The sequence below is a fragment of the Typopeltis vanoorti genome, chromosome 2 (genome assembly GCF_054136105.1).
Source record: "Typopeltis vanoorti isolate ZY-2024b chromosome 2, IOZ_Tvanoo_1.0, whole genome shotgun sequence".
Lineage (NCBI taxonomy): Eukaryota > Metazoa > Arthropoda > Arachnida > Uropygi > Thelyphonidae > Typopeltis > Typopeltis vanoorti.
In genome coordinates this window covers 169,161,919-169,234,007 of record NC_143550.1, presented here as the reverse complement: position 1 = coordinate 169,234,007, position 72,089 = coordinate 169,161,919, and the positions used below count along the sequence as shown (strand labels likewise).

General features: G+C 35.1%; 1 protein-coding gene and 1 long non-coding RNA gene across 2 annotated transcripts; one reads left to right on the top strand and one right to left on the bottom strand.

Annotated features, from left to right (window-relative positions):
- Window positions 1-15,227: 15,227 nt before the first annotated feature.
- On the top strand, window positions 15,228-24,760 carry LOC150109651 (uncharacterized). Its single transcript, XR_016550438.1, has 3 exons — window positions 15,228-15,360; window positions 17,945-18,443; window positions 23,305-24,760. It is a non-coding gene; the product is annotated as an uncharacterized LOC150109651 (long non-coding RNA).
- Window positions 24,761-24,849: 89 nt separating this feature from the next.
- Window positions 24,850-32,952, bottom strand: LOC150109650 (uncharacterized). Its single transcript, XM_090413904.1, has 3 exons — window positions 32,926-32,952; window positions 29,441-29,500; window positions 24,850-25,404 (listed from the first exon to the last, which is right to left on the bottom strand). The coding sequence occupies exons 2-3, from the start codon at window positions 29,484-29,486 to the stop codon at window positions 25,109-25,111; spliced, it is 342 nt and encodes a 113-aa protein (XP_090270030.1). The 5' UTR covers window positions 29,487-29,500; window positions 32,926-32,952; the 3' UTR covers window positions 24,850-25,108.
- Between the last annotated feature and the right edge of the window lie 39,137 nt (window positions 32,953-72,089).

The window sequence follows — 72,089 nt, the reverse complement described above, 5'->3', positions numbered from 1 at the left end:
AGAGAGAGAGAGAGAGGAGATTCCTGCCTAAAAAAGGTTATAAATTAATTAAATTAAAACTAATAAAATAAATAATAAAATTATTTATTCTATTAAAAAAAGCAACCGAAGAGAAATCTCAAATCTCTAAATAAGAACAGTGAAGTATTTCAAAGTTTTTTTAATTTTTTTAAAGGCATTTATACTTTCTCATAAATACGAACAGTTATCGAATTAAACCATATTCAGCATGGGGAGTTGCTCGAATCAGAGAAACACCAAAAGATGCTAATAAATTGGAGCAAAGGATAAATACAGTAATATATATAATTTATTTTCGCATATAAAATTTATTATTTCTTTTTTCAAATTTTTAATTTTTTTCTAATAATCTGAAAATATATAATACACCTTTATAATTTTCATATCATAATATTACAATTAAGTTATGATAAAATGAACTTTGTCTCTGAAAGTCCTTTTTAGGACTTCCAGGGCAACAAATGGCAATGCTGTAGCCAATGAAGTTTTAACTGAGGCTCGGCTATTGCCGTTACCCAGCCATGACTAGAGCTTTTTAGCTAAATTACACTTCATCCACACAGATTTACTTCATTCAGATGACGGGATAAAAAGTCAAGGACTCCGTCAATCGCCCAGTTCGTTTAAGAACTTTCAGAATTTCGTCTCTTGTTCTAGGTATGGGAGAAAGCCAAAACCCTTGGAGAGTAATGGATGGCAATGTTGTAACCAATGAAGTTCTAACTGAGGCTCGGCAATTGCTGTTACACTCCTGCCATGATCAGAGCTTTAATTAATATCTCAATAACGCCTAACCCTACAGATAACGGGGAAGATGAAAAGCATTCTTGCTTCGCCCCTTCAAGCCAGTCCTTATAAGGACTATAAGAATTTCGTTTAAGTGGGGGGTAACGGAGCAATCGACCGTGAGATGCGATGATTAAAATACCCTTGGAGGGTAATGGATGGCAATGCTGTAGCCAATGAAGTTTTAACTGAGGCTCGGCTATCCTATCCATACATTTTCTTTACAGATAACGAGGAATATGAAAAGTATTTTTGCTTCACCCATCTCGCCAAAAAAAAAATAAATAAATAATAATAATAATAAATAAATAATAAAAAAATTTCGTTTACTTTGATTGCAATTGTTACAATTAGGAAAATTAAGGCTATGTTAAAGCTGAGTTAACCTGGTCCGAACGAAGATTTCGATTTTTATTACAACAGAGAGAAAGTTTAAAACATACCCTTCATGAATACTATGAATGGCTGTTTTTGTGAGTCAGGGTATGATGATCTTTTCCATATTAGTATGCTAGCTGAGCATGAGTTAAGTCTGGGTATCGTAGTTGAAATTTGGGTCTTCTGGCTTCCGATAAGGAGAAACTCCAGAAGATGATTATAATAACAATTCTCTAATTATGTAACAATAATTGATTCAATTTTGAATTAAATTTTTATTGCGAGTGTACCCGTGTGGAAATGGCGTTTGCTTTCATAGCCCCAAGCGACTAAAAGAAAACTATTTAGATTCGAATCGAGTTTCTAATTAGATGAACAGTTTCTAGGCCTTTCTTCGGCCAGTTCCCGAGTGTAAGTCGATCTGTGGCACGCGCAAGTAGTTTTCCCCTCCAGGAAATTCAGGTTTAAAACACTGCACCTCAAAAAAATCGACAGGAGAACGCTGACACTTAGCAATAACAAGCTTTAGGGCTTAGGGGAACAAGATGGCGGTAGATGTCTGTCTCTTTATCCTAAAAGTCTTGCGTTATTGATAGCTTGAGGTCACTATTAGTCAAGCCACCGGTCTCATATGGGGTAATAGAGGAGATTTTGTTCCCAGAAAGTCGAGTTTTCCATCCCTTAAACCCGCTAGAAGTACACACGCAATGTACAGACATAGGAGACTACGGGAATAAAGATTAACTACACTATTCTGTGGTATATGATTTGGAAAACTTGCATGTTACAATTCTTCTCTGCACTTCAGCGTAAAACAGGAGGGAGAAGAGAGGGGGGGGGTGTTTAATCCACCTTCTAAGAACGGTGATTAATCCAGAAATTCTGAAATTAGATTTGGATTTAGTTGACGCTGAAGAATAAAAATCCCCACCTCTTATTGAAAAGAAAAAAAAAAACAGAGGAAAATGTTTTGTTTTGTTTTTTAATTTGAAGTACATGATTTTGAAGCCATGATAATAAATGCCGTTAAAATCGTAGTCTAATGATACCGTAGAGGATCTGATAGATGTTCAGTATTTCTCTGATGGTGCAAAGATAGAAAGTTCCATCACCGATTCTACGATATGGAATTTGTATAATGGCTTGCATAGGCTGGAAGTGTGAGAAAATGATAATCAATTCAATATTAATAAGTGTAGGATTGCGCATTTAGCGGGGTTAAGATATCCAGCTGTATATTATATTGACAGGATTATGTGTGGATGGAAAGTTCAAAGGTCACAGTACAAAACTTGCATAATACAACCTAGAGGATAATTGCAATGTTGGAACGAACATTAACATGTGAGGATATTGAAGTCATTTACCTCTTTACAAGGCCTTGATAAGACTGCACCTGGACTATTGTGAGCAGATTGGATTTCCTGGATTCGGAGAGGATAGAGAAGCTGCGGAATGGTTGCAAGGAAGAGTTCCAAAGATTATCTCTGGATTATGGAATGCAGATTATGAGGACAGACTGAAAGTATGTGGACTGCAGACACTGGTGAACTTGTAAACTTCTGAAAGAGTGAAGGGATGTTTGATTGATTGATGAATTTTTTTTATTATATGAAAGAAGGGAAGAGGACAAGGAGGCATCCATGGAAGTTAAGTTCTTGCGCAGTTAAGAAGGCAGTTAGAGCTAGATTTTTCTCCCACAGAGCGGAATAAGTGGAACAGTTTGCTTGTTTGAGTGGTGACTGCATCCAATGTGAATGAGTTTAAGAGAAGGAATAACTGCTGTTATGGGGTCGTGTATAGCCTCCCTCGATGAGTCCTAGACTGCCTGGAGATCTATAATAATAATAATAATAATAATAATAATAATAATAATAATAATAATAATAATAATAATAATAATATGCTAAAAAATAAAGACATTGAAAAAGAATGAAATAATACCGAAAAAATATTATATGTACAAAATATGCAATTTCGACAGAACCAACGTCAGTTCTTTCAGTCTCTCCAGAGAAATACAAATGCAAACCATCATTCACCCGGAAAAGAAGAAACACTTAAATTTTGGAAGTCAATCTGGGATAGTCATATTGAACACAATAAAGATGCTTCATGGATTAAGGAAAATAGAATCAGAAATGAAACAAAAATAGATGTAAAATATCATTATCATTAAATAAATGGTCAGTGTACAAGCTAGAAAATTAAAAAACTGGAGTGCACCTAGCAAAGACGAACTACATGGATTTTGGTTAAAACATCTAACCAGTCTACATGATCTAATGGCAGAACAATTTAATTATTTGTTGCAGTCAGGCTCAGTGGAAGACTGGATGATATCTGGGCGCACTTTTCTCTTCATGAAAGATAAGGGTGCAGACCCAAGTAACCATCGTCCAATAACATGCCTACCAACCATGCTTAAGCTGTTCACTGCAATCATAACAAATTCCATATACCACTACTTATCAGATAATCAGATTTATCCGATTGAACAAAAAGGCAATTTTCAAAAATCTAGAGGAACAAAAGACCAGAACCTTATTAATAAAATGATTCTCAGAAACTCAAAAAGACGAAAAACTAATTTAAACATGGTATGGGTAGACTACAAGAAAGCATTCGATTCCCTCCCACACTCCTGGATCCTAAAATCACTAAACATATTTGTAATTAGCAAAAAGATATGTTCGTTTCGGGCTACTGCTATGAAATCATGGAAAAAAACATTAATAGTGAATAATGAACGATTTTGAGATATCAGCATTAAACGTGGAATTTTCCAAGGTGATTCCTTGTCACCATTGCTCTTCAACATTTCTTTGATACCTTTGTCTATGATTCCGAAGAAAACAAAACTTGGATATGAAATTCCTAAATGTAATATTAAAATTTCCCATCTGTTGTATATGGATGACTTGAAACTATATGGAAAATCGGCCCAGCAAATAGATTCTTTATTGAACACAGTTCGTATTTTCAGTCAGGACATCAAAATGGAATTTGGTTTAGATAAATGCGCAATTTTATCTATTAAACGAGCAAAAATTAATGACACCAGCAATTTTAATTTTGATCAAGAGAAATATATAAAACAATTTCAGCTGACGAACACTATTATAAATACCCAGGAATATTAGAAGCCAATGATATTCTTCACTCGAAAGTTAAACAATAGGCAGCATCAGAATACATTAAAAGAGTTAGAAATATTCTGAAAACAAAACTAAATAGATTAAACACAATTAGAGCAATGAATTCTTGGGCTATACCAGTGATCCGATACACAGCTGGCATAATAAATTGGACAAAAGAAGACCTGGACAAACTAGACCGCAAAACTAGAAAACTAATGACTATGCACCATGAATTACATCCACGAAGTGATGTTGACCGGTTGTACCCACCGAGGAGAATAGGTGGACGTGGTCTGCTGCAAGTGAGACAGACTGTGGAAGAAGAAGAAATTAGTTTAAAACGTTATATCGACAATAGCTTTGAGCAAACTTCAAGCAATTACACAAGAGGGCCTTCTAAAAGCAACAGGAAACAAATCCGATTACAAAAAGGAACAACAAAATATCCGATATGTGCGCTGGAAAAATAGACCCTTGCATGGCCAATTTCTTCGAGATGCTGAGGACAAAATTGACGTGAACAAGACATGGTAATGGCTTCAACACGGATACATTAAAAAAGAACAGAAGGATATATTCTAACAGCTCAAGAACAGGCATTACAAACTAATGCAATCAAAGCAAAAATTTCAACATCAATAATAACAGCAAATGCAGATTATGCAATCAGAAAGATGAGCCTGTAGAACATCTAATCAGTGCCTGCAGCAAAATAACTCAAACTGACTATAAATACCGCCATGATCAAGTGGCCAAAATAATTCATTTTGATGTATGCAAAAAATATGGCTTTCCTACTTCTGATAACTGGTGGCAGCATAAAATAGAGACCGTGTTGGAAAACGAAACGGCAAAAATTCTCTGGGACTTTAGAATACAAACTGATCGGCATTTGGAACACAATAGACCTGACATCACAATTATCGAACATCGACAGGTTTGGATTATCGATATTTCAGTACCCAGTGATAACAACATTAACAAACAAAGAACTGGAAAAAAATGACTAAATATCGACATCTGGCAATCGAAGTTGACCGACTGGCTTAAACACACCTAAGTCATTCCAATAGTTATCGGTGCACTTGGTGCAACTTCAACGAAGCTGTCCAACTATTTACAGCAATTAAAAATCAATGAAGTGACCCCATATGACCTACAAAAAACAGCATTACTTGGAACAGTCCATATTTTACGACGCTACCTGACGAACTATTCTTAGATTCTTGGGTAGAATCTGAATTGTTCTGAATCACCAGTCAATTTTAAATTTATACGATATCTTGTTTTGACTGTGTATCAGTTATGTGAATAATAATAATAATAATATATTTTTTTTTTTTTTTTTTTTTAAACATTTTATTATGTCTCAGTATAAATTACATACAATAATAATATTTACAATGTTTAAAATAAGGTTTATACAGAATTTTTGAATTTAGAATATAATAATAATAATTTTTTTTTGTTTTTATAAACGACTTATTTGTTTTTGTTTTTACAATGAAAATGATAAGGTTTACTATCACACAGAGTATCTGCACACACACAATGAAAAACATATTATCTTTTCTGTACAGTACGAAAATTTGATATACAAAATGCAGTGTACATTTTATAAATATGAGTATACATTTTTTTTTTTAAACTAGCTAAATATGGATTGGCATCAATGTGCACTCAATTCACGATACAATGCAGTAATGCAGCTTACACTCACAATTCAATAGTAATAATAATACTTTTTTTTTTTACATTTCATTATGTCTCAGTATAAGTTACATACAATAATAATATTTACAGTATTTACAATATGGATTATATACATTTTTTTTTTTTTTTTTTTTTTTTTTTTTTTTATGTCTCAGATGAATTGCATACATAGTTGCTGTAGTAATTATATGTATATAATATTTATAACGCATTACAAGTGTATAACAGATACTTGCAAGTTAGTAATTTTCTTCCTCGAAGCTTAGCAGAGCTTATCTGAGGAAGATAATAGATGACAGAGGGTGGTGGTTTTATGGTTGTGTTCCTATAGTGGTCACAAGCCAGGTGTTGATTTTACTGTTTGTTGGTACATGCTTAAGACTTCGACTGCTATTACAGTTTAACTTTTTTTTTTTTTTTGTGAAAATAGGGTTGGATTTAGACATGGTGTGTTTGTTGCTTTGTGTTCTTGTAGTGATAGTTTTTGGAGAGGGGGGGTTGTCATAGGTTTTGTGTGTGTGTGTGTGTGTGTGTGTGTGTGTGTGTGTGTGTGTGTGTGTGTGTGTGTGTGTGTGTGTGTGTGTGTGTGTGTGTGTGTGTGTGTGTGTGTGTGTGTGTGTGTGGTGGGGGAGAGAGAAACAGGAATTGCTCTAATTTTCATTCTCACTATAATATTTATATAGTGCCTGTTTCAGCTCTCTGTATGTTCCTAGGTTTCTGTTGTCGAACGGCAGTTTGTTTATCATGTCAGGTACGTAGAAGTTTCGGGTGGCTTTGCCGTGGTGATTGTTGTACTTATATGTTATGTAGTTTGTTGACTGTGGTCTTGTTATTTGATATGTTGTTCTGGTTACTCTATATGTTGGACTGTAGTAGTGTTTTAACATGACTGTGTAGTGGCGTAATTGTTTCACCTTAAATATTTTGTGTTTTGTCCGTAATTATTATTATTATTAATAATAATAATAATAATAATAATAATAATAATAATAATAATAATAATAATAATAATATGCTAAAAAAATAAAGACATTGAAAAAGAATGAAATACTACCGCAAAAAAATATTATATGAAATCCATAACAAATGCGACAAATATTGCAATACATGGGACAATAAAATAAAAATAATAATTGGAAAATAAAAAGTTAGCCTTTTTATTTTCCAGTCAAAACAGAAAAAGACAAAGAGAGCTGGGAAAAACCTGGGAAAAAATAATATATAGAATAAAAATAAAAAAATAAAACAAATTACACCAAAAACTTACAAAATGCTTTCAACCTAAATTTCACGGGAAAAATGTCTTCAGGAATTCTTATATAAAATATATACAAATGGACAAATACCAGTAGAATAGAATACAAGTATATTAATGCTTATATTTCAAAAATAGGATAAAACAAACCCTGCTAATTACAGAGGTATTAGTTTATTGAATACAGGATACAAAATACATCCTAGAATAATTAATAAAAAATTGAAAATGTACAGCGAAAGAATATTAGAATGTCAAAATGGATTTAGAAATGCACACTCTACATTGGATGCGCTTTTGTTTAAAATTTCTTATAGAAAAAAGAGCAGAATTTAATTTAGAAACTCATCTTTTGTTTGTAGATTATGAAAAAGAATTTGGTAAAGTAAAAATGCGTTATATTATTTGATATATTACAGAATAAATATGCCTAATATTTTTAGATGCAACATTGAATTTATACAAAGATAATGAAATAAAATAAAAATAAATGAAAAACGTACGAAAAACAATTATAGAATCAATGTCTGAGACAGGGATGTCCTCTGTAATAATCAAACACTAATGTATCCTTATCCTTATAAGGACTGGCTTAAAGGGGCGAAGCAAGAATGCTTTTAATCTTCCCCGTTATCTGTAGTGGACGGTGTAAGGACAAGGTGTTATTGAGCTATATAAAGTTCTGATCATGGCAGTGACAGCAATAGCCAAGCCTCAGTTAGAACTTCATTGGCTACAGCATTGCCATCCATTACCCTCCCAGGGTTTCATCCATCGCTGTTTCCGTCAAATAAAACTAGGACGCAGGACATATATGGCGCAGAGGGTGAAGCTTGACTCTTTTCATATTCCCTGTTGTCTGTTTCGGGTTCAGTGATGGGAGAGATTTGTGAGCTATTTTAGCTCGCCCTGAGTGGGCCGAAGTGGTACATTCAATTAAAGTCCTTATAAGGACTGGCTTAAAGGGGTGAAGGAAGAATGATTTTTATCTTCCCCGTTATCTGTAGAGGACAGTATAGGGATAAGGTGTTCTTGGGCTATTAAAGCTCTGATCACGGCAAGAGGGTAACAGCAATAGCCAAGCCTCAGTTAGAACTTCAATGGCTACAGCATTTCTTCCAATTCCCTTCAAGGGTATTAATCACCGCATCTCACGGTCTATCGATATGTATTCAATTAAGTTCTTAAAAGAACTGGGCAATGGACTGAGTCCTTGACTCTTTATCCCGTCATCTGAATGAAGATAATCTGTGTGGATGGAGTGTTATTGAGCTAAAAAGCTCTAGTCATGGCTGGGTAACGACAATAGCCGAGCCTCAGTTAAAACTTTATTGGCCTACAGCATTGCCATTTGTTACCCTGGAAGTCCTAAAAAGGACTTTTTTCAATGCCCGTATATTTATTTCACCCCGTATATGCCTTATAGTCCTTATAAGGACTGGCTTAAAGGGGCGAAGCAAGAATGCTTTTCATCTTCCCCGTTATCTGCAGAGGACAGTGTAGGAATAAGGTGTTATTGAGCTATTAAAGCTCTGATCATGGCAGGAGGGTAACAGCAATAACCGAGCCTCAGTTAGAACTTCATTGGCTACAGCATTGCCATCCATTACCCTCCAAGGGTATTGGATTGAATGAATCAATCCAATCAAAATGCCTTTTTTTTTCTTTTTTTTTGCCATTAAAGATCTTATATAGTTACTTCATGCAATTTTTAAATTGGTGTCTAAAGATATATATATATATATACCGTACATTTAAAATTTTATGAAGATTAAAAATTGCAATTTTTAGATTAATGTGCAATACTAATCAAATTTTTATTTCATTTTAATAATTAAATAATCCACAGAATTTATGCGTACGTCAGAGAGAGAAGATATAAAAGAAAGAATGTAAGCGAGGGCCCAGAACCATGGGATAGTCCAGCATTGAAGAAGACGAGAGGGAATCATCCAGATCGAGAGAAAATTGAATTTCCATTCATAAGTGGGAGGAGGGAGATCAACGATGGCTGCTTTTTTAGGTCTCGAAGCCAGACTATTGTGGGAAGCGTACAACACACAGATTATCTTATTATCTGTGTTATCCTGATTTTAGATACACTTTTATATCTGCAGAAAAAAATAAGCCAGCTACAAATCACGTCTACACCTCTTCGTAGCTTCTTGATAGCGAAATGATGGTCTCTGGGCGCACTTGTTGCAATCTCTATAGCAGTAATATCTGCTACTTCATAGGCATTACCGCGACTAATGTGAAGTTGGCTTGTCACTTCATCAATAGTACTCTCTGGTTGTTGAGAATAAAAGTGCAAAATGTTTTGTTGCTGTCATCGGTTGATGTTGATAATGCTCTGCTCTTTCTGCATCAGAGACATTGTTAGGATCGTTTTGAGCACAGGAAGATTAAAACTGGTTAGAGTTACAGAATAGGCAATTAACACCGTGAAGATAGCACACGTCTGTTAACCGCATTACAATTACAAGTTACAAATACATAAACAGATAAAATAATTTGTTGAGCATGTTATCAACACTTTCCTTTTGATAAGCTGTTTGTTTTGATTAAATAAGAATCGAAATATTAGGAACAACATATTTAACATTCACAAATGAAAGTTACTGTCGATATGCTTAAAATATTTCATTAATGTTGAAGCTTTCGATTAGTACTAAGATACAAGAAGTATAAGAGTTGTTCCTTAACTAATAACATTGTTTTCCAGATTTTAGGCTACACTATCGCAGAGGGATTACTATATCTTAGTTTCATATTCAAAAAGTAGATTATGACACTAAGAAATTAAAATACTATTTCATTTTTATGAAATCTGATTCGGGCATCTCAGTTTCATAATCTAAAATAAAATTTATAACTATATATTAAAAATAAAAGTATTATTATTATCATTAAATTCCTGATAGGGTATTGGATTCTATGACAGTACTAGAATTCAGTTCACATCATTACTTGCATCCTATAGAATTTTTCCCCTTTTTATTCTTTGTGTTGCTCTGCAGTGTTAGACTAAGAACATAAGTTTGCTAATATTCAATCTTTAAACCATCAATCGGGTTTAAATTTGAAAGCGTGGACTTTAAAATTCTTGATAACAAAATGTCGCCAAGGGTCAAATTTAACTCGAATCAATGAGAAAAAAATACGAAATTCAGCTGGCAAACGGCTTGTCGAGCGAACCTCCCCCCCCCCCCCCCCCAATACGTCATTGGAAGCGTCTATATAAATGGAAAATTACCTAGATTAGAAAACTTATGAACGCATCTCACGTAATCTGAAATGTTTGAGAACTCGCAATCACTTCTTTAGACAAGTAGAAGCAACCCTTACCTACCTGGTAAATCCTGGCTCCTGGATGAAACAGCACAATTTGCTTCTCACTGTATCCAAAGCGTCACACACCTGTGAATTATGTTTACGGTAAGATATGTGCCAACGGTCAATGCATAATACACAGTTGCAGTAGCAGTATTTTGCTCAACCAGTTGAATGCAAAAGCGTGTCGCTCATAATGATGTGCTTGCTTATGACGTTGGTCATTGTATGACCAATAATAGCCCTCGGTCAGGTAAGTACACAAGGGAGAACTGACAACTGATAGATACTGGGCTCTCAACTCCCAGGATAAAAATAGCAAAATGTATCTGAAATTAAATGGTAGTTTGCCATGCATTATGTAATTTCATAAAACAAGAACAATAAAGAATATTATAATGGATTATTCGAATTTATATTCTTACCTTCAGCAATATTATATTATATTATATTATATTATATTATATTATATTATATTATATTATATTATATTATATTATATTATATTATATTATATTATATTATACCAAGTCTGTAGAATTCCCTGTTTCGAAGGGGAATGTAATTTCAAAAAAAATAAAAATAAAAATAAAATTAATCAAAACGAAAATAAAATTAATCAAAACGAAAATATAAATATATAAATAATCTTACTTTAACAGCAATCATTGCTAATCGCTTTATTCATATTTAAAATAAACTAAACCACAACTTACATATATACTTCTTAAATTATAGTCCTTATAAGGACTGGCTTAAAGGGACGAAGCAAGAATGCTTTTCATCTTCCCCGTTATCTGTAGAGGATAAGGTGTTATTGAGCTATTAAATTAAAGCTCTGATCATGGCAGGAGGGTAACAGCAGTAGCCTAGCCTCGGTTAGAACTTCACTGGCTACAGCATTACCCTCCAAAGGTATTAATTTTAATTAACGCTTTTCTTAAATTCTTAGTCCTTATATAATATAATATATATATATAATAAGGGCTGGCTTAAAGGGGCGAAGCAAGAATGCTTTTCATCTTCCCCGTTATCTGTAGAGGACAGTGTATCGATAAGTAAGGTGTTATTTTGAGCAATTAAAGTTCTGATCATGGCAGGAGGGTAACAGCAATAGCCGATAGCCGAACCTCAGTTAGAACTTCATTGGCTACAGCATTGCCATCCATTACTCTCCAAGGGTATCGGATTGAATGAATCAATCACCTCATCTCACGATCGATTGATTCCCAATCTCTCCTCCCATCTTTTCTTAAATTACCGTTGAATAGCAGAAGGCACTTCCTAGTATGTAAAAAACTAAATAGTGTATTATGATTTTATAAACAACTTTTGAATTTATAAAGATAAAAGGCATTTTTTATTTATTTTACATAGAAGATTACAGTTTATAAGAAATGTTATAAACAATAATTAACTGTTATTAATTTAAAAAGAAAAAATGGAGTTCACTGAATGATGAAAGTGAGATGGCTGCCCGAGTCATCGTTGACATTTTTCATTTTGAATTTTGTTCATTCAGGGTTGGATGGAATTCACTTCCCATTCACAGACAATGGAATTTGAATTGACAGCAGGGGAAAAAAAAAAAAAAAGTATTTTGACTAAATAAGGTTTGCTTCTCCAATTTAAGCGCTTTGAACTGTCCAGCGAAGTTTTTTGTGTTTGTTGAAGTTAATCGATCGTAACAATGAAAAATAGCGTCTTGCACGATGATGAAAGCCCAACTTTTTTTCGATGCCAAGACAGCTATAGTTCTCATATATTTTAAGCTTGTATGCCAGGAGAAGATTGAAGGTATCTTAATCTCCAAGAAGAAAAATGCCTGTAATGTCCCATTCAAGATATTAAACACAAGAAAGAACAGGTGAGGCGATTTTTATTTATTTTTTTAATCAAATTGTTATATGTTGATAACAATTTGAGATTTTTTAAAATTTTATAAATAAATTTATAAATATGGATATGTCCAATTTTCAAACTGTAATATAGATGATAACGGATATTTATATTTACCCTTAATGCTTTGCATTAAGGGTAAATATTATGAATAGTGATCAGAGCTTAATCCACCTTTACCATGAGTTGCCTTGGACTTGCACTACGTGCAGGGTCAGCTCGACTTGCAACACTTGCTGGCGCAAACTTGACTGACCTGTCTGTTTGCTTACTTGGGAAATGGAGTAAAAAAAACCATGTTCATATTTAAAATACCTTGGTATCTTTAACATATATTATACCCAAGGTAAAAAACTTTCTACACACACACACACACACACACACACATATTATCATGAGCGCTAGTTATAATTATGAGCGCTAGTAAATTTCGAAATTTAATTTATATATTATATATATATATATATATATATATATATATATATATATATATATATATATATATATATATATTACATTTTAAGTAAATGTCAAGATGCAAAGGATCCATCCATATTTTATAGACAAATATAGAAATAAACAAAGAAAGTTTCGAAATTTACAAGAAAGTGTATGAGAATATAACTTTCGGCATCCTTGCTTTGTACTACTTTGCTTGTGCCTTAAAAATTGTACAAACCAAGACAACTCCGATGATGAGGATTATATAATCATGAGCGCTAGTAAATTTCGAAATTTAATTTATATATATATTTGGCTATAAAATCTGGATGGATCTATAATATTCTCTATTTTAATGTTTTACTTATGTCAAATTGAAGCCATTCTGTTTTATACTTTAGTAACAGAATTATTTTTCTTTTTTAGATGTTCTTTTATATTTGAGCTCAGCATAGAAGTTATTGTCCAATTATTTTCTATTCTTGAAGTTAATTTTTAACCGATATTAATTATTTAACTTTAATATTCGCGTTAAGGATGCAGTTACGATCATCTTGGAAAATCTTAATGTATTGTGGTCTTGCTTCTTTACATTGTGATTCTCTTGAAGTTCCTTAATGACCAATTCCTTAATATTAAGGTTTATTTAATACAGGCGAAGGTCTTACTGAGCTACGATACTAAAATTAAAAAGAAAATGTGCTTCCATACCACTTCAAAGGTTTATGAGATTTTTATTTGTTTTATTTATTACTACAAATAGGTTCATAACTTCATACAGTGATGGCAGGGATTGTTCTCCTGGCTAGAGACACACAGATATTGGAGGATATGCTCGCCTCTTTGCTTTAGTTTCATATATGTAATCTAAACAAATAACCAACCATTCTGTACCGCGCTATACTTTGGACAGACAGATGGATCTAAGGTAGTCTATTTTTAAGAGCATAACAGGCGATGCTGGAGAAGTAACAAGGTGCGAAGTGCACGTAGTATCTTTTAACAGATGTGAGAAAAATCAATAACAGAAATCAACCAAACAGAAGTTAGAGTGAAGCTAAAAGCGGTGTTTGGAGTATCTTCGTTGAAGAATGACTCATTTAGGTTAAGCTGAAAGCACAGACGGGTGAGTCGTATTTATAGTTGATTATGTAGAAGATTATTTCGAGAAACTTGATCTAATATTATTCTTTCAGACGACTAATTTTTGGAGAAAAAAATTAATACTTAATCCTGTAATCCTTAGATGAATTATTTTGAAATATTTAATGTACTAGAAACATTAAACTTGGTACAACGCTGTTTCCATGAAGCTCGTTTTCAATAATTATAAATCAGACTTGAAAGACAGTTGGATTTTATTTTTTTTCGGGGGGGGGGGGGGATACAGTGCGATACAATGCGATAATGCTTCTCTGAAGAGAAGTTCTCAAATGTCTGAGAGAAAATGGGAGATTGGATTGCAGTTTCATCATATGTGTACTTTCATTACGCAGTTTTTATTAAATCACACCAGGGGGAACTGGCAGCAGTCACTACAATTATATTAGAGCCTTATTGGAATGTTTTATATGTCGCGTATTCTGTGCTTTTATAAGGATATTTAATAGCATGAAAAATGAAAGCTTTAATACTACAGTATGCAAATATATTTTTTTTTTAGTATGGAACCAAATGAAAGAAAATTGAACACTTCATTTTATTTTAAACTATAATTTTTTTAATTATTCTGTGATAGGCTTAATACGTGAAAGCGTCAAGAAAAACTTGCACATGCGTACAACTTCGTACACAATTCACGAGTGATTTTGAAATATGAAAAGAGAAATAATGCCCACGTATTATTTCTCTTTTCATATTTCGTATTATTTGATTCATAATTTTAATGTTAATAATGATCAACAAACTGCTCATTTGCATAAAAATTGAAAATATAACAATTACGTCCTTATTTTGTGCAGATATTTTACTTTAGTCAATCCACTCTAAGCGGTGACATTTAAACCTTTGACGAAACATTCCAATAAGGCTCTAATATAATTGTAGTGACTGCTGCCAGTTGTTAAACTCATGTTTTCGACGCTCAAAAGCACACGAGTTTGATAATGAATGCCAGTATAGAGTTATGGCAGTCATCACCGAATTCCCCCTTACCACCCCCACTACTCTACAACTGCCTTGTAAGGAATCTAACCTCTTATCTCTGTTGTATGGATCGTTAGCCCACTTGCAATCAGCGTGTTATCGGACATGGCTAAACGCGAAGTCAATCATTTTACACAAACAACACGCTAACATATTCAAGGGTATCTCTAGCATGAGAACTTCGTGGGTGTGGATGTTTGTGTGAGTCAATAAATGTTGCGCTTTTAGACCTGCAAAATTTGCCATATTGTAAGTAAATTTTAGCATTTATAAAATTTATTTATTATATTTAATTCATAAAAGTAATGCATAGATGGTAAAAAGGACTCTAGCAATAAGATGAGTAATGTGTTTGTTCTCGAAGATTAGCCTAACTAGTGCCTAATAGTGTAACCCCATAAACATGCCACGATTTAGCAGTGAAATGCAGTGAAAGTTGTAAGGTTTTTAATGCATATTTTCTTGGTATTACTCACAATTAAATTAAAAAAAAATAGGTTGAACTGAGAAAGTCATGAAAAGCCAAGTGGAAGTAACGCTAACTTTTGAAGCACCAAGATGAAAACATAGCTTGATACTATCGTTAATTAAATGCATTTCTAATTAGCACATTCTAAATGTGCTATCAACTGGTCACAAATAATTTCGCTGTCATAACACCTTGTGCTGCATAAATCTCAAGGCCAATACATAACACAATGAAATTATTTAAGTTAAGGGATATATATCCCATATCGTTTCTTAGCCGAATAAGAAACTCAAAGGGTTTCATGCCGAATATAGTAGAAACTATACAAAGTTCGGCGATTCCAAGCGTAAGCAAATACCTGGATACTGCAGCAACTGACCCTTAAGGTAGTGCAAGCTGAGGCAACTCATGTCTAAGGTGGAGCAAGCTCCGATCACTATTCTTGATATTTACCCATAATGTGAACTTAGCTCCTAGGAGCTGTATTATTGTTCGACATTATGAGATTATGAGAGAAGGTCACTACCCAGACCGGTTTCAACCTTATGTATAGGTGAAGCGGGCTCTAAAAATAAGACGATCCCGAAAGATCGCCCAACTCAGCGTTGTTCCACTCGATGACAGGCTCACCCCGTCACCGAGAAGAACTTTAGAGTTCTTCTCGGTGACGGGGTGAGCATTCAACATTGGCTCTACCCAGTGGCAGGCTCACCCCACCACCAAGCAGAGCCATAATCTCAGCGGTGGCCCCACTCAGAGACAGGCAAAAACCTACCTCCAAGTGGAGCCTCTCAAAGCCAGATCCGCACCGGTTTCCACCCTCATTGGGGTCTCATCAGTGAGTAGGTAGAGCTAGTTAATATCAAGTTTGTAGTGAACAGAACTTACCACCCTTCTATGAGTATTGCCGAGAGGTGTCCTAATAAATTATTAGACATATGAAGAGCCAAAGGCTTCAAATACTCATAGAAGGGTGGTAAGTTCTGTTCGCTACAAACTTGATATTAAGTAGGTCTACCTACTCAATGATGAGACCTCATTAAAGGTTGAAACCGGTCTGGGTAGTGACCTTCTCTCATAATGTAGAACAATAATACAGCTCCTAGATAATTATGGGTAAATATCAAGAATAGTGATCGGAGCTTGCTCCACCTTAGACATGAGTTGCCTCAGCTTGCACTACCTTAAGGGTCAGTTGCTGCAGTATCCAGGTATTTGCTTACGCTTGGAATCGCCGAACTTTATATAGTTTCTACTATATTCGGTATGAAACTCTTTGAGTTTCTCATTCGGCTAAGAAACGATATGGGATATATATCCCTTAACTTAAACAAGTTATATGTCGCCGAATTGAAGCCTTTGGCTCTTCATATGTCTAACAATGAAATTAGATCTAACCTTCAAGACATTTCAGGCCTCCAGTAAGCGGGACGATGGTCTCACATCGGACGTTGAATTTCATCTCGCATCTAAGGACAATCACATCGTTCATGCCCACGACAGAACGCGAACCTGTCGTTTGTCTAGGTTGGAGATAGCGGGTACGTTAATCACTTGGATAACCAGCAAAGTAAAGGCATTTAAAGACAAAGACATCTGCCTCCTACAGAAATTTTGAAATATCTAGAGCCACAATGGAATTCAAACCCATGGTCCATGTTCTAGAGCAGAAGTGCTTCTCTTCAGCCAGTAGAGCACCCGGTCGGCAATGAGAGCGACAAATCTACCCATTTGTGTCCTGAAAGTATCTTCTAAACACAGTTTCCTACTTTGTCAAAAATTCTGAATTTGAATTTGGTCAATTGTATCAATACTAAATAAATCCCATAACTCTTTTTTTTTTTTTTTTTTTTTTGGAAATCACTAGATCGCTGGCCTTCAGTTGTTGAGTCCAGTTCTATAGATGATTTGAAGATTTAGATGATCGCACATGAGACAGATAATTGTTGCCATCTCGTGTTCCCTAGCCCTAGCTGGTATTATTGAAAGTGTGACTTTTTCTAGGTTGCGAGATAAGAAAACTAACTTTCCCAGCGGGGAAAGGGTAGAACACCTAGCTGCAAAAACCAGAGATAGAATTTTTTTTCATCCGATTTCCAAATACCGGAAACAGGATTTAAAAAAAAAAAAAAAAAAGCTTAGAAAAAGATCCTCTTGTTTGCTGTGACTAGAATATGAAGTTGGTTTTTTTTTTTTTTTTTTGTGTGCATCTAACGTTAAGAAATTTATCACACTTAACACAGGCATCTTTCTCTTAAATTCACAGTGTTTCACCATGTTAATACTGGTTGGCATAAACGAAATTTGATTAATACACTAACCTCGTACCCTGAGTTCTCAATTCTGTTTCTCATTTCTTTGCAGATTCGTTCCACAAGTAGATCATGGAAACCACCCATTTGGTTACAAGTCAACTTCGAGACGATGCAGATCATTACAGCTACGATGAGTCCATCAAACAAACTTCAATCCTTCTCAGTCTCAGTGGATTATTTCTGATGGTTCCTGGTATTGCTTTTTCTTTCTTCCACTCTGCCTTTATCGTGTATGGCATCTGGAGCCTGGTAACTGGAGCTACTCTACTGTTAGCTGGTGTGGTTTATCGAGCCGTATTTCTCCATTGCCTTCAATCGCCACACAGACACAACCATCACAGATATGCAGATCATCATTGCCACCCACAGGATAGAAATGCGCACTTCAGAAATGGAAGTTCGGGACTGTACCGTTATTCTCCGCCACCATCTTATTCGGAAATCACAGAAAACACAAAACTGTTTAATAAAGACAGTAAGTACGAGCAGGAAATTCCTCCTCCACCGTATCAATCAATAGTTCATCAATCAGCTTCATGAACAATCAGGTAAGAGCTTAACTTTTAATTTTCATAACAATACTGTTAAGTGGTTTGAATGGCCTCTTTTTCATTTAAAGAAAGAGGATGATTTGTCAATTCCCAGGCATGAGGCTATCCTTCTACATTATGAGACGTTTTGTTTGAGTTCTGATGCAACGTTTCCACAATAATAGGTTCCAGTTTTACTAGCTTAGTTGTTATATACGCAGACTATCACTTCCAAATGCTACCTTCGTTCAGTTTGCATAATTCATCCTCTTCAATTCAACAAAAGAAGCAAACTCTGGTTCAAACAAATTTTTTATTTAAAGGCTCTTTTAAATAATAAAAGGTGTACTAATATTTTCATATTTTTTTCTAGAATTTTAGAAACTATACCAAACTATTTATTTATTTATGCTAAACTATATAAATTATATCATATTTTATTGCTAGTCAAAACATATATAATGTATATTTTATATTTTAAATAATTTCCGAAATTATCAACTACTTCATTGTCGTAGCAATAATCTATCATCAACTATGATTGGGTTCTTTTATCATTTTGTACTTTATACTCAATCTACATTATTTGTTTTTGCCTCTTCCCAGAGACCATTAATGAACTTGCTTTAAAATGTTCCACGCTAAATACTAGTCTTTGTTTTAAGGAGATATTCGAGTAATGTGAAAGGTTAACATTATTATTATTAAAAGCAAAAACAGAATCATATTAAAGAGAAAGTCTGATCAATCATGACGCTTCTTAATAGAAACAGCATAATTCCCAGGAATTCTATTATACTCAATAACGGTGACTTATTAGGTGAGGATTATTAGGTAAACTTCATTTTAACATAATCATTCAATTTATCCGTTTTCGTAACATTCAATTTTACGTTAAATCTCTAATCTTGATCCTTTTGAATGATACTTATACAAATCTAATTATGATGTATAATATTTATAAGCCTTAAATTATGTTTTGTATCGTATATAGAATATTTTACAATTTATTTTAATTAAAATTAAAATTCTTAATTAATTTTATTTAAAATTTTTAATTTTAATTTTTTAGCATAAATGAAATAAAAATATATGATTTCTGTAATATCCCATAAGGTACTGTAGTAGATGTAGAAACGCAGTATTAATACTGAATGAAATAATAAAAATGATTAACTATTTAAAAAAATTGCGATAATTAAAAGAAATGGTCCAATTTTATTTATGCCACTTTTTATTATATGTATTTTTAACTACAGCATAAATCTATCGAATGCAATAAGGAGTTTGATATCAATTTTGCTGCAGACCAATTATTTTTTAATAATATGTTTATTACATTTTATGAAATTGTGTACTTAGCCGAATGTCAACAATGCCAAGTTCCTTCTTAATATAATAATTCTGTTATTAATGCTATCCGTAATTTTCAAACAAAACTATTATATGGGTGTGGTCTAGTCTTTGATCAATTTCTTTATTTCCAACCTAACTGTCAAATCCATACGTTATAATTGGCTTGAACACTGTCTTGGCAGCTAGCCTAATCTATTGGTTGAGTTCTTTCTTGTCCGGTTTCAATTTTTTCGTGTAAATTTTTTAACACCAATTATTTGATTTAAGCTAAAGAAACCCTTGAAGACTAATATCAGATGTATTTTAAGAGGATAACGTCATAGCTATAAAGTAGAGAAGTAAACTTATTATATATATATATCACTATCCTGCAGAGAAAGTGGGTATCATCTCAACCATAACACATCGTGCCAGATCTGTACTGTCAGATGATGAAGAGCTAAAAAATGAACTATAAAATCTCCAAAGAACCTTCACAATAATGGCTACTCGTCGAAAACTATTAATAAGCATCTATACTGCAGCCATCAAAACAACTCAGAAAAACAAGACAACCCCAAAGGCTATATCTCCTTGCCATACATCAGCTCGCTCTCCATGAAACTAAGAAGAATTTTACGAAAGTTCAACATAAAAACTCGCTTCTCTACTCTTCCTAAACTAAGATCGATTTTAAGCAAATACAAACAAGCTCACAACCATCTACAATTCCCAGGAGTGTACAAAATCACGTGTGACTGCGGGAAGCAATACTATGGCCAAACTGAAAAATCCATCCTCCTACGTCTGGAAGAACACCAGAGGGACATTGCCTACAAAAGAACTAGAGCAAGTGCCCTGTCAAGCCATGTACTGTTTTCAGTAAACACAAATGATGAAGGCCGTCAACATGAGATAAACTGGACAACAACAACCTCAAACCTTCATATATGCCATGACGAGGTGAACGTCGCATAGTCGAGTCTAAGGAAATTGTTATGGACCCTCATCATATAAATAATAACCTTAGTTATTTAAGTTAAGGGATATTACATCCCATATTGTTTCTTAGCCGAATAAGAAACTCAAAGAGTTTCATGCCGAATATAGAAACTATATAAAGTTCGGCCAGTCCAAGCGTAAGCAAATACCTTGATAGTGCAGCACCTGACCCATTTGGTAGTGCAAACTGAGGCTCCTAGGAGCCTCAGTTTGCACGACCAAAATACGGTTCCTAGGAGCTAAGTTCACATTATGGGTAAATACCAAGAATTGTGATCGGAGCTTGCTCCACCCTTACTATCAGTTGCCTCAGTTTGCACTACCAAATGGGTCAGGTGTTGCACTGCCCAGGTATTTGCTTACGCTTGGACTCGCCGAACTTTATATAGTTTTTATATTCGGCATGAAACTCTTCGAGTTTCTTATTCGGCTAAGAAACAATATGGGATGTAATATCCCTTAACTTAAATAAGTTCGTGTCGCTGAATTGAAGCCTTTGGCTCTTCATATAATTAGTAACCTTAGTTATAATCTACCGGACTCTTTCAGCTCTGCTATCCGATATTGGCACACTCGAGGTCAGACGCACGCAGATGCCCAACAATAGAACTTCAACTAATTGAAGTTTATAATAGTCGTTTGTATAGTGATACGATGTTTCTTACAGTGTTTTTTATTTGCTTTCTATGTTTCCACGCCTGCAGAAGTCGGACAATCCGATGAAACATGTTGCGTTTTGAATAAATTTAATTGTTTTTTCCAGTTCTCGGATCTAAGTCAGTATATATAAATATGAATATATGTATATATATATATATATATAGATAGATAGATAGATAGATAGATAGATAGAGAGAGAGAGATGAGCAGGATAAAGATGAATATCGTAATGAAAAGTGGCATTACACACACACACACACACGCAAATATATATATATATATTTGCGCACATTACATTACACACACACACACACACACACACACACACGCAAATATATATATATATATATATATATATATATATATATATATATATATATATAGAGAGAGAGAGAGAGAGAGAGAGAGAGAGAGTTTTTTACATTGGGTATACTATATTAAAGATACCAAACACTTTTATAAACTTGGTTTTAATCCTTTTCCCCAAGTAAGCAAACAGAAAATACTTCAGCAAACTGGAAATACTTCAGGCGCAAACTTGACTTACCTGAAAAGTAGGTAAGTCAAGTTTGCGCCTGAAGTATTTTCAGGTCTGAGGCAACTCGTGGTAAAGGTGGAGTAAGCTCCGAACACTTTCCGTGACATTACACACACAATATATATATATATATATAATATTGTTGTGTGTAATGTCACGTTTACTCCGTATAACTGTAGTGTTTTGGAAAGCTTTTTCCTTGGTTTACCTTATTATGCTTTTTCGAGAACAAAAGTTAAACAAAAATTCTTATAGCATTCCAATAATTTCTGGACTATTTCTTCTTAAGAAAAAATCTGATCTCAGCATCTCCTATTTGACTTCATCCCAGCTAGTTTCCATACCAGTTTTTTCTTCAACAGTTTCTTTCGTATACTTACCTAAATCTTACCTGGAAGTTCTAGTATTAAGTTTTATTTGCCCAAAAATCTTTATTTTTACTTTTTTATGTTATATTTATGATTTGTTGTTGTCCTCTTTTCTCAAGTTTTAAGCCTCCTTGGCAGCCATTTTGCCACCTTCATTAGGTTTATTGCCGAATTCTTTTCAGAATTTTCCTACAGCATTCCAGTTAGAATTAAATGACTGTTCTCTAAATTGCTCGTCGTTATAGTTTTATTTATCTTTTTTTTTTCTTTTCAAAAATCGCTTTCTTGGCTGAGTCTATCAATCTTTTTCTAGATAATCCCATATAAGCTCTATGGATTTGGTTTCTGTATTTAAACTCCTTGACTTTTTTCCACAGTAATGTATGTACATTCTACCCTTCAGAGTAGAATTATTTGTCTTGAGTGTTTTTAAAATTTTTGTGCATTTTTTTCCTTTTCAATTAGATTTCGAATCCTCTGTATACTCTTGTCTTGAAGCAGCGTTGCAACACCCCTCTCGACAACATATTGAGGCTTTTCTTATTTTCTGTCTTCTCTCCTCATGAACCTGTACACATATTTATGTTGGAGCATAGTATTCTTCTTGAAACTGTGCAAGTAATTGTACTTGAAATCGCTTCACATTCAAGACGTTTTATGTTTAGTATTGAAAATTATTGTTACTCTCTCCTCTATGTTATTCGTAGTGGATGCATAAACCCTCTTATATTTACAAAGATTTCAATTTTATTGATCTTCTCAGTAAACAACAGAGATTTCAACATAATAAACAGATTCTACTGTGATAACAAATTTTATCTTAATGATTACATATTTTGTAATCATTTTTTGATTTTGTGAATGATTGATGAATTGATTTTATGTATAGTGTCCATACTGTTGGTTGTCTGTCCAAAGCTAATGACTTCTTTCTTCTATTATCTTTATTAATTTTATTTTCTTTGATCATTTGTAGATTTTTTGTAATGGAAACCACATCCCTACTTCGAAACAGAATAGACCAGACGCCACTAGAACGCAGGAAGGAAACATCAACCATCATCGCCATCGGTGGACTGTTTTTCTTTCTCCCAAGCCTCACCCTGGTATTAGTAAAGACGGGGTTTGTGTGGTATGGTGTAGCAGGACTAATCATCGGGTGCTCGCTTCTGATCTGTGGACCATTCTATTTAGTTGTATTTCTCATACGTAATCGAAGTGCTTTGAATGACACAAACTGTGAACGAACACGCCATGAAGTCAATAACGATCCTTCATCTCCATTCGTTGATGACACCCGTCCCCTGTACATCCAAGATTCGTTTGAGGAAAGTGTTACCATCTCCCTTTCTACGTCGCCACCATCGTATACTGAAGCAGTTGAAAAATGTGAAAAGATTACTTTTATAGGTGAGGATGTCGACTGTCCACCGCCTGCTTATGAATCTCTGGAGACTACTAACCATTAGTCTGAGACCTTCAAAGGATATGAATGGTGAAAGCAAACGAGAGTGTCTTGAAGACGGTTATTCTACTCCTCAGAAAGAGGCGTTATTAATTATCTATTGTAGCAATGCAAACATGCAAATTTCCGCTTATTATAAAACAGTTTAGGAATTAATTTGCAAAGCTGCGAGTGGAAACTCATTTTCTCATACTGTGTGTGTATGCGCGCTATAAATTTAGCAAATTTGCTTGTTCGTTCCAAATCAAACTTTTAACATAAAGAAGTGCATATATAAATTTCTAAAATTCAGAATTTTTTGTAGTTTTTCAAATATGCATTCTTCTAAATACAATAGTGAAAATCAAAGCCGCTGTTTTTGATAATAAAATATTACACCATAGTGTGTATTTTTATGTGTCCTTTAAATTGGGAGATATCTGATAAACTGTTATCGGATTTTTGATAGAAAATCAGGTGCGTAGATATATAACAATTACTGAGAATGTTATAGCACAACACGTCAAGTATATATCAGGTTTCACAACTGTGATCAAAGGCCAGAGTTGGAAAGCCATTTTGGCAGGGAAAAAATGTCATTTATTGGGGAAAAGTTGAAAATTTGAATGCCTTGTGATGTAACACCTATCGTATACATTTCAGTGATACGTTACATTACTTAAACTGAGTTAGAAAATTAAAAGTATTTTAAGAACAAGCTTTTGAATATAGATAACTGAATTACATATCCAAAACTTCCCTAGCTTTGGCCTTGCAGTAAATATGTTATTTTTGTATTAATATGCAAAAATAACATATTTAGGGCATACAGTCTTCAAACCACTTCAGACATTCGGTTTTATTACTGGAGGCCTGAAGTGGATTTCATGGATGGGAAATCAAAATATCTGTCCGGTTTCTCTTGTGAACTTAACATAAATTGCATTCAAAGTTTACAGTTTTTTTTAATAAAATTATTTTGTTTGTATTAATGCCTTTTGAGTTAATATTTGTATGGTATCTTTCTGTTTACTAATATATGTTTAAAAATAAGATTCAAATCCAGTACACAAGAATTAGCACATATTTTTAATATCACAGTCATCAAGATCAGTACGCTCAGAGGCTAGAAAAATAAACAGATCGAACCCACATTCTGAAACCACCTTTTCCGGAGTTTGTACAGAATACTGCGATAATATATGACACATTTTTCAACCCTGCCATTTCAAGTCAATGCTCTTAACTCTAACGAGATGTTCATCCATTACCATGGTAACGATTCAGACACTAAAAACATAAAAAAAATATATTTTTTTAAAAGTTCAATGACAGATTAAGTTTCAGAGTAACTGGGATGAATTGCTCTATAGGCTCTAATTTGCTGGCTTTGACGGTAGTTGACAGTATAATAGAAGTAAAATCCCACTAATGCAGCAATGATACCACCAACTAGAGGGATATACATTAGTGGGAAAGCTCTGGCAAGTTGTGGTTGACATAGTATGTAAATAGAGGGCGCAATCATTAAAACAGCAGTGCACCAACATGTAAAGGATAGCATCGTTCGTTTATACAACTGTCTCTTTATAGTAGCTGCATTAGGATAGAGTAGGTTTGAGCTTTCCATTCCTGTAAAATGTAAATAAATAAATATAAATAAATCGGAAAATGACCTGATGTATCTTTAAGTAAAACTTAACATTGAAATATAGTTAAAACATTTGTCTTTTTATTTATCCTTAAAAAAAACATAAAAGCAAATAAAACAATGAACCAAAATTTAAATATTTGCAATCCTTTTGCCCTTTTATTAATTCAAACATAGCTGACGCACATGCTAACCTTTATAAATAAAAAATGAGCTTTATTAATAGTAACTGCTCTTTGTAAACAGCACCCACACACCGAAAATGATAATTTAATTAGATTTCAAGTTAAAAGGATGTCTGAAAATGGGCGTGTCCTAATAACTGTTGATAGATACTAGTAGAGTGCCATCTAGCGGGAAAGCTACACGCACTTAAATGAGAAGGAAATGCATTATTGGTATCGTATGTTAATTGTATGCAAAATATTAGGAATAAATTAAAAACAAGAACGATTTATATTCTGTAGGTAGTTATTCAATCGGTAGTAATCCTCTAATTAAAATGAACTAAAGATATGCTGTTACAATACTTACTAGGAATGGATAAGTGAAAAATGGGCTTGCACGAGAATAAAAGAACTCTGACACCAAGTGGATGGCGTTAAAAGCACTTCGTGAACGTCTGCACCAGTCAGAGGTTGGAGAATGACTTTTGACCTGCATTCCGTAGTGGAAAGTCAGATAAGAGGGAAATGGAACATACACACCGAAATTTGATATTCAATGATCGGCTACATATATTTCACTTAATGATAAAGTATCAATCGCCTATCAAACTAGCCAAATTTTCATTTCTTGTCCCCGAAAGAACAAAATTTAATCAACTTAAAAAAAAAAGCTGTCAGACACTTTATTTTTTAAGGTAATATTCAAATATCTTCCTACCTATCTAATTATCAATCATTTCTTGGGCAATTTCATAAGCAGTCTTGCCTGGCAATTTGCACGCATCGTATAACTGATGAAAGTTTCATTTGTGACGAAGTCAGGGCGATAACCGATACTGTATGAAGCTTGAACCCCATTTTGACAGTGGGGTTGCAGCTCCAAATATCAGTGTAATCGCACTAACAAAAAATTAGTTTCATTAATCCTCTGGCTTTAATTTTTAGTTGTATCTTAAATTCAGCTTTAACAACAAACAAGTTACAGGAACTACAAAGAAATTCGGTGTCCCAAAATATTATTATTGAGTGTTTAAATTATTAAAAAGCTAACATCTTTTTAAAGATATAATTTCAAACGATCTCAAAACAGTGCTAAAATTTTTAGGTTGAAATATACACACTCATTGACCAAAGTATTAGTCGTTCCGACCTTAAATGGACTCAACCGATATCATCGAACAAATTAAGAAAAATATGGCTAATTCTCCTTGATGACCAAATAGTTTTCATGTTGCCCGCGGTGTATCTGAATCCCACACGGACTTGGCTGTTTCTAAAACTCTTTACATTTTATCAGACCACTAATGAAAGTGGTCTGATAAAATGAATTCATAACAATACATGGAGAATGAAAAAAAAAATGACTGTCAGTTGATCTGTATACGAATTATATTATGAGTTATGTTGTGATATTATTTCCCCCAGAGTGGAAATAATAAAATAAATAAATTACATGAGTAAAACCGAGAAAGAAGTTATCACTTAAAAGTCTGACTCTTTCTTTGCTCAGAAACGACGTTTCTGAGCAAAGAAATTGTATTTTTATTATATGCGAATGCTCAGAAACAAGTTTCTGAGCAAAGAAAGCATTCACATATTTGATTGATAATTACAAAGTCCCATAGAGGACGCCACAGTAAAAAGTGAATTTATTTATTTATTACTTGTAAAGGAAATTTATAATAAATAAACTAAATTTGTTTATTAATTGTAAAGAATACTTAAAAACGTAAGTTCAATTAAAATACTTTCATTTTCTTCCTAATAATTGTCGATTGTCAGCATAAATCTTTACTTTCAAACAAAGCCTGTTCTGGGTAAAGAACAATGGAAGGATAGATTGTTGTTTGCCAAGATATGATGAGAGATAAGATATATTTCGTGTGATAGTTAAATACTAAAGGTTAAATTGGTCTGTCATTCAAGCAACCGAAGAACACGTCACAACCGAATGTGATCCGATGGCCAATACAAAGGAATTACTTCTGGTAAAAGTTCGTATATGCAATATCAAGAGGAAACTCAACAAGAAGGTACGGCTTTTTATAATATCAGAGAATTTCGAAATGAGGGATGTGAAAGAACAAAAATCAATGTCAAATTTTGTTTTGACCTTGTAAAACTGCTTTCGGACCTTCACAATGTTGCAAACGACATTTGTAGTTTAAATAATGGGACTTTTTATTTGGTTTCCTGCGTTCAACAGTGGATGATGAGGAGTTTATAGTAAAGCTTCGATCTGTTTCTACACACGGAACTGTCAACCATTAGAATCACTTAGATATCCTTGGGGGGTTTCAGGAAACACGTTTTCAGAAAACTTGAATTCAAATCGGCTTTGATAAGTTTATAATTAATTTATATGCATTATATGGTGCTCAGCTAAACGTTGCCTCAGTTTGGTGTCTGCTTAAAATGTAAACCTAGGACTTTTTTAGTTATTATATTTTATTATTATTTTTTGGCTCTTTTTTCTTGCCATGCCATGCCATATAAATTCCGGTTTAATGAGTCAGAGTTCAAATAAATAAAATCATATTTTTCCTAATTAACTGGGGATTTGACTGCATCAGATGCCTTTCAAAAAACACAGGCTTAAAAATCCAGACGTACAATTAAAGCTGAAATTTTACGTATCTCTGTGACGGTTCAAACAGTCTTACATATTCCTTGTAATATTCATACCATAGGTTTGCCATGAATATCTTAAGGCCTAAGGAATTCCGCGTAAACATGAGATTAAAATGCAACCTAACTATTTCTTAGAAACTGAAAATTATTATTATTTTTTTGACTAGATGGGTGAAGCAAGAATGCTTTTCATATTCCCATTTATCTGTAGAACAAAATGTATGGATGGGGTGTTATTGAACTATAAGTTCTGGTCATGGTAGGGTGACGGCAATAGCCGAACCTCAGTTAAAACTTCATTGGCTATAGTCGATAAAGGGCTATTCTAAAAAAAATTAGGTGGTCCGGGGATCGCCTAACTCAACTCCACTCAGTAACAGACTCACCCCGTCACCGAGAGCTCTCAGCATTCGTTCTACTCAGTGGCAGGCTCGCCCCACCACCGAGCAGAACAGCTCATATTTCGTCTCATCTGTAACAGCAATAGTCGAACCTCATTTAAAACTTCATTAGTTATAGCATTGCCATCCATTACCCTCTGTCTTCTTTTCTCTCCAAGCTTTTTTTTTTTTTTTCCCCACACAGTTAGGCCTGGGTTATCACACTACAAATGAAAAACATCAGGCATTCTCGCAAGAAAAGTTTAAAAAAATAATAATAATAATATGGTCCTTATTAGGACTGGCTTAAAGGGACGAAGCAAGAATGCTTTTCATCTTCCCATTATCTGTAGAGGACAGTGTAGGGATAAAGTGTTATTGAGCTATTAAAGCTCTGATCATGACAAGAGGGTAACAGCAATAGCCGAGCCTCAGTTAGAACTTCATTGGCTACAGCATTGCCATCCATTACCCTCCCAGGGAAAATCGCAGTTGGCCACAACTGCCATCTCCTCAAAAATAATAATAATTCACGTAGACACTAATAAATCACTTATAATTTTCTACAAAAGGTTGCTTTTTTAACTTTTACAAAATAATCAGAATATTTTTATAAATCATCGAAAATGAACAAATATAATATTTTTGCTATTTACCAAAAAATATATTTGTTGACATTACAATACATTCTAACTTTCAAAATATAGCTTTGAATTATTTTTATTTTGAATAACATTTTATGAAGTGTTAACGTATTCATATTTTTGTTTGAGTTGAAAAATATATATATATATATATATATATTAAGTTGCTAAAAACTTCACGAATCTGTCACATACCTTCAACTTCCGGCAATAACATTTTCTTTTCAAAAACCAAAACCATTTCGTATTTTGAAACTGTAGTGACATGTACATAGAAGAGAAAATGGTGTTAAAATAATAATAATAACGCAATAAGAGTATTTTATTTGCATTGAATTTATCATGTACAAAAATAACCAAAGTAATCGCTGGATTCTAAGAAAAGTAAGTGCTTCAATTATTTATTTATTTGTCTTGTTTTGTTTAAGTGCTGCGAAATATTCGGTTAATCAACGAACAAAATTCTAGTTAAAACTGGAATTTTTGAATCAATAGAAGTATCAATGGCGACTTTCACATGAATTTAATGCCTTATTTAGCTTTAGTTTTTATACATTTATTAACCCACGTTCAAAATATATTGCATGGCATTTTAGTAAAAGCCATAATTAAATGTTATCTAATAAATTCTTTTCATGTTAATCACTGAAACACTCAGAAATCTAAAGTATTACAAAAAGGATGTCTGTAATTTATATTAAAAAACCAACAATACTTTTTTTCATCCTTCAGATTTTTTAAGAGAAATGTCTGATATTCCAGATGGTCTTTTATATCCCAATCTTTTTGAAAATATTGGTCACACACATCACACTGTAGACACAGCGTTATCTTATTGTCGACAGAGAGCTTTGGCTTGTCCAATAGGACGTCTAAAAATAAACTGTTGAATGTTTTGTATGACGTTTTCCTACATATATTAGTGTATGTATTTAAAAATTGTTGATAATATGAAACCAGTAAGTTTGAGAAAAGTCAGTTTATATAAATAAATGACTAATTTAAATTTGTGAATTATTAATAATAATGCAACTTATATCATATTTTTTATTTAATATTAATTTTTCTAAATAATTTAAAATCCGTTAAGTAATTCTAAATATAATATTTACACTTTTAAATATTTAATATAATTGAATTATAATTAATTTAAAGAAAGATATTCTGATTGAAACTGAAGAGATAGCAAAGAACCTAGAAAAACAATGTAGCCCTACATATGACAACTTGGATTTCAAACATGTCTATAAAATCCACCTCCATGTCAGACATGCACTGAAAGTCACCGATACCAGCAACAACATACCTCCAAACACCTCACCAGCGGAAATCTATGAAATTCTAAAGAAGCTAAAGAATAAAAAAGCCCCTGGCTCAGATGGCATAACAAATAGAGTAATAAAACTGCTGCCCCGAAGAGCTGTTGTACATCTCACCACCATAATCAACGCCATGTTCCGATTTAACTATTTCCCCAGCTATTGGAAAGTCGCAGATGTAGTCCCAGTGCATAAACCAGGTAAAGATCCACACCTGCCTGAAAGCTATCGACCCATCAGCCTAATCTCAAACTTAGGCAAAATTGCTGAAAAAATCATTCTCTCTAAACTCCACGCCTCAGTAAATGAGTTAAATATCATTCCTAAGGAACAATTTGGATTCAGACAACATCACAGTACTACTCAACAAATTTATAGGATAATTGAGTATATCACCACCGGATACAATTGGCACCAGCACACCGGAGCAGTCTTCCTTGACATAGCGAAAGCTTTTGACAAGATATGGCACTTGGGACTGCTACACAAACTCATTTCAGCAGGTATACCATCAAGTATCGTCCACCTAATTAAATCTTACCTCCAGGACAGACACATACAAGTCAAAATAAATGGTACAGTTTCAAGTCAGCGACGGATCTCTGCGGGAGTTCCTCAAGGTTCCCTATTGGCTCCGATCTTATTCTCAATATATATGGCAGACATCCCGCACAACCCAATGTCATCCATCTTAGCACTTTATGCGGACGACACAGCAGTTCTTGCCAGATCTCTACGACCTCATCTTGTCACTAAAAAGTTGCAAGAAAACCTACTACAACTAGAACATTGGTTCTCCAAATGGAGATTACAAGTGAATCCCCAGAAGAGTGTAGCAATACTTTTCACCAGAAGAATGGCAACTCCCATGGGGGACCTTTATCTTTTCAACACCAAAATCCCCTGGCAAACAGAAACAAAATATCTTGGAGTAATTCTGGACAAAAGATTAACGTTCAACCCACACACCAAAGCCTTATGTACGAAAGCATCTAAAACTATTGCACAACTTTACCCTCTAATAAATAGAAAAAGTAGACTGAATACCAGAATCAAAGTGCTCCTCTACCTGTTGACGATCCGCCCAATGTTGACATATGCCTCTCCAGCCTGGAGCCACACATCCAACTCCAACATCCTCAGACTGCAGAGAGTGCAAAATAGGTGTTTACGCATGATATTGGACGCACCGTGGTTCGTAAGGAACGTGCAACTGCATAGAGATACGAACATCCCTTACATCTACTCCTTCCTATTAACTACAGCAGAAAAATTTTTCTCAAAGATCTCTACTCACCCCAACGATCTAGTTAAACAAGCAGCAGACTATGAAGAGACTGACCTCTTCAAATACAAGAGGCCAAAAGCCATCCTAAATACTTGCAACAATGACTGATCTCCGTGCCCCCCAGGGCGAGCTCTCAGCTCATAAATCTTTCCTTCAATTCATCCTCCTTATCAGACAACGGGGAATAAAAGCATCTTGCTTCACCCTTCTGGCCAATGATGTTATGTTATGTTCTGATTGAAATCATTCTGTGAAAGATTTTATTTGTGGAGAAGACAGATTTTTTGAATGTATAGCTTCGAAAACTAAATATTTAAAAAATATTTATTAAAATATATAAAATATATAATAATATATATAATTTTAATTTATTAAAATATATATGCAATCAAATTGAGCTTGCTAATCAAGGAAATTTTAATGCTTATATATGCAAATCAAATTGAGCTTGCTAATTAAGGAAGAAAAAAACTTCATCAAGTGTAAAATTCAGATAATCTCACTAGAAATAAAATTTTCGAATTCGTGGTAATAAAAACTAGCAAAAATCGTCATATTAATTGAATTTTAGCTTGTATTAAAATACAAATATAAAAATTTTCAGGTTACAGTAATATGCATAGTATGCCACCCAACTTTAGGCAGAAAGTGAATCGTGTCGCGTAGTGTGACTACACTGCTTACTGGGAAGCCTGAGATTCACATAAAATAATAAATAAATAAACCCGCTAAAAAGATTGCAACAAAAATAGCATTCATTCATTTTCAACTGTATCGCAAAATGATAAAGATTTATTCAATTCTAGCTTTGCTTTTTATTTTTGCAGTAATTAGCATAGTTATTCCAGCTTTGATTAAAAAGTAGAGGCGATAGAGAGTAGCGATAACTTACTATGCTCAATAACATCCAATTTTTTTTTTTACTCGACATTTTACCCTAAAAAGAACTAAAATCTTGATGCACAAAAAATGAAGCGAAAATGGTTTGGTTTAAAATCAATCTAATTTATAAATAATAATAATAAACTGGAAAATCAAATGCCTTATTGATGTGATATAGAAACTGTACTTACCCAACTAATTAAACAAATAGCAGCAGCACAAAAAAAAGCTTCTATAGTCTTAGAAAGGGGTCTCAAAATGATCGCAAGTTCAATACCTCAGCGATCTGTTCTTTAACAGGATTCTGGGAAATCACAGTGGGAAATATTCTTAAGAATGTTACGGATTAAACTGACCATGTGCTTAATCTCTGGATAAAAGTGCTAAGTCACTCAGTGGGTGGTCAACACAAGTCAAACATTTGCTAACAGAAAATTTCCAGAGCAGGAGATTGGAATTAGTAATATTGATAAGGACAATAGTCTAAAAGTCCAGGTAGGCGAGAAGAGAAAAACATCTGTGACAAAATGAAACTAGTTTATTTAAGTAAAATACAGCCAATTTATCGAGTTTATTGAGTACATCTTTACACAGAGTTCATAGTTAAAAGGATTCGAATATCGAATAATAATAATAATAATAATAATAATAATAATAATAATAATAATAATAAATTTTTATTAAATATAATAATAATAAATGTCTCATCTTGTTTTGGTATTAGCAAAATTATGAAGTTATTCTGAAGCATTGAATTTTGCTATTTTATTATTATGCCACTAATATTTCTTCAAATGCGACACTTTTTACAACAAAACTGGCTAAGTTATGTTGAAAACCGTTCATGCATATGAACCTTAAATAAAACATCTTTTCTAACTATCAAAATATTCAAAGAATTACATCAAATGCACCTAATAAATTTGAAAAATTGTATTAAAATCTACACTATAACTCTCATTTATAGTTTCAATTATGGATGTTTGAGAATATCACGCATCCAAAAATGTGAGCTTTTCTACTACACCAGTGGTCGATATAACATTGTTAGGGGTCGATTCGGGCTCGGGGGTCGATAGAAAAATATAAGACATCATTGTATGGGTAATATTTAAATCGGTTAACTTGGATTACCTCCATCCTGAATGACAACGCAATTAAGAGTGAATCGTGGGATCAGTGACATGAATAGAACCTTTAAGATGGATCAAGGTCATGAAAATAGTTACGGAGGCCAATCAAGTAGGCCAAAATGACGTATTTACCAATAAACGGATGTCGGTGGTTCCCGCTGTGGTACATCCCATATATACCTATAGGAAGATTGTATTATTATTATTTTGTTATCTAAATTAAATTTTATATTTTATATATTATTTATCCCTCCTATCAAATATGTAATGTTAAGAAGGACGTCAAAAACAAAAACGTATCCCTTTGACGTTAAGTCAATATAATAATATATACTTTTTTATACAGTTTATTTTTTATAAAATAAACAATCTAAAAACTCACATAAGCGTCTTTTTTGCTTGTCCTGTCATAATTACGTAATAGTAAAATAGAGGGGTCGATAAAAAATCAAGAAACTCTTGAAGGGGTCGACGGGCAAAGAAGTTTGGCGACCCCTGTACTACACACTAACACACCTTTTTTTAACGCTATCTTTTATATATAGGAATTCCAACCTGTTCGTTTGGTATCATTGGCGGAAGTCCCATAAGGAAACTTATTTCAAAGATTAGTAGACGTGAATTAAGATGGCGGGTTAGTTCTCTAAAAGTGAGTTGATGCTGGTATGAAAGTTGCTAGATGGGGGGGGGGGGGGAAGTATTATTCCATAATTTAGAAGGAATTGAAATTTGTAAACAGCCATTTTCAGGCTAGTGGTCTAAAGTAGAAAAGCTCGCATTTTTGGATGCGTGACATTCTCAAACATCCAGGCCACACAGAGAGCTGTCAACTGTTGATTAAGTGATGAGTTTTCATACTTGAAAAAAATGCTGTGAAGCAGTGATGTAGCTGCTATGAGGGAAAGGAGATACTCTTTTTTTTTTTTTTGATGTTGCTTTCTTTTTGCTGTTGTTGAGTATATCTGTTCGCAGATATCTCAAAATTCCTTTAATTATGTTGCTTTGGATCGATAGCTAACAAAGTGATTCGGAGAGTAGAAACAACCTCGGATATTTCACCAATCTTATAACTACCTCTTCGGTGAATCCTCAAAAAGTAATGACGTAAATTTCGATGAAAGGAAGAACAGCGAGCATGAAGTTCGTTTAGGGTGAAAAAAAAAATTAAAATACTGCTTTTCATATATATTGAAGTTATGCATTTGATGTTACATTTTGATAACTACCTAATCACGCGGATCACGTCTTAGAAAAGAGGTGCAGGAGTCAAATATATTTTTAATAATAATAGTAATAATAATAAATGTTTAGGAAAATCTCGTGATGTTCCTAAATCCCGTGATATTTCTTTTCATTCCCTAGTTATCTCAGTTGGCAAAGCGGTGGACTGTAGAAGGTTTTACGGTTATCCATAGGTCGCTGGTTCGACTCCGCCTAGACGGAAATTATTATTATTATTTTTTTTTTTTTTTTTTGGCGGCCTGGTTGGCCGAGTGGTTAGCGCATGGGTCGGAAATGTGGCTATCCAAGGGGATCGATAAATGTCTAGGAGTCAAAAAGGAGTTTAAATTTTTAATGTCCTTTATAAATTTCTTTAAATATTTCTTATCGAGAAGCAGTAATGAAGAAAAACGGTGAAGGAACTATTATTTTTAAATTGAGAAATTTATTATTGATAACATTTATTCATTTATTTAACACAATGGGGGTCGATGACGGATCAAGGATCCCATGAAAAGTTCAATGGTCTAAACCAGAGGTCGGCAACGCAGTGCCCGCGGGCGTCATGACGCCCACAGTGAAATTTTAGTGCGCCCTCAGAGAAATTATTGTAAACTGCTTTGGAGTTCGCAGCGGTAATTTTGCAACGTAGATCTCAGTATATCTGAGAGATATATTCATTACTAGTATGTGCTAAAATGCAAGAAAACATAAAGAAAAAACTGCAAGTATAATTAATACATGATGGTACAAATTAAGTGAATATTGAATCCAACGTTATTTCATAGCCAAATATAGAAACTACAAGAGTTTCGTGCCAAATATATAGAAACTAAAAGTTTCTATACGCAAGCATAAGTAGTGCCTTATGGCAACTCGTAGTAAAGGTGGATCAAGATCCAGACCTCTTTCCTTAGTATTTTCCATAAATGTAAAGCACGTCTTGCAGCGGTCACCAACCTTTTTAATGTGAAGAGCCCAATATAAAATTTGAAAATTACGGAGGGCTCATGACACAGGCATTATTTCTCTCATTTCAGGCTTAGAAATTCTATGATTAGTTGTTTTTAAGAAAAATGAGATTTCAAATTTTAACATTATTTTATTTAACTCGCTTTTACATGTTTTTTTTGTCACATATGAATGAATATAAAATACCATAAAAAATAAAATTTAAAAAAATGAATACAAAAGGATACTCATGTTAACAATTAGCATGTAGCTGTCAGATCAGATGCGAAGCCTTGCTTTATCAATCATAATGGCAAATGTATTTGTTTGTTATGCGATAATAGTGTGGCTATTTCTGAAAAAAAAGTAATATAGAAAGACATTTCAAAACCATTCATGCCAATTGTAGTTTTAAGTTTAATTATTTAAATCAGGAGGAGTCGGCAACGCAGCGCCCGCGAGTCTCATGGCGCCCGCAGTATTGCGCCCTTCATATTAAAAGGGTTACCGACCACTGGCCTAAACAGTTTGCAAACCCCTGAGTTAGTGTATCCGCTCTCCAGCCAAAAGGTTGCGGGGGTTCGAATCCCGCCGTGGGCATGGATGTTTGTGATTGTCTGTGAAAATACTAATGGTGGTGGTGGGCAGTAGATGGTGGAGACGGAGAGTTGGAGAGTAGGTGCCGTCTCTCGATGAGTCTTTAGACTCCTTGGAGATGTCACGTAAAAAATAAAAAAATAAATAAATAAATAAAATATTTAAGGTGTTTTAGAATTATTTTTTTTAAAAACTTAAAGAACACAGTAATTCGTTCAGATTTAGGGAAATAAAAATATTCTCTTATAGTCAGGAATAAATCCAAAAACACTTCATAACTTTGACTCTAGTTTCTAGCAAAATGCATTCGTCTATGTTTAAAATAATGCCAGATTTAGAAATAAAAAAGGCTCCATTCTTCTCGGATGGGAGTCTAGAAGTCTTACTCATGGTTATTTTTAAATCCTGTCTCGGTGTGAACAGTGCACATTCAGACCTCGAGTCTGAATGTGCACTGTGGAGCGGAATTATTTTCATATATAATTTTGATCTGATATCGGTTTGGCAATGTGTGTGTGACTAAGTATGCATTTTCAATGCTTGTACGCGAGCATGTTATTAAACTTTAAAAAAAAAAGTACTTACATTTTTTAATTGTTTATTTTATTTTTTTTTATTTATTTTATTTTATTTTATTTTTTATTTATTTTATTTTATTTTATTATTTATTTATTTTATTATTTTTTTAAATTTTTTATATTTTTATTATAGCTCGGTTTTCTCTATCAACAGCTGACATGTTATATTTGAATACTTATATTTTCTACACGTTAGGTTTTTTATTTTTTTCGCCCGGAATCAGACTGATGACTACACTTTGAGGAAACACTGGTCTATAGCTTATTACCACTGTTGATTCTGCCTTAATTATGAATTCAGACAAATACAAACAATCTGAATATCAGACATCTCCTATGAGCATACATGTGCTGTAAACATATAAGCAACTAGTTTGTTTGGTGTGTCGATAATCACTTGTTGATGGGTGCCTTCGATGAACAAAACAGGGTCGATTAGTAAATCGAAGTTACAAACTAACATAAAAATAGTAAAATGGACAAAAGTATTTATTTCCTTTGTTTCTGTTTATTTTGAAGACCCTTCTCCAACACTGAATGAGTTCATTGCGATGTTTGCCTCAACAGAGCTTCTGCGTATGAAGGAGGAGGAGGTAAAGGCGGTGTTTCCTCGGGATAAGGTGGTGGTGGGTCCCTCCCGAACTCAGAATTCCAAGCATTCCCTTTCCTGAGTGGCACCGAACTGAGCAACAACCTTGGCTCGAGTAGCACACCGGAAGTTCTAACATTAGTTCCGTCCATTTGGATCCGAGAAGATTCATAGTCTGAAGAGCGTGTGTTCAGCGACGCTTTCGCGTGCATGTAATAAAACAGGCCAATGACTAAAATCAACAGACTAAGAAGAAACAACACAAATCCTGCAGGAAATCCAAAAGAGGGTTTGACCATCATCATCACCACAAACACTCCGATGGGAACACTTCCAGCCACAGCGATTATTGTCAGTTTCTGTCTAACTTCCTTGATGCGAAGTTCGCGTAGAGTGGCCATCACCTGAAAGACAAATTTCATATCAGCCAAAACAGACTTCTTAACTATGTATTAATTGTTATTTTAAATGCAAAAGGTGTTAAAATATAGTTGCTGTTTTTAAAATATGTTTACGGGTTTTTCCTAGTAAAATTTCTTTAAATGGAAATATATTTATTAATTTTTTGCTTTGGAATAAAAATATACAAAACTCCTCTAGAATTTTGTATAATACTCTAAACCATCGATTTTCAACCGGTGTGCCGCGAGATTTGTGAAAACAAATTAATTGAAAGAATAATGTCGAAATTTGCACATGTATTCCCTTGACTAACAATTAATAGCTCCCAAAAGATATACGCGTCCCCTGGGTGGCGGATAGGGGAGCCCACCATGTGTGTGTGTATGTATGGGTATCTTCGTGCGTGGCGTGTGTGTGGTGGGGTGGTCCGAATATACTGAATAAGGACTCGTGGACCAACAGGGCCATAAGGGGCAATCATCTTGATTGTAAGGGAAGCGGCACTCCCATGGACCCCTAGCTGGATCTATCCTCTTCTTCTTCTACTTTGAGGAAGATCCACTTACTTTAATCTTTCCTATAATTTTATAGGAAATTTTATTTTATGACCCTTATGCTATTAGAGTACTCGAAGGCCATGGTTTCATTTCTGGCCTTACAACTATGTCCTCTCTATAAACCTTACTATAATTCTTCTATAATATACCTATCAATATACCTTATTCCTCCTATGGGTTTAAATTCGGAAGAAGGCTAGTTCAGAAACCTTAAGGTAGCAGCCCTACCACTGAACTATTCCATCGTCAGGCTAGTCCCCTGACATGGAGAACATAATTCTACTAGTAAGCTGACAGAAAAAGATAATCGGATTGGATCTATGGAAAACGACTCTGGAATGGAAAAGGTAAAACAAAAATGGAAACGACAAAATATAATACACATGGCAAACTGGAATGTAAGAGGAATAGCATATAAGGAAATAGAATTAGACCAATTATTAAATGAAAGACATTTTAAAATAGCAGTAATCACTAAAACAAAAAAGAAATTAAAAGGAACCACGAGAACTGAAAATTTTAATGTGATATACAGTGGAGTTGACGGAGACCAAAGAGCACAAGCAGGAGTCATGATTTGGATTCATAACTCCCTTTGAAAACAGTTAAAACATTATAAATTATGGAATGAAAGAATAATAGAAGCTAGAATAAAAATAGATAGAGGCTATTTAACAATAATTGGTTTATATGTCCCAGAAGAGGGAAGAGAACAGGATAATATTGATTTTTATAATCAGCTACAAAACATATATAATAAAATAAATAAAAATTATTACGGAATTTTAGCAGGAGACTTAAATGCAAGAATTGGAAACACGAAAATTAATAATAATATAGGAATACATGGAGAACATACTCTAAACAGGAATGGTAAAAAATTGATTGACTTTGTAGTTTATAATAACCTGAAATTAATGAATTCCTTCTATAAACATAAAGACATACATAAATATACTTGGGCAGCAAGAGGATGGAAATCAATATTAGATTACTTTATATTAAATGAAAAGACATAAAAATTTTCACTAGATGTTAGAGTTCACAGATGATATGAAATAAGCAGTGACCACTTCCTTGTTAAAATAAAATTAAGATTACCGCCTAAATGGCTACAAGTAACAAGAACAGAAAGAAAAATTGAAACATTTGTTTATAAAACTAGACTGTTGAATGACACAAATGTACAATGGCTATATTAGCAAAGAATTAACCAATATCTAAACAAAATAAAACAAAATGAAGAAACAGAAATAGAATGGCTTAATATAAAAATGATACTAAATGCAGCAGCAAATGAAAGCTTCGGAAAGACCAAAAAATTCAATAAAAAGAAAAAAACTGAAGATCTGGGATGATACAATGAAAGAAATAATCAAAAAGAAAAAGAAGCCTATCACAAATGGTTAAGCAGTAAAAGATTAGAAGATGAAGTAGAATATGAAAGAATAAGAGCCACAGCTAAAAGAGAAGTCAGAAAATGACATAGAGAATCATGGAATAAATTTGTTTCTAATTTAGAACATGATTTATATAAAATAAGACCCAATGTATATAACATTTTGAAACACTTAAATGCAGATACCAAAGAAAACATAAAATTAAAGACTGAATTGAAATTATAAGAATTTCTAAATTACTACACAGAATTGTGGACAGACAAATATTTTAAAAAAGACAACTGGCAAACATTAACGAAAATGAAAAGGAAATAATTAAAGAAGAATTAGAAATCGGCCTGACAGAAACAAGAAACGGAAAATCACCTGGAGAAGATAAACTAGGTTCAGAACTATATAAATATGCAGGAACTAGATTCAAAGAAAGACTCTTATTATTTTTAAATAAAATTTATTCAACTGGTATCCCCCCAATAGAATGGAAAAAAGCAATTATGATTCCTATCTTTAAAAAAGGTAATAGAGATGACCCTAAAAACTATAGAGGTATCAGTATACTAAATTCCTGTTACAAAATATATAGCAGAATCTTAAATAGCAAACTAATGAAATATTCCAAAAACTTTATTTTAGAAGTACAGAATGGATTTAGAAAAGGATGATCATGTATAGACCCGGCATTTTGCCTAAAATTAATAATAGAGAAAAGGAGAGAATACAATTTAGAAACACATATTGCATTTATTGACTTTGAAAAAGCATTTGACAAAGTTAAAAGAAACATATTATTTAACATATTAAAAGAAATACAAATAACCAAATAATATCCTAAAAGCTATCACAAGTATATATGAAAATAATCAAATACAAATAAGATTAAATCACGAGCTATCATATACGAGAGAGAGAGATAAACCAAGGGATCCGACAGGAATGTCCCCTCGCAGCAACACTTTTTAATATCTACTTAAATGAAATAATAACAAAATGGAATAAAAATTTACATCAAGGAATTAAACTTTCTCCTACAGTAAACTTAAACACTCTCCTCTTTGCCGACGAACAAATAATAATTACAAATTCTGAAGATAACTTACAGAAAGCTAGTTTAGATCTAAATGAGATATCCAAAGATCATGGTATGATAATATCAACAGAAAAATCAAAAACTATGGCCTTTGAAGAACAAGATCCAGCAAGAACTAAAATAGTAATAGATAATAAGATCTTAGAACAGGTGAATTCATTTAACTACCTAGAATGTGTGATCACATATGAAAATAAAAAAGATATAAACGTAAAAATTGCAAAATATTTAAAAATAACAGGTGTAATTAACTCTATATTTAAACCAAACCTAGTTCAAAAACCAACCAGGCTAAAAGTAAACAATACATTAGCCCTACCAGTCTTAATGTATGGAAGCGAAATCTGGACAATAAAACAAAAAGACAAACAAAGATTAACAACAGCAGAAATGAAATTTATGAGAAAAACTGCAAAGTATACCCTATTTGATCACAAAAGAAATGAAAAAATTATGAAAGAATTAAACCAAGAACCAGAAATAGAAAAAATTAAAAAATATAAACATAAATGGGTGAAATACGTTCAAAGAATGAAAACAGAAAGATTATCAAAACAAGCTTTAAAGTACAAGCCATTAGGAAAAAGAAAACCAGGACGTCCTCTTAAGAGATTCAACGACGACTTCTAAGGCCGGAACAGGCCATGCTGGGCCTAAATCCTTGATACGCGTTATTATTATTATTATTATTATTATTATTATTATTATTATTATTCCGGGCAACTCCAAGGAGTCGACAGACTCATCGAAAGAAGCCCTAACATCATGTCAAGAACAACTATTCGACATTTACACAGTATCTATCATACCTTGCCTTGAACTCATTCACGGTCGTAGCACCCACCACAGACTCTGGCAGCTTATTCCACTCATTCACCACTCTCCAAGTAAAAAACCTAGCTCTAACACCCCTGCTAACCATTTTTGCCCAGCTTCCATGTATGGCCCCTAGTCCTCCCACCACCAGTCATATTTTCAAAAATATCTTCTGGATCAATCTTATAGAAACCCTTTAGTAGTTTGAATGTCTCAATCATATCACCCCTTTTCCGCCTATCGACTAATTTCTGCAACCCACAAATCTTCAACCTGTTCTCATAAGGTTCATTCCATAGACCTGCTATCATCTTGGTCACTCGTCTCTAGATCCTCTCCACCTCCTCCTCATCAAGAATAAACCCTGGTGCCCATAACTGGGCACAGTAGTTCAGATGGGGTCTTATCAAGGCTCGATACAGAGGAATAATAACTTGTTCGTCTCTGCTTGTTAAAGTATTTTTCAGAAGCCAAGTGATTTGATGAGGTGATTTAGTCACTTTTGCGACGTTTCCCCTAAACTTCAACTCCCTATCCACCAACACTCTCAAATCCCTGACCTCATCAATCTCCTGGAGTATGGTTCCACCAATGCGATATACTGCTGCTAATATTTTCACCCCAAAATGCATAACCTTACCCTTTGCCACATTAAATTGACATCCATTTTCCCTAGCCCAGTCCTCCAAACTATCCAAATCATCTTGCAAAATTTTGACATTTTGTGCACTCACAATTGCTCTACTCAACTTTGCATCATCCGCAAACAAATGAACTGTTCCTCTCAGATCCTTTCCTATTTCATTGATGAACAGTCTGAACAGATGATGACGATGATGACTATTATTAATATCTTCTGTATGTAAATCAATCAAAAGTATGCCCATTTTTTGCCAGATCGTCAAAAAAATTAAAAGAATATATTTTTAGTGTCCCGCAGAATTTTAATAATTAGTCTAGGTGTGACATTTTATGAAAAAGGTTGAACATCACTGCTCTAAACTAATTGTATTTATGTTATTGTGCCGTGTGCTGCCATCTAGTGGAATAAATATTTACTGCAATTTACCAATGAAAATTCATCAATGAATAAATAAATAAATAAAATAATTTTCTTGATATGGTATTTTAAAGTATTCAATAAAAATAACTAGTATTACATACTACAACTTTATCATTACAACTACAAAATTTCTTTACATTTCATGGAGCCAAAGCAGAAGTATTAATATAGTTTCGAAACTTTTTTGCCTAAATTTTGCAATGAAAGTGATCCAGTTGGGAATAAAACTACACCGCGCAAACAACTTCTTATGTGCAGTAAAATGAAGAAATATAATAGATATCATAACACATCTGCAATGTGTATACGAGTACTATCAATTGATCAACAGGCCATGCATATTACTATCTAGACATCGAAAGTGCATTTGACACTGTGGGCCATAAGTGCATCTTCGAAGTAGCAAAGGTTCGGGGACAAACTTTAAGAGGTGGCTGAAAGCTTTTTTATGAGAATGCAGAAAGCCGTGAAATAATAAATAAAAAAAGTCTATGCACTTTTCCAAATCAACTGTTCCGACAACAAGGCCCCCCCCCCCTCTCTCTCTCTCTCTCTATGGCCCTCTTCGTATTAGAACTTGAACCATTAAGTAAGGCAATAGACATAAATAAATCAATTCAAGGAACTAATACTCATGGAGAAAGTGAAGCAAACCTGTTAGCTTACGTCAATGATATAACACTCACCCTAGAAAGTAAAAATCCATGGAGAAAACAATGAGAACATTGGGTTCCATCGGAAAGACCCCAGCTCTTAAATAAACACGACGAAATCTTACCGTATGATAATTGGCAACTAAAATAAAGGAACCTAAACCGGCAGAAATGTCTATAAAAAAAATTGGGTCAGTTGATTTGAACTGCGGCATCTGAGGCTGTGATGACAGTTTATTGCGTCAATATTTCTAGCTCATTTCAAGTTCTGCAATAGGAAACCTGTAGTTTCCGGAGGAACAAACTCTGCCACCACCACCGTATGAAGCCGTCGAACTCACCATCAAAAGCGGCTTATAAAGGATCTTCAGGTCCTTAGACGAAAGTAAGATAATGAAGACTTAGAAGGGTTTTTTTTTCATTGACAGTGTGGTTTTATAACAAGTTTTATAGCATATTTGTTGGTTTCATAGTGTCGCCTTTCTATATGTAAATGTTAATCAGTATCATGTGAATATGTAAATTAACTTGCTCATATTTTATAATAATGTTACAGTGGAGTTAGCTAAGGAGGATGGATACACAATGACACTTTTGGATTTTGTTAAGGCTTTTGACAGAATTCGGCATAAAGGACTGTTGCGTAAATTCAAGAATATGGACTGTTTCCACCGCTGCTGCTTCCAAAAATCCTTATATATATATATATAAGGATTCCCCTCGTCACAACGAAAATTGAACACAGGTGTTTTATCAAAATATTACGCTACCGAAGTATCAGTGGGGTCAAAAAACACTAATCTATACAATTAAGAGAAGCATATATATATATAAAAAATTCACGCAAGAAGTAATTTTGATAGAAACACAGGTTTTTAATTAAAAATTGTAATTTCTATTTCTTATTGATTCATGAAGTATACAGTATAGGGTTATGCATGGAATAGCATATCGGGTAAATGGCCTCAACGGCTTTGTGGCACATACGCACTCTTTTGTCGAAATTTTCTATGACCGTTTTGCATAAATGTGGCTGAATTTTGTTGATACAGCGCTCAATATATATATATATATATATATATATATATATATTGAGTATATTTATTATTATATATATTTTTCTTTTTCTTTATATATATATATATATATATATATATATATGAGACGCTATGAGACGCTTTGCCGATAATAACTGAGCTAACATATACTATACTACAATTTGCGCTTAGCTAAACAATTTGCTAATCACTTATGGGGAAAGTTCACAAAAATTAACTACACACTTGATCTAAGCCAAAAAGCTAACCATACTACAGAAATGATCCTGTGAAGTATAATAATAAATAAAAAAAATAATTTGTGAGTTCAACAAATCTTCATCACATTTTCCTCTCCTACTATCTGCTGAGAGTCAGCAGATAGTAGGAGAGGAAAATAAAGATAGAGTGCATAGTGGTAGGGTAGGTTAAAGAGGCCTCAGTTGACCTGTTTTAGCTGTTTGCCCCCCAGGGGCGTTTCTAAAACGGTCGTTGATTTTTCACTTTACAAAAAGGAAAAATCCTAAAAAGGAAACATGTAACAAAACAAAAACAAAAAAGTACACAGAAAAGCAAAAATTGAAAGTTAAACTTAGAGGTGGAGGAAGGATCTGGCCCGAGTGATGCAGCTCACAAGGAACTGCACCGCCTCGCTGTAAGCCTTCGCCGCTCGGGTTCTGAGGTCCTCCCCCACCTGTGATAGCTGAAACCGGTGAAGCTGTGTACAGAAACCCCACAAGGTGGTTACTGTGTCTTTCTTTTGTTGTGGGCAGTTATTATTCTTTTGGCCACCTCACTTCCCTTGGCCATGTCTAGTTTGCAGAGAGCTATGAAGACCGCCGAGGCTGCCTTCTCGTCTAAATCCTGGGATACCTCTACTTGCTCAGGGGTGATTTTGCTGATGTCATCAACGAAAATGTCACCCCATTTTGCACTGACGATGTCAGATCCATGTTCTCCTGTGAGGAGGAGTTCAGGTTCTCTTATTTTTTTCATCGCTTCTTTGAATTTTTCCGCCATCCCTGGGATACCTCTGATAAGATGGCTGAGAGTCTCCCCTGCTTTCGCGTGAGGGACTTCTGGGTGGGCGGTCTCAGATACTTTTGCTGTTTTGGGCATTACCAACTCTTCTTCCTGTGGGCTTAATGGCCGTTTGGAGGTGTTAGTGTTCACCTCCATCTTTCTCTCTTCTATGTCTGTATTAGTATCTATATTGGTATTGATGGTTTCAATAGCGACTGTTTCTTCTTGTAGGATTTTACTGCTTGTGGAAGTTTTTTTTTCCCCTTACGGTTTTTCTTAGACGTGGAGGTATGGATTTCTGTTATATTAGGAGCAGCCTCGAAAGGAGGAGAGGCTTCCTGTGGTGCGTCATTTCCATTGCTTGGTGGAGTTGCTGGCGTGATTGCACCACTCATCCTCTCAGCAAGGGTTCTGGATGGGCATGTGTTCACTTTGTGGTCAATGACCCCACATTTCAGGCAAGCTGACTCACAGTTTTCTTGGTTGTGGCCTGCTTTGAGGCAGTTTTTACATTCACTCTAGGACAGTCCGCCCCAAGGTGAGTGAAAGCACCACATCTAAAACATTGTTTTTTTACACCAGGGTAATTTATCATTACTCTGGCGGATCCAATAATAATGAAGTTGGGAACGGGCGTTTTCATCTCGAGGGAGATGTGGACTTCACCCGACTTCCATTTGGGGTTTTCTGCGTCATTTAGGACTTCCACCTTGTGTATAACGCCCCATTTCCCGAATATTTCGTGGATGATCTTTACATCCGTTTCAATATATTCTAAAGGGAATCTGGGGATTCTAAGTAGTTTGGTAATGCTCCCTACCAAAAATGGAACTATTGTTTTTCCATTACATTCGAATCCTGCAAGTAGTTTGTCTCTTGTTTGCTCACTCCTTACTACTACTTGGAAGCGGCCACCACCAAAGGGAGTAAACCCAAAAATCTGCTCAGCGCCGACGCTTTCGATGAGGGCTTTGGCCAAACATTGGGGTCGTAGATCAGCTTCAACTTCGATTCCAAGGGTCCGCGTACGCGGCAAAGCCATGCTAGTCAGGGGGGGGGGGGGGGGCCTAAGCTATTCCCACCACCGAGTGTGTTGTTCTTACCCCCAGTCTGGGGTTTATTCTGTATCTGCTGCTGTAGTTTATTATCAAGTGCCTCTATGAGACGCTTTGCCAATAATAACTGAGCTAACATATACTATACTACAATTTGCGCTTAGCTAAACGATTTGCTAATCACTTATGGGGAAAGTTCACAAAAATGAACTACCACAATATAAAAATCAAGGAAGTATATGACGTTTCGCAGTATAACATTTAGTACATGTACATATAAATTATTATATGCTTGTCATTTATATAACTCCTTATAGTCCTTATAAGGACTGGCTTAAAGGGGCGAAGCAAGAATGCTTTTCATCTTCCCCGTTATCTGTAGAGGACAGTGTATGGATAAGATGTTATTGAGCTATTAAAGCTCTGATCATGGCAGGAAGGTAACAGCAATAGCTGAGCCTCAGTTAGAACTTCATTGGCTACAGCATTGCCATCCATTACCCTCCAAAGGTATTGAGGACCATTTATATAACTCATCTCGGGGATAAATTTAAGTATAAAAGTAATATTAATAAAAAAAGGTGTATTGATTTAATATATTTATCTTTTGTAAAATTTCTAATTTTTATATATAGAAGTTGTGTTTTAGTTAATATATAACTTACCTTAATTTTGTATAACTGAAATTGAAAAATAAATTATTTATGCTACACTACTTATATGTCATTTAACTCTGGTTTGTTCTAGTTTCATTTGATTTTAGCCAGCTCCTGTTAAAGGCTGTGCAAGATCCTGCTGAAAATACTGGCACTCCTTTCCTTTGCTGTTGCAAGATATATTTTCCCTCTTTTATATATACGCGCACAAACCGCACACGCATGTGTGCGGTTTGTGCGCGTATATACATAATATCCCTAGGCAAAGAAAATTTAGGCGCCTCTATACATTGCTCCTTCTCTCTATATATTTTGCCATACTCACACAAGCACACCTACACATACCCGAAGTCTCAGCACCCCTAGGCGATTGCTTAGGTTCGCCTAATGATTAAACCATCCCTACGTATGTATATAATGTTATGAAAATAAGAGTATTGAGAGGTCATATGGAGGGTTCCCCACATTTTCGCTTTGCTGTTACACAGCTTAAAAATGAAAAACTCATATAATGCATTGTATGAGTGATTCGATATGCATCTTGTAGGTATAACGCGAGTATACTAGTATACTCGCATTATACCTACATAATAGTAATAGTTTATATAATAGTATACTATACTATTATGTAAACGATATCGCTGAAGCCCTTTAGTAATAGATAAGATTTCTATTTAGAAAAAAAAATAGGCACGTGACTAATAAATAAAAAAAAAAGAAACTTCCTACTGGTAACAGTTACTATAAACAAAAAAGAAAGAAAGAAAGAAAAAATAAAATAAAAAAAAACTATATGGAGCTACTGTGTAAAGGGGTGAAATTACGGAGGCATCTGATTTTTTGAGGATATTTTTCACCAGTGCTTACTTTCTCTTAACACAATAAACTTATTTTTAATCCCGTTAAGGCAGGGAGGACCTTTATCGGATAATCGCACACAACAGTTGTGACTGACATCCTCTTGACGTGAACTGTTTAATTCCCAATTTCCTGTAACAGTATTTTCTTCCAATATTTTAACTTTTTTTTTTTGCTTTATATTTTGTTTATTTTATTCGTTAACAAGAAATGTATGAATTTCATTTTGGAAATATGAGTCAAAAATGTGTGACATCAAATATGTAGCATCAGATTAGATCAAATACACTAGAAATATATTTATTTTTGGAAATAATTGCACAGTTTTTCCTTTTTTTTTTAATTGCTTAAATGCGTTGAAAATAATAAAACTTCCACAAAGAAGGAAAAGAAGTTTTTTCAGGGCTTAAGGGGAAAAAAAAAAAATAAAGACATCTTTTGTCTGAATTTGTAAAATGCGAAAATTGTAAATTACCAATATTCTTATATTGGTTATCTTATATCAGACAGCCATTTAATTCCTACAGTAGTTTGGTATGTTTCTTTTCTTGCCGCGGGGGGGGGGGGGTCTGTTAATACAGAAAGGAACATCAACATTTTGCTAATTCAAAATAAAAACACTGTATGGGGAGTTCTTGCGTTTGGTGTAATAAAATTTATTGAATTGTCAATTGACAATTGACATTTATGTCTTTAGGGGTGAAGCAAGATGCTTTTCATATTCCCCGCTATCTGTTGTGGTTGCAGTGAAGGTAAAATTTATGAGCAGAATGCTCGCCCTGATTGGGCATGGAGATTATGCATCACTAAAGGAGGCCAATATAGCTTTTGGTCTTCTATATTTGAATATGTCCGTTGGATCGTATGCTGTAGCTTGTTGAACCAAATCGTTGGGATGTGTGGACGTCTTTAGGAAAAACTTGGTTGCTAAGGATCGTAGAAAAGAGAAAATATAGGGAATATTTGTGTCTCTGTGGAGTTGAGTGTTTCTAACATACCACGGGGCGTTCAAAATCATTCTCAGGCACTTGTTCTGCACTCGCTGTATTTTGATGATGTTAGCATTAGAGGTGTGGCTCCAGGCAGGAGAGGCATAGGTGATTATAGGACGAATCGTCAACTGGTATAGCTGCAATTTGATTCTGTTGCTGAGCTTGCTATTTCTATTAATTAGCGGATAGATCTGTGCTATGGCTTTAGATGCCTTTGTGCATGTAGACTTGGTGTGTTGATTGAAAGATAGCTTTTTGTCGAGAATTACACCCAGGTAATTTGTTTCTGACTTCCAGGGAATTTTAGTATTGAATAGTAACAAATCTCCTACAGGAAACATTGGCCTTTTTGAGAAAAGAACGGCTGAGCTTTTCTGGGGGTTGACTTCCAATCTCCACTTAGAGAACCAACCCTCCAGCTTCAGAATGTTTTCTTGAAGCTTTCTGGTAATGAAAAGTGGTCTGAGAGATCTGGACAGTATTGCTGTATCGTCCGCATATAGGGCCAAAATGGAAGTCATCGGATTGTGTGGGATGTCTGACATGTATACAGAGAACAGCAATGGAGCCAGTAGAGATCCCTGCGGCACTCCAGCAAAGATGTGGCGCTGGGAGGATGTAGAACCGTTGATTTTTACTTGCATTGATCTATTTTGAAGATATGAGTGGATTAAATGAACCATTTTAGGTGAGATACCGGCTGAGATAAGCTTGTGCAGGAGTCCAAAATGCCAGATTTTGTCAAATGCTTTGGATAAGTCTAGGAAAACAGCACCTGTGCACTGGCGCCAGTTGTAGCTGGTTGTGATGTATTCAACAATTCTGTGAATTTGCTGGGTAGTACTATGGTGTTGCCTAAAACCAAACTGTTCTTTTGGAAGGATGTTTAGGTCATTTATTGAGGTCTGAAGCCGTGAGAGGATGACCTTCTCTGCAACCTTACCCAGATTTGAGATGAGACTGATTGGACGATAATTTTGGGGTAGGTGTGAGTCTTTGCCTGGCTTATGTATGGGAATTATGTCAGCCAGTTTCCAGGTGGAAGGAAAATAGTGAAATCTTAAAATTGCATTTATTATACTGGTCAGGTACACTACTGCCTTCCGGGGCAGAAGTTTAATCACACGATTAGTAATGCCGTCTGGTCCAGGAGCTTTTTTGTTCTTTAGATTTTTAATAATGTCATATATCTCAGCAGGTGATGTTGATGCAATATGGTCAGTGCTGGTGATAGGAAGTTTGAGTGAGTGTCTGACCTTGCTGTGAATCTTATGTATGTGGTCAAAGTCAAGGTTTCCATACGAAGGCTTGCATTGCTCTTCCAAGCTGTGCGCTATAACCTCTGCTTTGTCCACATCTGTGTGAGCAAGGCTCTGATCAGTTAATATTGGGGGAAGGGATCTGCCTTTGTTTTTGGTATTTTTCAGTAGTCCCCAGATGGAGTGATCACTAGGTGAAATGGGGGATAACTTTTCATCCCATACATAGTCTCTGTGGGCTTTCAGTGCATCTCTTACTGCCCCATTTAGTCTGTTTAGATTTGTTTTGTCTTGTGGTGCACACGTGTTACGGAATCTTTTTCGAGCTCTGTTTTTATCTCTGATTAAGTTCATGATGTCTTCAGGCAAGCGATCTGGCTTGCGGGCAGATTTGTAGGAGGAAGCTACCTTTATAGCAGAATTAATTTGTTGTGTGAGATTTGTAACTGCAGTTTCTACTTCTTCTTTTGTGCGTATGTGAGGAACAGGTCCAATATAATCCTTGAGTGCTGCTGACAGTCTTTCCCATACAATGTAGGAGTGAGAAGGAGGACACAGGAATTCCTGATTTCCTAGCTGCAGTAGAATTGGATTGTGATCGGATGATAGTTCATCCATAGATATGATACTGTACTGAAGTTTAATATCCTGCAGGATAGCTATATCCAGGCTGTCAGCAGTGCCGAACGTACTGAGATGAGTTGGTTCGGCGGGGCCTGCCACAACAGCGTTGCTTGATCCTAAGTAATTGAAAAGGATGCAACCATTCTTGTTTGTGGTTGAACAATTCCACGCAGGATGCTTGGAATTCAGATCCCCGGCAATAATGGTTGGCCCTCTGATGCCTAAGATGGCATTTAGATCTGAGTGAAGTAGAGATTTTTGGGGAGGGTTGTAAGCTGAGTAGATTTTCAGTTTGCCAGTGGAGCTGGTGACTACTTCCACTCCTGTGATCTCAAGGTTAGTGGTTGAAGGAATGCTCACAGAGTGGTGCTTAATGTAGTTTTTAATGAAGATGGCAGTGCCACCGCCTCTGTAGAGTAGTCTGTCATTTCTGTATAGGTGATAGCCCCTTATTGTAGGATTGTCTGAGGGTCTTAGATGAGTTTCGCTGATTAGAATAACATCTGGCTGATACCTAGATGTGAAGGCACGGAGTTCCAGGATTTTGTTTTTGAGGCCATTTGCGTTCCAAGCAACTATTTGAAGAGATGCTGGAATGAGTTTGTTACTATTCATTTATGAGAGCTGTGAGGATGACCTGTGTTTCACGAAGAAATCTTTTAGTGGAGGTTTCAGTAGGGTTTGATAGGCTAAAATTTTGTAGCATGTTTGCTAGTGAGGCCGTGATAATAGCTGTTAGGTTTTTAGGTGCTCTTGATTGATTTTGTTGTGGAATTGGCCTAATTGTACGGGTCACATCGGCATAACTTCTTGTTTGCTTTTGGTTGGAGGTCTCCGACTGTGGTCGGTGAGTCTCCGGTTTTGATGTCTGGGCCGCTGGTGTTCTTGTACTGTAGGAGGAGGGCTGACTGATTGTCTCCATCCGTCTGTTCTTTGGGTGTTGAGTACATCCTTTGTAGTTCGCCGGATGAGGGCCTATTGAATTATCTTGGTAATATTTACATTTATAAATTGGAAATATCTATTTTCAATTGCACTGTAGATATTGTAACTTATAATATTTGGATAAAGTAATAATAGAATTACATGGAACAATACTTCATTTGTTATTCACTTACAATTGCCAGTTTTGTAATTTAAATTATTTTTTTAAATGTACAAGAAACTATTTTGTTTTCTAAATCAATGAGAATAGTTTTACATGACGTTTAAAGATATCGTCTTTACGGCCAGTAGATATCCAGAGCGCCATTGTTCATACACGGTCTTTTATCTCTCCACTTGTTACAGCACTCCCTCGGCTGATGTATCACACAAACGGACGTGTTTTCATCTTTCAATAACTATAGAGAACACACACACACACACACACAAAATAATCGCAGTGACAGACAATAACGTAAAGCAGGGATCGGCAACCTTTTTAGACTCACGGGCCACATTCGACTGTTATTTTTAATAATCGGGCTGCAAGCGTTTAATTAAGAGAAAATAGTGAGTGAAAAAATACTAAAGTTATCAAAAGTTTAAAAAAAACACGGAAATATTTAAAGTACGACATATGAAAGAAGCATGAAAATGAAACTCAATGAAATATTATTATTACATAAATAACAAAGTAATATAGCTTATTATTATTATTATTATTATTATTATTATTATTATATGACACCTCCAGGGAATTCAGACTCATCGAGGGAGGACATCTACTCTGCATTTGCCTCCACCACTCAATCCACCAACTACAACTTACCATCACTACACCAACGCCATCTACCACCCGCCACCACCACCACTAGTATTTCCGCAGAAATCACAAACATCTATGCCCAAGGCGTAATTTAGACCTGCAGCTTTTTGGCTGGAGGCAGATACGCTAACCGTTCGGCCAACCAGGTCGACATCACAATATGTGTGTCTCCCTGGTTAATGCGACTTTTGTGATTGTTTTTCCTTAGCCAAATTGGCTATATTTATATACACTTTATAACCTAAGGTGCAAATTCGAATCGAAGCATGCAAATATTCATCAGTCAGGTAGAGAAGTAAATTTATTTTTTCCAAAACTCATAGCAGAAAATGCTTGTTTGCAAATGTATGTGATTACAAATATGACTCTCATCTTCTTTGCGAAACTGATTAATACTTCAAATTTTTTTGGTAAGCATCAATAAAATTTTTGGTTATTATCCAACAAAAAGGCGTTCTTTAATGTTTCACTGTGTTGTAATTCCAAAGCTTCCATTTGTAGTTGGTTCGGTACGTCATCAATGTCGACATTAAAAGAGTTCAAACACAATCGCATTTTGATGATATTTTTATGAAAATCCACAAATCTTATTTAAATTTCCGTTTGTAAATCTTCCATAATACCAATAAAATTTTCCTTTTGTTAGTATTTCCAAGTTGCACGGGCGATATCACGAAGTATGGGTATAAAATTATTTTTAATTTATTATTCATATTATATTATAAAATACATTATTTTATTTCAATAATTCAACATACGGGCCACATGCCCTGTAAGTATGGTCAACCTTTTATGGGCAGCCAAAAATGCACGTTTGGGTCGCATACGGGGCGCCGGTTGCCGACCCCTGGCTTAAAGCATGAAATCAAATCCTTATTTATAATAAAGTGAAACATAAGCACGCTTTACGTTGTTGTTGTTACCAGAGATGTGTGAATCAAGATCTCATGAAGGAAGCTGCATATCATCCATGCCAATGAATACAATTATTGACTGTATTCATTCCCATCTTCGGCGGATGTCCTCTTAGCTTCCCTCCTCTCCCCACCCCTTAGCACAGAATGAACCATTCTATTATAGCGTTCCTCTTTCTTCTGTTTGCTGGTGTCTGAAGAAAGAGGAACGAGTCTCAGTCCCTTCGCGTAATCTACATTCCACTGTTCCGATACCATCTTTAACACTGTCCTTTGTATACTCTCCCCAATATATCAGATTCACAACGGAAACCAGGAGACCAGACCTGCGCGCAATAGTCCAAGTGAGGTCTTATCAAGTCCTTGTAAAAAACAAATTGACATCCTTACATGTCAACGTTCGTTCATTATATGAGAAAATGGATGTCAGTTCAATGCCAGTAAATGTCAAGTCATTCACTTCGGCGTGATTGGATATCCAATGTCGTGTTGTATTGGTGGGATTAGGCTAGAAGAAACTGATGAGCCTAGGGATCTTGGAGTGTTAATAGATAGGAAGGTGAGTTCAGGTGCTATGTGGCAAAGATTGCAAATACAACTCAGAAGATAATTGCAATGCTGAAACGAACGTTCACATGTAAAGATAAGGATGTTATTTTGCCTCTTTACAAGGCCTTGATAAAACCTCACTTTGAATATTGTGCGCAGGTCTGGTCTCCTGGTTTCCGTTGTGATTCTGATATATTGGAGAGAGTACAAAGGAGAGTGTTAAAGATGGTATCGGAACTGTGGAATGTAGATTTCGCGAAGGGACTGAGACTCGTTCCTCTTTCTTCAGACACCAGCAAACAGAAGAAAGAGGAACGCTATAATAGAATGGTTCATTCTGCTAAGGGGCGGGGAGAGGAGGGAAGTTAAGAGGACATCTGCCGAAGATGAGAATGAATACAGTTAATAATTGTATTCATTGGCGTGGATGATATGTAGTTTCCTTGATGAGATCCTGATTCATACGTCTCTGGTAATAACAACAACAACAATAATAATTTATTAACTGAGGTAAAGAGTGCTTATGTTTCACTTTATTATAAATAAGGATTTGATTTCATGCTTTACGTTATTGTCTAATGTCACTCCGATTATTTTATGTGTGCGTGTATTCTCTGTAGTTATTGAGAGGTGACGTCAGAAAAAAAACGCCCGTTTGTGTGACACATCACCCGAGGGAGTGCTGTAACATGTGGAGAGATAAAGACTGTGTATGAACAATGGCGCTGTGGAAATTTTCGTATCTGATGACCTTAAAGACAATATCTTTAAACGTCATGTAAAACTATTCTCATGGATAAAAAAAAAAAAAAAAAAGTTTCTTGTAGATTTGTAGATTTAATAAAATAATATAAATAACAAAACTGGCAATTATAAGTGAATAACAAATGAAGTATTGTTCCATGTAATTCTCTTATTACTTTATATTACAGTCCAACTATTATAAGTTACAATATCTACAGTGCAATTGAAAATAGATATTTCCAATTTATAAATGTAAATATTACCAAGACAATTCAATGAATTTTATTACACCAAACGCAAGAACCCCTCATACAGTGTTTTTATTTTGAATTAACAAAATGTTGATGTTCCTTTCTGTATTAACAGACCCCCTGCAAGAAAAGAAACATACCAAACTACTGTAGGAATTATAAAATGGCTGCCTAATATAAGATAATCAATATAAGAATATTGGTCATTTACAATTTTCGCATTTTACAAATTCAGACAAAAGATGTTTTTATTTATTTATTTTTCCTTAAGCCCTGAAAAAACTTCTTTCCCTTCTTTGTGGAAATTTTATTATTTTCAACGTATTTGAGCAATTAAAAAAAAAAAAAAAGGAAAAACTGTGCAATTATTTCCAAAAATAAAATAAATATATTTCTATGTATTTGATCTAATCTGTATAAAATATAAAGTATTTTATACAGATTATAAAATATTGTATAAAATATTAATCAGGCCCTCCCTCCCTTAACGGGATTAAAAATAAGTTTGTTGTGTTAAGCGAAAGTAAGTACTGGTGAAAAATATCCTCAACATATCAGATGCCGCCGTAATTTCCCCCCTTTACACAGTAGCTCCATATAGTTTTTTTTCTTTTATTTTTTCTTTCTTTCTTTCTTTTTTGTTATAGTAACTGTTACCAGTAGCAGGTTTCTTTTTCTTTTTTATTTATTAGTCACGTACCTACTTTTTTCTAATAAAAATCTTATCCTTTTGCCTTGTTATAATAAAAATCTTATCTATTATTAAAAGGCTTCAGCGATATCGTTTATATAATAGTAGTGAATATGTCCACAATATTTTGTTGTTTTGAGAGGGGAACTCGTCCCTGTTTCTATTTATCTGAATATTATTCAAATAATAGTCATTGCATTTTTAAGGTAAACAGCCACATAGGAAATCAAGCGGTCACGTGTTTGTATGGAACCTACTCACTCGCCTATACCTACAAAATGCATGCCGAATCATTCACAATTCATTATACGAGTTTTCCATTTTTAAGCTGTGTAATAGCAAAGCGAAAATGTTGGGAACCCTCCATATGCTCTCTCAATACTCTTACTTTCAAAATATTATATACATAAGTAGGGATGATTTAATCATTAGGCGAACCTAGACAATTGCCTAGAGGCGGTGAGGCTTCAGGTATGTGAAGGTGAGCGTGTGGTTGTGTGAGTATGACAAAATATATAGAGCGAGACAATGTATAGGGGCACCTAAATTTCTTTGCCTAGCGGCATCAGATACTCTCGGACTGGCTTCTACATACGCACACAATATTTTCAGCAGGATCTTACACAGCCTTTAACGGGAGCTGGCTAAAATCAAACGAAACTAGAACAAACGAGAGTTAAATGACATATAAGTAGTGTAGCATAAATAATTTATTTGTCAATTCTAGCTATACAAAATTAAGGCAACTTATATACTAACTGAAATACAACTTCTATATATAAAAATTTGCAATTTTACAAAAGATAAATATTTTAAATGAATACACCTTTTTCTTATTAATATTCCTTTCATACTTAATTCTATCCCCGAGAATCCCCGAGATGAGTTTTAAATTTTTTTGATAGATAGAACTGAATCAATCGACCGTGAGATGCGGTGATTTATTCATTCAATCCAATACCCTTGGAGGGTAATGGATAGCAATGCTGTAGCTAATGAAGCTCTAACTGAGGCTCGGCTATTGCTGTTACCCTCCTGCCATGATCAGAGCTTTGATAATTTGATAATAATAGCTCAATAACCTTATCCCTACACTGTCCGCTACAGATAACGGGGAATATGAAAAGCATTCTTGCTTCGCCCCTTTAAGCCAGTCCTTATATAAGGATAAGTTTTAAATTTTAAATATACCCCAAAGTATTTAATTGTTCTATTCATGATTGGTTGTCTCATAGTTGTATAGGTTAGTGTTTTTTGACACCACTGATGTAATTGTAGCGTAATTGGATAAAACACCTGTGTTCGATTCTCGTCGTGACGAGGGGAATCCTTATCCTTATATATATATATATAGGCTTTTTCAATTAAAGGTGAGTTAGCCCATCTCATACAGTTTTTCGTGTGTTACAGAGACAACGCCAGGGAGTACAGAATGAGACATAACACACACACACACACACACACACACACACACACACACACACACACACACACACACACACACACACACACACACAAAGGCACTGGGCTGACTAAAGCATGTGGTCGAAGGACTGAAGTATAGGGCGCCCTCAATGAACGCCTGTTAGGGGTTGAATGAGATGTGGACTGGGATCTTCGAGTATAGGTTCCCATGTTTGGTGCAGCCATATTTATTTGAATTGGTCTGATTTTTGGAAGCAGCAGCGGTGGAAACAGTCTTTCTCTTCTGAATTTGCTGTGATGGAGGGTGGTGGTGGTTTTTCTAATTGTTTTGTGAACTGTATCGAAATCATGGTCTGCAAGGACAGACCGACAATAGTCATGACTCCAGATTTATTTTTTTATGTAATATCATTCAGATGGTAGCTGATCTTCCTGTCTGTCCGTAGTAGGCCAACTTACAAGTAACTCTATGTCACCTGGAACTGGTGGGGAGGGTGTTTTGTCTTTAGTTGAACGAATAACAAATTGGAACAAATTCCGACCTTCGAGTTCCATGAGGTGTTATTCTATACCCCCCACTTCCTATACAAAAGGAAATCAAAAGATTATGTTTCTGATTACAGAGTTAAAGTATCATATTTGGAAGAGAAAAGGACATACACAGTGTGCCTGTAAAATAAAGAGATCAATTTTTACAGGACAGCCCTTTGAATAAAAGTAACAAAGGTGTTTATAGATTTTACCGCTAGAGTGTGTTGTAATCGCAAGTGCAACTTTCGGGTTGGGTGAGGCAGCAGTTTTCGTGTGGCAACCGTTGAAGTGAGAGGGTTTGAGTGGAGCTTGTCAGAAGTTGCGTTTTGCATCATGGAAGAAAGAGCTCTGAAAAAAGTTTACTGTAAATTAGGACAAGCTGCTTTAGAATTGTACCAAGACCTAAAAAAAAGCTAACGGCGATGACTGCCTGAGCCGTTCACAGGTGTTCCGCTAGTTTTCAACGTTTAAAAAGGGGAGGGAGTCCCTAGAGGATGAATCATGCTGTGGACAGCCAGTTTCTGAACGGACAAACGAAAATATGCTGAAAGCTAAGCAAAGTGTTGCCCTAGACAGGCAAATAACCAGTAGGATACTCACTATATAGCTTGGTGTCCGTAAGGAAAGGCCCAGATTGATCTTAGAAAGAGATATGCACAAAAGGAAGATTTCTTCGAGGTTTGTGACGCACATGTCGAAACACAAGCAGAAAGAGAGCACCGGGTTGCACGTTGTCAACATTTCATTAAAGCAGTTGATCAAGACCGTGATGCGTTGCAAAGAATTGTGGATAGTTGCTGTTTTCAGTTTGATTCGGAAACGAAACGCCAGAGCATGGAATGGCGTGGAGTGTCTTCTGCCGTGCAGAAGAAACTCAGGTTGCAAAAATCACGTGTCAAGACAAACGGTTTTTTTTAGGTTGTAGTGATGCAGAGGTTATACTTTACCATGCGAATTGCCAAAAGGTGATTGCGCACCTTACTCGAATGCCACAATATAAAAAAAATTAGACCAAAATCCTACAGACATTATCCTTAACGATGATTTAAATATCTGTATCTGTACGCACGGCACTGATATATATATATATGTCTTTCAAGAACAAGAAGTAAAAGACATATGCAAGCATGTAATTTGTTAAATTCAACTCAGTCCTTATAAGGACTGGCTTAAAGGGGGCGAAGCAAGAATGCTTTTCATATTCCCCGTTATCTGTAGGGGACAGTGCATGGATGAGGTGTTATTGAGCAACTAAAGCTCTGATCATGGCAGGAGGGTAACAGCAATAGCCAAGTCTCAGTTAGAACTTCATTGACTACAGCATTGCCATCCATTACCCTCCAAGGGTATTGGATTGAACGAATCAATTTATATTATATTATTATATTACATTATTACAATCTATATTATATTGGATTGAACGAATCAATCTGTATTACAATTTATATTCATTCAACTCAGCCTTATCCTTATAAGGACTGGCTTAAAGGGGCGAAGCAAGAATGCTTTTCATCTTCCCCGTTATCTGTAGAGGACAGTGTAGGGATAAGGTGTTATTGAGCAATTAAAGCTCTGATCATGGCAGGAGGGTAACAGCAATAGCCGAGCCTCAGTTAGAACTTCATTGGCTACAGCATTGCCATCCATTACCCTCCAAGGGTATTGGATTGAATGAATAAATCACCGCATCTCACTGTCGATTGTTCATTCTACCATTCAACTCAGCCTTATAAGGACTGGCTTAAAGGGGTGAAGCAAGAATGCTTTTCATGTTCCCCGTTATCTGTAGCGGACAGTGTAGGGATAAGGTTATTGAGCTATTATCAAAGCTCTGATCATGGCAGGAGGGTAACAGCAATAGCCGAGCCTCAGTAGAGCTTCATTAGCTACAGCATTGCTATCCATTACCCTCCAAGGGTATTGGATCAAGTAAAATCGAATGTGATTAAATAAATGGTGTAAGAAGATTTAACCGTTTTTAATTAAATTTTCATTTTTTATCTAAAATTATTTTAAATATTTACAATTTTATTTTATTTTAAAAATAATATTTTAAAAATTAATGTTTTTAAAAAGTCTGACAAATTTGAATGAATCTGTTCAAAAAAAGTTTTGCAACTGAATCAGAATTTTTTGATGTTTGGCTGAACAAAGTCTAATATACTTATTTCAAATATTTTTTATTTTGTGTGTGTGTGTGTGTGTGTGTGTGTGTGTGTGTGTGTGTGTGTGTGTGTGTGTGTGTGTGTGTGTGTGTGTGTGTGTGTGTGTGTGTGTGTGTGTGTGTGTGTGTGTGTGTGTGTGTGTGTGTGTTTGTAAATAAAAAACTAATTCTTGTTTCACCCTGAAAACTGACCGTCTCTTCTATTATGGCAACACGAAAGAATTTCCACGCCTTTTAGAATTCCCTTCATTCTTCTTCCGTTACTCTGATATTTCGTTATTATTACAATTCACTTTTATTCAATTATTTTCAACATTCAGCACCTTTCACCGGAAAAATCTTTCCATTGTTCCTTTGGCAAAATCTAAAATCTATTCAGTTGTAAGATCTAAGCGTTTGTAAGACATCCCGAAAGATGTTCGAAGTCGATATTTGTGTTCTCTCTTTGATGCGAGTTTCCATTTTAAGTGCCAATTCTCGGTCTGAGTCACCTTCAGTTTTCTTGACCTTCATGAACATAAAGTGGACTGTCAATAAAGAGTTGCATCTGGTCTATCTTTGACAGTCAATTTAATCGGCTCTAATGAATTATTCATATCGTTGGATAATTTAGTATTGAGGGTATTTGATTATATTTGTACGAACTCTTACCGGTATCTTTAAGAACTTCTTCAATGAATTTAAATGGTCTTAAAAGTGTTGAAACCATATGAGTCCAATGCATGTTAACGTCCATACTTAATTCTATTTCATGCTTCAACCCCCCCCCCCTTTTTTTTTGTTGTCAAAAGACAATCACGTTATAATTGTAGTTTTAAAATACTACGTCGCCTTCATTTTCAGTATTTTCGCTATTCTGTGAGAAATCATCTTGACAGACAAATTTTCTTCTTTTTCCTCTTGAAAACATATCTTCTTCTTCTGGTTCCCATCTGCCATACGGCCGGGGAGGGTGGCTATATGCTACCATTCTAGGGAGATGATTATGAGCAAGGTGGTTTCCCGTTGCCTTCCTTACCGTAAGTATTTATGACTATAACCTGTGTGTTCACGGGGCCGGTTTGCCTGCTTGCGGGATGAAAAACCCCAGATAAAGTGGCGGAAAAAACCCTGCTGCCGACGCCCAAGACCGGCTAACTTGGCTAAGGAAGATCCTTAAGCTCCTCACGTCGTGGACGGGAATCGAACCTAGGACACTCCTTCTCCAGGCATATGGTTGCGAAGCGCAAAGCCACTAGGCTAACCGCGCGAACGAAAACATATCATGAGGCTTAATGTATTGTATGATTAAGACATTAACAACACAAAAGTGGAGATTCGTGACCATCATCAAGCATAATGCACTCTACAGTTGATGTAACAGTACGCTATTCAAAAATGGGTATTCAAAGTGCTCAGATGAATTCTACCAGTTGAGATGCTCACTATTTTCTTATGACACGATAAATATCACATAGTTAGTAAGGAAGTCGTACAAGTACTAAAAGTTGACGAAATGTTTTTTTTTTTTTATGGTTACCATCTACAGCATTTGGATTCGGATTCGTCGAGACTAAATCAAGTAAAAATAAAAAGGAACACCGTACTCGGACAGAAAAATCACAATACCTTCTGACCCAAAATAAACAGAGTAACAGGGCAACTACACTTTACTGAATCGAAGTCGTTGGCTAAGCACAGAACTTTAACTACCCTTGTATAAGGACACATTATATTGGTTTTGACTTGTGGCTCACCGAACTGAAGTCGCACGATGGGTTCGAATGCTATCAAACTACAGATAATCCAGAACAAATGCCTACGGTTAGAACACACTGTGGTTGTAAGAAATTTATAGTAGCTTCACTGAGAAGTCAGCATTCCAGAGATAGCCTTTTCCACTCAAAAGGCTACAAAAATTTTTGCAAATCCGGCCATTCCTCCCGATTCGTTAGTCTGTCCAACGGTAAACTGCATCTAATAGGAGCCTACGACACACACACACACACACACACACACACACACACACACACACACACACACACACACACACACACACACACACACACACACACACACACACACACACTGTGTCCAAACCTTTCTGAGTAGAAAAGTTTAAACTCACTGCCAGCATCCCACAATTACCGATCCAATCCCTTAAGAACTCACCAATTTTTCTCTTGCAGATCCGGTAAAGGGAAAAGGAACCCTCAGATTCGTTGCATCGCGGCAGACCATTTTTCAGATTAGGTAGCTTCCTAAACATCATGAGCAACATTTGCGTAATCTTGTGTACTTCCTTGCATTTTTATGTTCGCTTGTGCTGGAGTGTTCCAGGTTTTTCGTTTAGAATTGCTAAGCTTTTAATCAACAGATTTAGTGCAGGCGAAATCGCAGGTTTTATGCTAAAAGTAATTTTATGCTAAAATTAATAATTTTAGCATAAAAATTTAAAAGTAATAAGAAACAAAAGTAGTTAGAATGTGCTCAATATGAAACAAAAGTGCTTAATATAAATGTATTGTTAGCGGTTTAATATTACTAATTCGTTGCATAAAGTGCATAGCTAAGAAAAAGGTATTAATGAGTAAATACCACTTTCTAGTTTAGCGATGAACACGATAAAGAGATTATTTTAGAGCACTGATCTGCGACTCTTTAAAAAGAGCCAAACGGCTTTTATCACGTAAATTGGGTCGTGTGAGTGGGTGAGTAGAAAATGGTTATATTTCGATCTTGTAATGAAATATATTAATAAAAATCTCAATACAAATCAGTTCAAAATACAACCTTCTAAAAAAATTAGTTGCTTTGTAGTTTCGATTATTATTATCAATTCCTGGAATTTATACTTTGTTTTCGAAGACCATCTCTACCATATTTTTTTTCAAAAAAAAAAAAAAAAATTATGCTGAAGTCCTTTTTCCCCCTCCTCCTTTTCATATTTTATACTACTTGTGTAGTTTTCTTTTCTTTTTCTTTTTCTTTTTTTCTTTTTTTTTTTTTTTTTATGAATGGAAAACTAAGATACTTGGAACAAACTAATTCTAAACTGATTTTGAAAAAAAAAAAAAAAAATAAAATAAATAAACAGCACTCTATATAGGCATTGGATCATGTAGCATTCCTACAATATTGTTTACAAGAATGCAAAAACATTAAAAAAAATTGATTTTCCATAATTCGAAACAGCTGCCCTGACAGAATCCAAGTCTTTTAACTGAAGTTCATAATACAGGAAACAGTAAATCAAATGGCACAAAAATGATTCAGCATCTCTCTCTCTGTGTATCAATAAATCACTCTATTTGTTCATTTTGTTTTTAATAGTATATTAAGAAATTATTATTTTAATAAAATATCAATATATTAATAATTTACGAATAAAAATCTGAAAAACCAGCTTTGAATAAGGAAAATAAAAAGAAAAATAGGAAATAACTCTTTATACTAATATATTATTTGCATACATTTTACTTAAGTAGTGTTGTCAAAATGTGCAAAAGTATTTGGATGAGGTGTGAAGGAATCAATCGACCGTGAGATGCGGTGATTGATTCATTCAATCCAATACCCTTGGAGGGTAATGGATAGCAACGCTGTAGCTAATGAAGCTCTAACTGAGGCTCGGCTATTGCTGTTACCCTCCTGCCATGATCAGAGCTTTAATAATAGCTCAATAACCTTATCCCTACACTGTCCACTACAGATAACGGGGAATTTATGAAAAGCATTCTTGCTTCGCCCCTTTAAGCCAGTCCTTATAAGGACTATATAAGGCAAAAGTATTTGTATTGTATTGTAAATATTGAGGGAAGAGAGAAAAAAGGATTAATACCTTGGAGGGTAATCGAAGGCAATGCTGTAGCCAATGAAGTTCTAACTGAGGCTCGGCTAATGTGTTACCCTCTTGCCATGATCAGAGCTTTAATAGCCCAATAACACCTTATCCCTACACTGTTCTCTACAGATAATAGGGAAGATGAAAAGCATTCTTGCTTCGCCCCTTTAAGACAGTCCTTATAAGGACTATAATATTGAGGGATTTGAGTTTTCTAAATAGTATCAAAGCGATGAGATTATTTAGTCAAAACCTCTGTGCTATGACGGTTGTGGATTTTCTTCTCGGTAAAACGTGTTAATCAAATATGAGAAACTCTGGTTTTGTAGTGTAGCTGCTAGATTAACTAGCAGAGACGTGATTAAAGTTATTAAATTACGTATTATACGGTATTTAAGAACAGCAGCACAGGTAAGTGGACTGTAATGGCAACGAGGACGATTCGTTAGGCCTAACAGCCGCTAGAATCGCCATTGTTAGCACATCTATTTCAGATCCATATATTTGCAGGATTTACTTGCGTTTATACGCAAATCGTTAATGATGGATGTGTTAGATTTTGACGCCCTCACAGATTCTCTGGATGAAGAGCCAGCGCTTATTCTAGTAAATAAACTTCAAAGGAAGTTTAAGCTCAAATGGCCATCAAACATGATAGATCCTGACATCATTATATACTCTCTAGATAAAGGGCTGGCATTCAGCTTCATAAAGAAACTTCTTAAGAAGTTTGAGCTTGAATGGCCCGGCTTTCTAAATTTTTACTCTTTACAAAATGAAGACGCTCCTCAAATGGAGGAAAAAATTAAATCTAGTAATCTCGGACCTACTGAGTCAGATCAAGGAGAGACGCACGCGCGCAAAACTCTCGCCTCAGAGTCAGCAAACACAAATGGCATGGATGAAGATGCCCCCCCACCACAGATTCCTCTGCCTCCACCAATGAAAATGTGCCTCCAGTCATTCTTGGGGAAAAAGCAGAGGTGGACAGCCTTAAGAACCACCATGGCCAACCTGCAGATAAATTACTCCACTGCCAAGAACACAGAGGAGGGCATCAAAATTCAGCCCACTACAGTGACTGACTATAGAAATTTAACCAAGGAGTTGGATATAAGAGGTATACCATACCTTCACACATACCTCGGAGAAAAATTTAAAAGTGGTACTCCAAGGAGTATCAGAAGACATTGAAACAGCTGAAATAGCTGCTGATCTCAACATGGAAGATTTGCCTCCCATTAAGGTCAGCAGAATGGACAGATCAAACAAGACCCCTATGCCTCTGGTATTGGTGGAAATACACAATATCTATAAAAATATTAATAATCTGAAGACAATCTGTGGGCTTAATGTCTCACCGGAGCCACTTAGGAAGAGGACCTCTTCTTGGCAGTGCCATTGATGCCAAACATTTGGTCATGCCCAGAAGTTGTGCAAAGCTCAATACAGATGTTTAAAACGTGGTGACACCCAGCCCACATATACCTGCTCCAAGCCAAAAACCACCCCGGCTAAGTGCGCTAATTGTGGTGGCCCCCACCCTGTAAATTACAGATGGTGCATTTGCCATCCAAACAACAGGTAAACTGAGTTAATCAGTCAATCTACCTCATTATCAGAAACGAGAGCTCCAGAAGCTCGAGTTCATCAGGCTCCTATTAGTTTGATCAGGATGACAGGTGTTCACCCACCATCAACTGAGCCCCCCAAGAAAATAAATATAATCTTCAACACCAAACAAGAACATATACTGACTTGGCTCGCCCCAAAAAATCAGTCCATGACCAGAATATGCCAAATCCACATTCAAATATAACAGCCATCATCACCTCTTCTCTTGTAAATATGTTACAGGATTTCAGTAACGCAAATACATCACTAAGCACTACAAAAAGTTTCTTGCAGCAAACACAGTCCATTTTATTGCACTCTCCAATGCATAGGGAAAACTTCACTCCAGATTCTCTGATGATTATTGCATTATCCAACAGTTCCAACGGCCTTAAAAATAAAATACTAGAAGTGCAGGAATTCAATGACAGATATAATCCGGATATATTATTAATTAATGAAACTCATCTGAGACCTGCAAAGGATATCAACTTTGCAGGAATGATAGGCTGGATTATAGAGGTGGTGGCACAGCCATCCTCATCAAAAATCACATCAACCATCATGCTGTAGCCATTCCTACAACCACTAATCTCGAAGTCGCAGGTATCAATGTCATCACAAACTCTGTCGGAAACATAAAAATCTATGCTGCTTATAACCCACCATCAAAAACATTGCTGACCACAGATTTGGATGCCATCCTCGGAGTTAAACTACCGGTTATTATCGCCGGAGATTTAAACACAAAACATCACGCCTGGAGCAGTAGGCCTATAAATAGGAATGACGGCATCCTCTTTAATTACACAAGCTCAAATCGCAGCTGTGGCTGGCCCCTCAGTGTCAACTCACCACAGTCCCACTGGCTCATCCGACGTCTTGGATATAGCTGTCCTTCAGAATGTCAACCTACAGTACACCCTGGAATCATTGAATGAATTATCATCAGACCACAATCCTATTCTGCTCCAACTGGGTTATCAGAGGGGACTTCTCCCTTCGCCTCACACCTTCATTCCCTGGGAAAAACTATCCAAAATGCTTCCAAACTACATTGATCCTGTCCCTTATATTACTTCCAAGGAAGAAATTGATTCTGCAGTCAATAAACGTACTGATCAAATCAACACAGCAATAGCATCTATCACCTCAAATTCAATTTCTTTTAAGCCTAAACGACTACCAGATGACATAATGAACTTAATCAGGAAAACAAATAAAGCAAGAAAAAGATACCACAACACCAGAGCACCCCAAGACAAAAACTATCTCAACAAAATGAACAGTGCAGTGAGAGATGCACGTAAAGTCCATAGAAACAAACTTTGGGAAGACAGATTAGCCTCCATATCACCTGGTGATCAATCCGTTTGAAAGTTCCTGAGAAACATCAAAAACAAAAACAAATCACTTTCTCATCTCAAATCTGACCTGAACATTGTTTCCACAGATCCAGAAAAAGCCGAAACTATAGCTAAAAATTTAGAAAAACAATGTAGCCCTGCTTATTATAATTTAAATTTCAATCATATTTACAAAGTCTACCGCCACGTCAGACACGTGTTAAAACGGCCTGATACCTGTTACCAGCCAACTCACACCTACTTCTCTTCTCCAGCTGAAATTTATGACATCATAAAGAACTTAAAAAATAAAAAAAAAGCTCCAGGGCCTGACAGCATAGCCAACAAAGTTATTAAACTGCTAACCCGAAAGGCCATCGTATATCTTACAACAATAATAAATGCTATGTTCAGGTTTAAGTACTTCCCCTCCGCATGGAAGTTTGCAGACGCAGTTCCTATATACAAGCCTGAAAAGGATCCTCGGCAGCCTCAAAGTTATCGTCCCATAAGTCTGATTTCTAATTTGGGCTAAATAACAGAAAAAGCTATCCTTTCCAGAATTCAACTTTTAGTAAGAAAATTAAACATTCTTCCTTCCTTCAGAACAGTTTGGTTTTCGCCAATTTCACAGTACCACCCAACAAATTCATAGACTAATCGAATTCATTATCACAATTGGCACTAATACACCGGAGCAGTTTTTCTTGACTTAGAAAAGGCGTTCGATAAATTATGGCACTTTAGACTACTTACAAGTTGATTTTAGCTGGCATTCCATTAGATCTAGTCCAAATTATAAAGTCATTTCTTAGTGGCAGACGAATGCAAGTCAAACTAGATGATATATTTTCTACCCAGCGACGCATCTTGGCAGGAGTGCCTCAAGGGTCCATTCTGGCACCGATACTTTTCACGATTTACATGGCGGACATTCGCATAATCCAATGTCATCTATCATTGCCCTATACACAGACGACACAGCTATACTAACCAGATCTATTAAACCGCACGTTGTCACCAAGAAACTGCAAGAAAACCTGCAGAGATTAGAGCACTGGTTCTCGGAATGGAGATTGCAAGTAAACCCTCAGAAGAGTATCGCCATGCTCTTCACTAAAAACTCAATATCTCCCAAAGATGATATCTTCCTTTTTAATATCAAGATTCCCTGGAAAGCAGAAGCGAAGTATCTGGGTGTACTGCTGGAGAGAAAACTAACCTTCAGTCCACATATAAAAGCCTCATGTACAAAAGCATCAAAAATCATTGCACAGCTTTACCCTCTTATCAATAGTGATAGCAAGCTGGATACCAAAATAAAACTGCTCCTTTATCAGTTGATGATTCGAACCATTATTACTTATGCATCCCCAGCCTGGAGCCACACCTCAATGACAAATATCTTCAAACTACAGAGAGTGCAAAACAAATGTCACCGCATCTAGATCTTAAACTAGATCATATAGATCTTAAACGCACGATGGTATATCAGAAATGTCCAACTTCACCGGGATACAAATATCCCCTACATCTACTCTTTCCTGCAGTCTTCAGCAGTAAAGTTCTTCTCAGCATCCTCTTCACATCCAAATGAATTAGTGCAACAAGCAGCAAATTACGATGAAACAGACTTCTCCAAATATAGGAGACCGAAGGCCATCCTACTTCCAAATGAAGATATTTAAATCGCACCCACTCAGGCAGAGCACTTAGCTCATAAACGTTTCCCTCCACAGCAACCTTATCAGATAGCAGGGAATAAAAAAGCATTTTGCTTCACCCTTATAGTCAGCACCGTCTTGCGTCTTGCGTATTACTGAGGTATATTTCATTTATTTCTTGTGATCTTGTGGTATGATATTCATTTATATGCATGTCTTATAATTTCTACTTAGACTTTACGTTTAGTAAAACATCGTGTATCACAGGTCGAAGCAAACGTTTCTTAGGCCAAACAGCCAAATAAATAAAACTTTTCAAAGGTTCACGAGGCGCAAGATATTTTCTTAAAAAAATTAATTATTTAAAATATAAATATATATAAATAAATACAAAATACATATAAATAAAGAAAGAACACATAAAAATTAATATATATTTATATGCAAATATTCAATTTAAGCACTGACAATATACAATAGAATATTTAGAATAATATAAGAATAAATAGAAATATAGACATATTAATACATATGTGTTGATGTCTGTGAAAAAAACATTATACACTGTCTCAGAAAAAATAGTACTGAATAACTACAACGATATATGTTATGGAGTAAACAGGTTATTAAGAAATAAATATACGTTTAAGCATGATAATATGAACATCCACAACGTCCGAGAACCAGACATTATGGAGGAAGGACGGATCTTCACAGACATTGGCCAGCACGTGTGCACTGTATTTCCGGTGTGCAGCGTAATCCGTTGCCGTTAAATACTGACCACCAAAGACACCCAGCTCCTTGAGGATTCTCTGTAGTGACCGCCTCGGTGTCTCAAGTTTTTCTGCTGTTCGGCGTTGACTGCATTTTGGAGACAGTAATACTTGCTGGAGCAAGTGTTACTGCCTTAATCGAAACCTCTCGATTAAGGCAATGATGACACTATTGCTTCGGACCCGCTTACTGAAACGACGAACAAACTGTGTGTGTGTGTGTGTGTGTGTGTGTGTGTGTGTGTGTGTGTGTGTGTGTGTGTGTGTGTGTGTGTGTGTGTGTGTGTGTGTGTGTGTGTGTGTGTGTGTGTGTGTGTGTGTTTAAATTTAAAATTATATATTTAAATTTAAAAAATTATTATTATGCAAACTGCTACATAAGTAATATTGTTTAACATGTGTAATTTTGAGTTATTAAGTGTAAAGTATTACTATGATTATTATTAATGATAATAATACACGCCTTTTACTCGTCTCAATGAGAAATTCTGCAAATGATAATGATATTACGAGTAATTATAATTTTGACTGAACCATTTGCAAGAAAAAGTTGCATTGTTGCCTAAATTTTAGTATATTTATGTAATTATTTGAGAGATAATGAACTATTATTATTTTTTTTAAAAATATTATTATTATTATTATTATTATTATTATTATATGTATATGAGGTATGTGTATATGTATCATATACACATAGGTATGTACTGTACTATATGTATCATATAGTATATGAGGAATTTATTAAATTTAATAATAACTCGATAGAAGGTATGTTACAGACCGTTAGAGAAATTAAAAACTGTGTCAAAGAGCTAACTGAAAGACAGCATAATTTAATTAAAGAGACAACGGACCTACGGCAAGAACTAAACTCTCTAAAGCAACAGTACGAGCTCTCAAACCAAAAGCAGCACAAAAATGACCTCCTCATAAATGGTCTCCCAGAAATAGCTACGGAACCTCTAAGAGATACTGTAATACAACTAAGCCAAAAAATCGGCTCTCCCATTGAATCAAGAGACATCCAGTCAGTGCATCGGTTACCACAAAAAAGGAAAAGAGAAAATAATACCCGTCCTTCTCCCGTCGTAGTGCGACTCACCAACAGCCTAATAAAAACTACACTTATAAAAGCTAGCAGGATTAAATATCCAGTAGTAAAGGATCTGAAAGGAGACCACGACAATACCCCAATATACTTGTCTGAATACCTTACTCCACACTATCAGAAAATATTCTACCAAGCAAGGAAAGTAAAAACAGAAAACAATTACCAGTTTATATGGATAAGAGACAGCAAAATATTCCTTAGAAAGACACAAGACGCAAAACCAATCGAAATAAAATCCGTAGATGACCTCAACAGGCTGTCACATTGAAAGGAATATTGACAACTCGTAAAGAAGGAACAGCACACCAACCAACATGAATGCACACCATCAAGCAGACGTAATCACCCCGGAACATGATAATTGCCACATTCTGAAATCAATATCAGAATGGAAACAACTGACAATCCCCAAAAAAGGACTATCTATTCTCCACATCAACATCAGAAGCATTCAGAAATACTGGCTGACCCTGCAAGCTTATCTGAAGGAAGATATAGACGAAATAGACATTTTAATACTGACTGAAGTATCTACGACAAACGAAGAGGCAACCTCTTACCAAATGCTACACTTCCAACAACACAAACACTGCAGACAAACAAAACGAGGCAGTGGTATAATAATATTTACCAAACATAAACTAGAAGTAACAGAAATAAACTATAAATTAGAATACGCAGAAAACATATGCATCGAAATTAAAAGCATCAAACAAGAAAACTCCCTGATATTAAACGCAATATACAGACCACCCAACTTAAGCAACACAAAATTCCTAGAAGAACTAAACTGATGGCTTTCAGCCACGAAAGTAGGCACCTCAAAATACTTAATAATAATAGGAGACGTTAATATAAACATTAGGAACATAAATAACAACACAGAACAATACCTAGACCTATTATCGGCATATAACATAACCCCATCCATACAGTCGTATACACGAGAAGAGATAGTCGGAAACACAACAACCTCAACCTGCATTGATCATATAAATATAAGGGCCCCTCCAAACAGCGACACAGCAGCCGTCATAACATGCAAACTAGCAGACCATTATTTCACAGCATTGCAGTTACACACTGAACCAGAACCCATAAAAATCACTGAGACTACAAAACAGTATCACAGCATTGTAAACGAAGCAATAGTGAACGATGAAATCAGAAAAACAGACTGGATGCAGATAGCATCTCTAGACTCTGCTGAAGCTGTATATAATAGTCTTAAACTTGCATTTAACAAAATATATAACAAAGCATTAACAAAAATAAAAATACGCCTCCAAACGAAACAAAATCCATGGATAACTGACAACATACTAACAGACATACAAAGAAAAGATGCCCTATGGAAACAACTTAAGAAGTCGCTAAACAATATCGCTTTAAAAGCTGAATACAAAAGAAAACGGAATCTCCTAACAACCCAGATTAGAACGGCAAAA

Bases quoted from the DNA above. Each gene is read 5' to 3' on its own strand.
- LOC150109650 (XM_090413904.1), bottom strand. From the start codon at position 29,486: ATGGTTTTGGTTTTTGAAAAGAAAATGTTATTGCCGGAAGTTGAAG. The intron at 25,405-29,440 runs GTATGTGACAGA...TACATTTTACAG, and splicing joins GTTATTGCCGGAAGTTGAAG to GAATGGAAAGCTCAAACCTA.